The sequence below is a fragment of the Plecotus auritus genome, assembly GCF_963455305.1.
Source record: "Plecotus auritus genome assembly, chromosome: 2".
Taxonomy (NCBI): Eukaryota; Metazoa; Chordata; class Mammalia; order Chiroptera; family Vespertilionidae; genus Plecotus; species Plecotus auritus.
Window position 1 is genome coordinate 511034 of NC_137771.1, and position 65926 is coordinate 576959.

At 62.8% G+C, this 65926-nt stretch overlaps 6 protein-coding genes across 32 annotated transcripts in view; 2 read left to right on the top strand and 4 right to left on the bottom strand.

The window, feature by feature from the left end:
• The window catches only part of MIB2 (MIB E3 ubiquitin protein ligase 2), a 12607-nt gene extending 10847 nt beyond the window's left edge, over positions 1 to 1760 (top strand). For 4 of the 7 annotated variants that reach the window (XM_080657777.1, XM_080657774.1, XM_080657778.1 and 1 more), the window contains 6 exons: positions 1 to 60; positions 147 to 380; positions 725 to 903; positions 987 to 1168; positions 1261 to 1326; positions 1430 to 1759. The exon at positions 1 to 60 is cut by the window's left edge and continues 67 nt beyond it. In XM_080657777.1, coding sequence (XP_080513903.1) covers positions 1 to 60; positions 147 to 380; positions 725 to 903; positions 987 to 1168; positions 1261 to 1326; positions 1430 to 1668 — 960 coding nt within the window. In that variant the 3' untranslated portion in view covers positions 1669 to 1759. Of the gene's footprint in view, positions 61 to 146; positions 381 to 724; positions 904 to 986; positions 1169 to 1260; positions 1327 to 1429 lie in introns of all 7 variants that reach the window. The other 3 variants (XM_080657776.1, XM_080657779.1, XM_080657780.1) reach the window with 2 other exon arrangements.
• Positions 1761 to 3166: 1406 nt separating this feature from the next.
• Positions 3167 to 5497, top strand: MMP23B (matrix metallopeptidase 23B; the record flags this gene model as incomplete). The annotated part of the gene is made up of 8 exons (XM_080655138.1): positions 3167 to 3484; positions 3747 to 3883; positions 3963 to 4102; positions 4169 to 4336; positions 4655 to 4819; positions 4895 to 5005; positions 5094 to 5220; positions 5292 to 5497. 8 exons carry the CDS (start codon positions 3167 to 3169, stop codon positions 5464 to 5466), a joined length of 1341 nt encoding a protein of 446 aa, XP_080511264.1. The 3' UTR covers positions 5467 to 5497.
• A 606-nt stretch (positions 5498 to 6103) lies between these two features.
• LOC308240676 (cyclin-dependent kinase 11B) lies at positions 6104 to 20370 on the bottom strand. Of its 6 annotated transcripts, none has more exons than XM_080653992.1 (21): positions 19663 to 19751; positions 19149 to 19272; positions 19030 to 19076; positions 18247 to 18362; positions 17336 to 17433; positions 15719 to 15857; positions 12125 to 12261; positions 11579 to 11701; positions 11382 to 11477; positions 11139 to 11300; positions 10200 to 10265; positions 9451 to 9626; positions 8791 to 8881; positions 7970 to 8091; positions 7711 to 7816; positions 7414 to 7535; positions 7179 to 7286; positions 6986 to 7102; positions 6759 to 6907; positions 6484 to 6673; positions 6104 to 6392 (listed from the first exon to the last, which is right to left on the bottom strand). In XM_080653992.1, the coding sequence occupies exons 3-21, from the start codon at positions 19036 to 19038 to the stop codon at positions 6300 to 6302; spliced, it is 2220 nt and encodes a 739-aa protein (XP_080510118.1). In that variant the 5' UTR covers positions 19039 to 19076; positions 19149 to 19272; positions 19663 to 19751; the 3' UTR covers positions 6104 to 6299. The 6 variants fall into 6 exon arrangements, with proteins under 6 accessions (XP_080510118.1, XP_080510117.1, XP_080510116.1 ...); XM_080653991.1 differs by having other exon boundaries at positions 9451 to 9620; positions 17306 to 17433; positions 19663 to 19746; XM_080653990.1 differs by having other exon boundaries at positions 17306 to 17433; positions 19663 to 19746.
• A 775-nt stretch (positions 20371 to 21145) lies between these two features.
• On the bottom strand, positions 21146 to 41253 carry SLC35E2B (solute carrier family 35 member E2B). Of its 11 annotated transcripts, none has more exons than XM_080654908.1 (12): positions 40834 to 41253; positions 39638 to 39682; positions 37918 to 38029; positions 33748 to 33892; positions 32445 to 32915; positions 31733 to 31868; positions 30373 to 30500; positions 28948 to 29068; positions 27250 to 27303; positions 26902 to 26974; positions 25954 to 26099; positions 21146 to 24709 (listed from the first exon to the last, which is right to left on the bottom strand). In XM_080654908.1, exons 5-12 carry the CDS (start codon positions 32755 to 32757, stop codon positions 24475 to 24477), a joined length of 1206 nt encoding a protein of 401 aa, XP_080511034.1. In that variant the 5' UTR covers positions 32758 to 32915; positions 33748 to 33892; positions 37918 to 38029; positions 39638 to 39682; positions 40834 to 41253; the 3' UTR covers positions 21146 to 24474. The 11 variants fall into 11 exon arrangements, with proteins under 11 accessions (XP_080511034.1, XP_080511035.1, XP_080511033.1 ...); XM_080654909.1 differs by lacking the exon at positions 40834 to 41253 and adding an exon at positions 40629 to 40821; XM_080654907.1 differs by lacking the exon at positions 39638 to 39682.
• A 1411-nt stretch (positions 41254 to 42664) lies between these two features.
• Positions 42665 to 62153, bottom strand: NADK (NAD kinase). Of its 4 annotated transcripts, XR_013959836.1 has the most exons (13): positions 62025 to 62153; positions 50961 to 51176; positions 49308 to 49391; positions 47654 to 47783; positions 47319 to 47427; positions 47156 to 47241; positions 46605 to 46707; positions 45958 to 46112; positions 45655 to 45754; positions 45411 to 45568; positions 44757 to 44839; positions 43529 to 44312; positions 42665 to 43174 (listed from the first exon to the last, which is right to left on the bottom strand). XR_013959836.1 is itself a non-coding variant. In XM_080654210.1 (12 exons), the coding sequence occupies exons 1-12, from the start codon at positions 62105 to 62107 to the stop codon at positions 44159 to 44161; spliced, it is 1461 nt and encodes a 486-aa protein (XP_080510336.1). In that variant the 5' UTR covers positions 62108 to 62153; the 3' UTR covers positions 42665 to 44158. The 4 variants fall into 4 exon arrangements, 3 of the variants coding, with proteins under 3 accessions (XP_080510336.1, XP_080510337.1, XP_080510338.1); XM_080654210.1 differs by having other exon boundaries at positions 42665 to 44312; XM_080654211.1 differs by lacking the exon at positions 62025 to 62153 and adding an exon at positions 61136 to 61308 and having other exon boundaries at positions 42665 to 44312.
• A 3031-nt stretch (positions 62154 to 65184) lies between these two features.
• The window catches only part of GNB1 (G protein subunit beta 1), a 65494-nt gene continuing 64752 nt past the window's right edge, over positions 65185 to 65926 (bottom strand). For all 3 annotated transcript variants that reach the window (XM_080654203.1, XM_080654204.1, XM_080654205.1), the window contains exon 12: positions 65185 to 65926. This exon is cut by the window's right edge. The gene's annotated coding sequence lies outside the window, so the exon portion shown is untranslated.

Here is a 65926-nt window from a genome sequence, read left to right on the forward strand (position 1 = left end):
GCGGTGCACCTGGCCGCCCTCAACAACCACCGGGAGGTGGCCCAGATTCTCATCCAAGAGGTGAGGACAGAGCCCCCGCTGCTCCTGCCGGGGTGGGAGTCAGGGCCCACGGGCCCCAGGCTGAGCCTGTGCCCCCCCACCCCCAGGGCCGCTGTGATGTGAATGTTCGAAACCGTAAGCTCCAGTCCCCGCTGCACCTGGCCGTGCAGCAGGCCCACGTGGGGCTGGTGCCACTGCTGGTGGACGCTGGCTGCAGCGTCAACGCCGAGGACGAGGAGGGGGACACAGCTCTGCACGTGGCCCTGCGGCGGCACCAGCTGCAGCCCCTGGCGGCCGACGGGTCCCGGGGGGACCCGGGGACTCTGCAGCTGCTGTCCAGGGTGAGCAGGTGTGGGGCTGGGGCTAGAGGTGGGCCGTGCACCTGGCTGCAGGCCCCAGGCAGGACCTGAGTGCCCACTCCCTCAGAGGGTGCTTCCGGGGAGCCAGGCCCTTGGGGGGGGGTAGCCCCCAGGTCAGCCGTTTGCAGGAGGTGTCTTCTGTCCCTGTCACCTAGTGTGGCCAGCATCCCTGCGTTCTGTGCCCCTGAGCAGCCAGGGAAAGGGGGTGGGTGTCTCATCATTGACCCCTTCCCTCAGGGGCTTTTCCTGCCACTTCCCCTCTGCCCCGCATGGGGTAGCTGGTGCTCCCCTTGAGGCCTGCCAGCCTTTATGGCCTCTGCCCCCAGCTGCAGGCCTCGGGCCTCCCGGCCAGCGCAGAACTGACGGTGGGCGCCGCAGTCGCTTGCTTCCTGGCGCTGGAGGGCGCGGACGTGAGCTACGCCAACCACCGCGGCCGCTCCCCGCTGGACTTGGCTGTGGAGGGCCGAGTTCTCAAGGCCCTACAGGGCTGTGCCCAGCGCTTCCGGTGAGCCGGTGCGGGGCGTGGTGGGCGTGGTAGGGGCGGCACCCCAGCGGCCCTATCAAGCTCCCCCTCTCCTCCACCTGCAGGGAGCGGCAGGCGGGCGGGGGCGTGGCCCCAGACCCCAGGCTGGTGCTCAACACCCCCAGCACCACGTCCAACCTGCCCGTGGCCGTGCCTGCGGGGCCGGAGGCGGCCGAATGCCTGGTGTGCTCTGAGCTCGCGCTGCTGGTGCTGTTCTCGCCGTGCCAGCACCGCACGGTGTGCGAGGGTGAGTGCGGGGCGCGGGGGTGGGGTGGGGGCGAGGAGGAGGAGGAGGGGGGCGGCGCGGCCCCGCCCAACAGCGCCCCCGCCCCCTCGCAGAATGCGCGCGCAGGATGAAGAAGTGCATCAGGTGTCAGGTGCCCATCAGCAAGAAGCTGCGGCCAGGTGGGTCGGCTCGGCTCGGGCGGGAGGAGCTGGCTTGGGTTGCCCCCCCCCGCCCCGCCCATCCGGCTCTAACCCCCATGGCCCGCGCCTAATCCCGCCGCAGACGGCACGGAGGTGGCCAGCACGGCCCTCGCGCCCGGCCCGCCGCGACAGCTGGTGGAGGAGCTGCAGAGCCGTTACCGGCAGATGGAGGAACGCATCACCTGCCCCATCTGCATCGACAGCCACATCCGCCTCGTGTTCCAGTGCGGCCACGGCGCCTGCGCGCCCTGCGGCGCCGCCCTCAGCGCCTGCCCCATCTGCCGCCAGCCCATCCGCGACCGCATCCAGATCTTCGTATAGCCGCGCCCTCCCTCCCGCTCCGGGGCCACATCCACCATCGCCCTCGAGAGCCCCCCGCCCCCGTGTTTTATAAAAAGATTCACGAACTTTGCCGCCTGGTGCCTGTCTTTGCGGAGAGGGGCGCGGGCGGGTCTCGGTTCTTCCCGGACAGAAACAAGCGGTCCCGCCCCACGCCGCTTGGCCCTCCGCTCCGAGCCCAGCTGTGGCCGGCGCTTCTGCCAGACGTCCCGCCCCACGTGTCCGCCCGTCCCAGGGCTCCTGGGCCCAGAAGCCAGCCCCGAGCAGAGACATCTTCCGGGCCCAGGCCGCCTCCCGCGACCCCCGGCCCCTCCCTCCCTATCTCCTGGGCGGGTCCTGGAGACGGGCGTGGGCCTCAGCAGGACCCGCTTCTTGCTGAGTTCGGGCCCAGAATAAGCAGGGCGGGGGAGGGGCGCATGGTCTGTTTTGGGCCCGGGGCCCGCAGGGTCCAGGAAGAGCGGGCCGGGCGCAGGGCCGGAGGGCAGCTTGTCGGGCAAATATTTAGCCACGCAGAGGGGGCGCTGCTCCAGCTGGGCCCGGCGGCAGCGCTTTCCAAGAACCACCCGAGACGCTCCCCCGGAGCCTGGCGGCTGCTCGCCAGGCCCTTGGCGCTGACCCCGCTGGCCCGGCACACCGCTGTCACTCTGGGCTCCGGGCCTGGATGGAGAACGGGGAGGGCCCGGACCCTCGGCCTCGGCTGGCCCAATTCCCACCCTTCTGCCAGCCGACAGCCCCCTCCAACTCCCAGCCCTCTCCTCCCCTCAGTCTACGCGCCCCCGCCCCCCGGTTCCCCCAGCCCAGGGGCGCCCTCGCCAACACCCTGCCTGGCTGGCCTCACCCCGGCTCAGCCTGAAGGCCGCCCCGTCCAGTCTTCCAGTCTCAGGACAGTGTCTCCCACCTCCCACCCAGGACCACTCCGAACGGGCCCTGCGCCTGGCGCCGTTGGGAGAGAGCTCAATGGGGGATTCTTGGCTCCCCGCAGCCCCTGCCCCTGGGCGCCGCCCCCCGCGTCCCCCATGGGGTCCCTCCGCGGGCCTCTTCCAGCTCTCGGTGGGACCCCTGCACATCCCCCCACTCCTGGCGCCACAGCCGCTACCCCGCCTCTCTCCCCCCCGTCAGCCGCCCGGACTCACTTGCCACGTCCCTCCCGCCGTATCCCCGCCCCTCTCGCGGGGACCCTGCCCGGCCAGCGCCGGCGGACGTGTCCTGGGCTGGCCTGGTCGGAGGTTCCACTCCTGGGTCTCATTCGGTGTCCAGGGGGTTGGGGGATTCCACGGAGGAAAAAGCCTCCGGTCCCTCAGCCCCAGCCCGTTTGGGGCCCCAACTGACCATCCCTGCCTTATGCTGAGCCCCTGGCGTCTGTCCCTTCCTGACAGCCGGGTACCTTCTCGCGTCTCCCCCACCCACACCCCCCGCCCCAGCGTCCCCGCCCGACCCCGGCCACCGACCCGCAGGCCGGGGTCCCGGCGCCAACAGCGGGATGGCCAGCTGGTTTCCTTCAGGGGTGGCCGCCCCCGCCTCCCCACCCCCACCCCGGGGCTGTAATCCGAGCCGCCTCGGCGCCTCCCCCAGCTCGCGCGCCTGCGGGCCCCGCAGCCCACGCGCCCGGAGCCCCCACAGCAAGTCCGCAGGCGCCATGGCCCGCGGGGCCTGCGTGCCCTGGGCGTCGTCGGGGGCCCGCGCTCAGGCCGGCTGGTGGGGGGCCGTGCTGGGCGCCCTGTGCCTGCTGCCCGTCCTCCTGCTGCTGGTCCGGCTGGGGGCCCTGCCGGCTGCCTGGCCCGCCGCAAGCGCAGCGCAGGTGAGTCCCTCCCGGCGCCAGGGACAAGCGCAGGCGTCCGAGTGTCCGCGCGTCCACGGTGCCCAGTGGCTGGGGGTGGGGGACAGCATCCCTCCAGCTCCGCCCACTCTGACCCGGCTGGTCTCCATACCCTTTTCCTTTCGGGCTGTAACGGCGCTTGGGGTGGAGAACCGGGCAGCGCTCCCCCGCCTCCTTCGCGCCCAGTCTCTTCCTCGCGTTTTGGAATCGGGCTGCCCCCTCAGAGCACTTGCTTCCCTTGAAGGAAGACGCCGCGACCCACCCCGCCGGTGTCCTCAGCACCCCGGGGCCCGGTCCGCTGCCCCCCCAGGCGCCCCGCAGACGCCGCTACACGCTGACCCCCGCCAGGCTGCGCTGGGACCACTTCAACCTCACCTACAGGTGCCACCCTGGCCTGGGGGGGGGGCGGGGGCGCGGCAGCATCCTCGCCGCCACCCCTGACCTTGACCCCCACCCCCAGGATCCTCTCTTTCCCGCGGAATCTGCTGAGCCCCAGCGAGACTCGGCGGGGCCTGGCCGCCGCCTTCCGCATGTGGAGTGACGTGTCCCCCTTCAGCTTCCGCGAGGTGGCCCCCGAGCAGCCCAGCGACCTCCGGATAGGTGAGCGCCGCGCCCCCGCCCGCCGCCCGCCGCCCGCCCGCCCCGGCTCAGCCCTGTGCTCCGCAGGCTTCTACCCGGCCAACCACACGGACTGCCTGGTGTCCGCGCTGCACCACTGCTTCGACGGCCCCACGGGCGAGCTGGCCCACGCCTTCTTCCCCCCGCACGGCGGCATCCACTTCGACGACAGCGAGTACTGGGTCCTGGGCCCCACGCGCTACAGCTGGAAGAAAGGTGACGGCGGCCGGCCCCTGGGGGACCCTCCGCGCCCTGGGGTCCCGGTGGAGGGCTGGGGACAGGGCTGCGATTTGGGGTGAGGGAGGCAGGCAGGGGGGGGGGGGCGGCTGTGAGGCCACAGGCCCGAGTTCCAGGAGCTCTGAGCCCCTAATCCCCACGCCGGGCGGAGCTGCATTCCTGGGGTGAGCTCACCGCCGCGCCGGCTGGGAACCTTCTTATCTGCCCAAGGCTGCTGCCCTGCAGACGGGCGGCCGCACGGAGGGGGCCGGGGCGGCGGGCGGCCGGGCCCCAGGCGCTGACCGGCGGGACCTGCAGGCGTGTGGCTGACCGACCTGGTGCACGTGGCGGCCCACGAGATCGGCCACGCGCTGGGCCTGATGCACTCGCAGCACGGCCGTGCGCTCATGCACCTCAACGCCACGCTGCGCGGCTGGAAGGCGCTGTCGCAGGATGAGCTGTGGGGGCTGCACCGGCTCTACGGTGGGTGCCTGAGGCGGCGGTGGGGCGGGGGCGGGGGCGCGGGGCAGGCCCTGAGGCCAGGCCGCCCTCCTCTAGGCTGCCTGGACCGGCTGTTCGTGTGCGCGTCCTGGGCGCGGAGGGGTTTCTGCGACGCCCGCCGGAGGCTCATGAAGAGGCTGTGCCCCAGCAGCTGCGACTTCTGTTACGGTGAGGCCGGTCCCAGCCCAGGCGGAGCGGGAAGGGGCGGGGCGGGGCGGGGCGCTGACCGGCCCCTCCCTCCCTCCCTCCCGCACAGAGTTCCCCTTCCCCACGGTGGCCGCCACCTTGCCGCCCCCCAGGACCAAAACCCGGCTGGTGTCGGAGGGCAGGAACGTGACCTTCCGCTGCGGCCACAAGATCCTGCACAAGAAAGGCAAAGTGCAGTGAGTGACCCGCCCGGGGCGAGGGGGCGGCGGGCTGGGGTCTCCCCACTCAGCAGCCCCGCCCCCCGCAGCTGGTACAAGGACCAGGAGCCGCTGGAGTCCTCCTACCCCGGGTACCTGGCGCTGGGCGAGGCGCACCTGAGCATCATCGCCAACGCCATCAACGAGGGCACCTACACCTGCGTGGTGCGCCGGCGGCAGCGCGTGCTCAGCACCTACTCCTGGCGCGTGCGCGTGCGCCCCTGAGCGCCGGGCGCTGATAAAGGCTTTCTCTCTGACGTCTCCGCGCCCTTTCTTGGGGGGCGGGGCCGTCTCTAGACCGAGCCCCGCTGGATGTGGGGAGCCTGGGGCCAGGACACCCCGGCCCAGTCCAGTTAGAGCAGGAGCTGGAGGCAGGGAGAGGCCGGCCCACGTGGGGCCAGAGTTCAACTGTGGGGCGGGGCTCAGGGCCAGCGCAGGAAGGACAGACACCAGCGCTTCTCCCTTTCACCGCATCTTATAGGGTGTGACCGCCTACGAAATCCACGGGGCTGCGTGCCCCGCTGTGGGCGCTGCGCTGTGGGTGCCCTCCGAGGGCAGGAGGCGCCACGCAGGAGCCTCAAGATTCAAGACTGAAATCGCAGCCAGGATCTGACAGCACGTGTGCGCGCACCTGTGTGTGTGTGTGTGTGTGTGTGTGTGTGCGCGCGCACCTGTGTGTGATCTGACAGCGTGCGTGTGTGTGTGTGTGTGTGTGAGATCCGACAGTGTGTGTGTGCGCGCGCCTGTGTGTGATCTGACAGTGTGTGTGTGTGTGTGTGTGTGTGTGTGTGTACACGCGCGCGCGCCCCCTCTGCACTGGCCCCCCTCCTCATGTGGCAAGTGTGAGAAATCTGAAAAAAGAGCCTTTTCTTCCACAAGGAATAAGATTTAATTCTACAAATTTACAAGCCAAGACGAAATGTGGAGAACCAGGCCAGCAGTTCGACTTGAGGCCACTTCACCGCAGCCCGTCATCTGGGCAGGACCCGGGTCTGACCCACAGGCGGCCTCCGCTCCTGCCCCTGGTCCCGCTATTGGTCTGGGGTCCGCTCTGAACCTCAGAACTTGAGGCTGAAGCCAGGGCCTGCAGCCGAGGCCCCCTGGTTGGTGGTGGTGAGATGGAAGCCGGTCTCCTTCAGGTCGTCGTCACCCTAGGGAGCAAGTGGCACCGTGGGGCCCTGGCCAGGCCAGCTAACCTCAGGGACACCCCCGTACCGTCCCCCCTGCCTACACGCCCCTCACCAGCTGGCTGTAGCCGAGGCCTCCCTCGGGGGGTCTTGGGCTGGTGCCACGCTTCACCCTTTGCTGTTCGCTCTTGGCGGGCCACGTGGGGAACATCGAGGGGTCAATGGGGAGGGGGGTCTCCCGGAAGTACTCGTGCTTGAGGCCGTCCTCTGCGCTGACCCTCCGCCCAGGAAAGTAGGTCAGGAACCTGGGAGAAGAAGGCACGTGGAGCGGGGGGGGGGGCTGGGAAGGGACCCCCCACCACCCCCCGCCCCGCCCCCACAGCGGCTCACTTGTTCATGAGGTCGAAGCCCTGGTCGGAGAGCAGCGCCCCGAAGCGCTTGCGCAGGTTGTTGTAGGGGTACTCGGTGAAGGTCATCTTCTTCACGGCCGGCAGCTCGTTGTAGCCGGGCCAGATCTTCTCACTGGGTGTCCCCAGGTCCTGAGAGAGGGACAGCTCAGCATAGCCATGCCCGCAGCGCCCCCCGCCCCCCGCCCCCCGCACGGTGCCCTGACCCACCTTAAACACTTTGTTGATTTGATCGATCTCCGACTTCCCGGGGAACAGGGGCTTCTGCGTCAGCAGCTCCCCGAAGATGCAGCCCACGGACCACATGTCCACGGCCGTGGAGTACTCCTGGGGACAGGGACACGCTCAGGGGCCAGTGGGACCCAGCGCAGGGGGGGCAGGCCCCACCCAGCCCAGCACGTACCTTGGCCCCCAGCAGCAGCTCTGGGGCGCGGTACCACAAGGTGACGACGACAGGGGTGTAGGCCTTCAGAGGGGACCCGTACTCCCGCGCCAGCCCGAAGTCCCCCACCTGCAAGGACAGTGGGGCCGGGGGTTGCGCTCACCGGGGCTGTGGCTCACCGGGGCCTGAGCTCACCGGGGCTGTGCTCACCGGGGGCTGTGCTCATTGGGGCTGCGCTCACCGGGGCTGCGCTCACCTTGAGGATGCCGGCGTGGCTCAGCAGCAGGTTGGAGGTCTTGAGGTCACGGTGCAGGATCCAGTTGTCATGCAGGTGCTTCACTCCGCACAGCAGCTGGATCATCAGCGTCTTCACCTCCCCTGGGCGAGAGGCACGGTGCTCTCACCCGCAGACACCTCAGCCCAGTGTGGCTTCACATGCACTCACGTGTGCACTCACGCATGCACTCACGCGTGCACTCACACGCATGCAGGGGTCCCGGGGACAGCAGAGGCCACCTCTACGGCTGGCACAGCTGCAGCCCCGCCCGCTCACCTGGCAGGAACGGCTGCTTCATGGTCTCCATCAGGCTCTTGAGGTCGTGCTCCACGTAGTTCATCACAATGTAGATCTTGTCCATGTTGCTGCCCACGACGATCTCCTGGGAAACAAGACCAGGCCGGTGGCCCCGCACGTGACCTGACCGCCAGCTGCCCCGCCCTGAGGGGAGCTGAACCCCAGGGCAGGCACTAGGTGAGGGCTGGGGCCCACTGAGAGAGGACTGCAGCCGCGCAGGCACGGGCGGGCCGCCTACCCTGACGGTCACGATGTTGGGGTGCTGCGCCTTGAGAATGGTGTTGATCTCCCGCAGCGACGTGATGGGAAAGCCCTCCTTCTCCTTCTCCATTTTCAGCCGCTTCAGGGCCACAATCTCATCTGAAAACAGTGCAAAGACGGTGCTGACGCCTTCCCGCGGGCGCGGTCCACCAGGACTCGAGGTGATGCTTTAACGGGGAGCTCACACGTGTGGGCGCCAGGAAGCCCCAGCCATGCCCCCGTGGAACACGAGCACATTCCAGACCAGTCTCCTCGGCACCTGCGGTGACCCTGGCACAGAGCCGACCTCGACACCCCACCTCAAGCATTCACCAAGGACTCGGCTCAGTCACCACTCTGCCCTTCCGAGACCCGGCCAAGCCTGGGCACAGCGACGCCCACACCTGTTCAGGGCCGTCGCTCAAGGCTGGTGCACCCTCCCCTGTGGCGCCGTCACCTGCTGTCACAACCAAACAGGAGAGTGTCCCGGCCAGGCCGCCCTCGGCCTCTGGAGGCACCAAGGGTTCAGCTGCTCCGAGTGTCGCCTGTGAGTCATGCCCGGTGCAGGCCGGGCAAGGCAAGGCCACCGCCAACACCAGGGGGCACTCCCGGGATCGCAGGGCCTGTGTATCCATGACCTTGAAGCTGAAGGGCCAGGGGCCAGGGCTCACATCCCGGCTCCCTGCCCGTGGCCCCACCTCCCTCAGAGCAGCATGGAGGCCGCCCGGGCTGTGCAGGGCGCGCCCAAGGACACTCCTCAGGCAACCCCCTCCCTCCCCGCCTCCCCTTCCCCTTGGGGCCACGCAAGAGCCTCCCCACCTGTCTTCTTGTCCTTGGCTCTGTACACCACCCCGTAGGTGCCCTCCTCAATCCTGTTCAGGCACTGGAACTCCTCCACGCTGCGACAGCCCTGCAGGGGGCACTGGTGTGAGGGGCGGCCGTGCGCGGCCTGGTGGAGGGCAGGAGCTCCCTCCTTCCGTCTTCTTCAGGGAGCACAGCCCCCCGATCCCCGATACCACTCAGGCGGACAGAAGCCGTCCCAGGCCCTTCTTCCCAGCCAGGCCTGCCCTGTGCCCGAGGACAGGAGCGCCGGCACCCACCAGCCCCGCCTGCCTCCCTGCACGGCTCTGCTGGGTGCGAGAAGCCCCCCTTGGGCGCGGGGCTGGCGCCGTCCTGTCACATGTGGCCAGGCCCACGGCTCAGAGGCCCCTCAGCAGAGCCGCTAAGGAAGCTGGGCCGGCCGAGGGCCCGGAGGGAACCTGCCGCCCCCAGGCCCGAAGCGGGTGGAGGCCTGTGGTGTTGACACTGACCCCCCTGGGGACCCACTCCTCCACGAGCCCCCCGCGGTGCCCCGTTACTGATACTCCCCCAGCAGAAGTGCACGCCGCCTCCTGCCGTGGCCCTACCACCCCCGGCCCTGGTAGGGGTGACCATCGGGCCCCTCATAACCAGCGAAGGAGCCGGTGTGGGGCGCCTGACCTGCAGGGCGGGCAGGTACTTGGGCAGCTCCTGCTTGAGCTCGATGGGCGACAGGGCTGGGGAGTCAGGCACGAACTCGCCTTCGGTCAGGGCAGTGCTGTGGGGGGTGCCCTCGCCCACCTCTTCTTCCCCTTCTTCACTGTCCCCGGAATCTCGGTCAAATCGTGACTCTGGAACTTCCAAGTATAAACCGATCACTGAACCAGGAATGAGCCCCTGTCACAAGCCCCTTCCTGTTCGGGGAGGGCAGCGGCCCCGGGTACCTGCCACATGAGCTGCTTCCCTGGACTGAGGGCACCTGGGCCTTGGGGCCCGCCGGCCGGGCCACGGCCACATGAGCCACTGACTAGATGCTGAGCTCCGAGGAGGCACCCCTGGAACTCAGCAGGCCCAAGGGCTCAGCTCAGCTGCCTGCAGGCCTCGCCGTCCGACCTGAGCGGTTCCCCTTGCTCCCCGCGCTGAGGCCGGGCAGGGCTGGCAGTGCCCTGCCTCCTGCTGTCCAGCGCCAGCGGCACTCAGCCAGCACTGTCCCTACAGGCAGCGTGGGGCTGCATGTGGGCCCAGGGCTCCGCGGGCAGCCCAGCCCGGGACAAGGCCAGGACGGGAATGCCCTGTGGCTGCTGGGGCCCGGCATGCCTTGGAGAAGGGTTATTTGAATAGAGGGCCATACTCATGCTCACAACTCTGAGAAGTCCTCACCGCACTTAGGGACGGATAAGGAAGAGGAACGACGGCGGGAGGCCTCTTACCAACGAGGATGTGGTTCTCAGCCTCTCGCTCTTCGTCTTCACTCATTTCCTCCTCACTCACTTCCTCTGCAAGAGAGCAGTGTCCATCCGTGTCCCCCCGGCCTGGGAGTGCCCCCCAGCAGGCTCTGGGTCTGCTCCCTCCAGGGGGCCTCGTGTAAGTCCCAGACAACAAGATGTCTTCAATTTGGAAGTTTTAAAAAAAGTCAGACTTCGCCCTGGCCGGTGGATAGAGCGTCGGCCTGCGGACTAAAGAGTCCTGGGTTCGATTCCGGTCAAGGGCACTTAAGTTGGTTTCAGGCTGCTCCCTGGCCCAGGGCGGCATGCAGGAGGCAACCAATCGACGTGTTTCTCTCACATCAGTGTTTCTCTCTGTCTCTCCCTCTCTCTTCCACTCTCCCTAAAAATCAATGGAAAAATACCTTTGGGTAAGAATTCACAAAAAAATAAATGAAATGGAAGTTTAAAAAACAAATTAGGCTTCTAATTATTTTTCTTCATTCCCAGAACTCTATCCAAATACACGACTGTGTGCCCTGGCTGGTGGTCAGCGGTTAGAGCACTGTCTCCGTACACAAAGGTTGCAGGCTCGAACCCCAGTCATGGCACATACAAGAATAAGCATAAATAAGAGGAACAAGTTGATGTTTCTCTCTCTCAAATGAATAATAAGTAAATCCTATATAATAAAAGCCTAATATGCAAATTGACCGAACAGCGGAACAACTGGTGGAACAACAGGTCGCTATGACCCACACGAACCACCAGGGGGCAGACGCTCAACACAGGAGCTGCCCCCAGACCCCCCACCTCAATCGCCCCCCGTAGATCAGCCCTGATCGCCAGCCAGGCCTAGGGACCCCACCCGTGCATGAATTTTGTGCACCGGGCCTCCAGCAATGGGTTACAAAAACCACACACCTTCGTGCCCTGCGCTCTCACCTGCCGACTGTCCGGACACGTCCTCAGAGTTGCTCCCAGTCTCCTCTTCCTCCTCCTCCTCCTCTTCTTCTTCCTCCTCCTCCTCTGATTCTTCACTGCTGCTCCCCTCCTCCTCCTCCTCCTCTTCCTCCTCCTCCTCCTCCGAACCCGACCCTGATTCCGCTGCAGGCAGCACACAGCAGGGGTGAGCCTGTGGCCCTCCTGTGCAGCAGGGCATCTGGGCTCGGCCAGGAGCGCGGCTACCTGAGGAGGACTCGGCCGAGCTGGTCTTCCGCTCGTTGTCGCTGATGTCTTGTAGGTCAGACAGCAGGTCTCTCTCTTCCATCTTCTCTTCTTTCACTGACGAAGCAAACCACCCAAGGTGAGTTCAGGAAAATATCTTTTAAACCCCCCAGCAAAGACCTACACCAGAGGCACCAGCAGGCACTGCCCGGCCTCACCTGGCTTCCGGCCTTCTCCCAGCTCAAACCTCTCCCGCGGAGGCCGGGGCGGGCTGCGGCTCCAGTGGCTGGCCTTCACTTTATCGCCGTAGTCCTCTCGCATGGCTCGGTGATGCGCAGAAACTGGCACCCAGCACGGAACAGGAGACCGCGTTGGCAGCAGCTTCTTCCCACCAGGGCCCTCCTTGGCCACCCCTCCCCCATCACCCCGCACCCTTGCTGAGGGGACGGCCCATGTGTGCGCAGGGCAGACACCACCACGGCACACACACGTGCTAATGGCACCCGGGGCAGAGGCCAGGAAACCGAGGAAAGAAAGCTCCGACCTGAGGCCAGGAGCCGACCCCGAGGATCCAGGTGCCCCCCCAGACCCATCAGAAAGGGCCAGGAACCACCTCCGCAGGCCTGTGCTCCACCCCCTGTGGGCAGCAGGGGCCCAGGACACGGACACGCTGTCAAGCGCCAGGCGTGTGGCGGCCCCGGGTGCAGCTCCCCTCCGTGGGACACAGCCCGCCACCCGGCCTCTGGGCACCCCCGCAGGCGCACCTTCCCTCCGCGCCTCCCGCTCCTTGCGCCGCTCCTCTGCACGCCGCTCCCGCTCCTTCTGCTCCCGCTGCTCCTTCTGCTGTTCCCGCAGCTTGCGCTCCCGCTCCCGCTTCCTCTCCAGCTGCTCCAGGCGGTCCCTGCAACAAGCACATGCCAGCTCCTCCCCGGAAAGGTGGTTTTACCCCCACCCCGTGCTTCTGCTCGGGTTTGTGAGGTGCCTTTTTAAGCTGCTCAATCCACGGAGAGCGTCTTAAAAGCCGAACACATGAGCAAGGGCACCCTGAGGAGGCGCCCCTCCCGAGCACAGCCGAATGGAGAGCTGGGACGAGGAGGCAGGGCCGCTAGGAACAAACCCACTGGTTCTGGAATGTCCCACGTTCCCGGTCACCAGGTCTAAGATGCCCCAAGACTCCCCCAAGCATGTATCACAGCCCTGGCTACATCCACCTGCACACGAGGTGTGTCTCCAAGGCTACAGGGTGACGGTGGGAGCCGGGGGAAGCCGCTTCCAGGCGAGGTGCCACTTGAGTAAGGAAACTCTAGTGACCGAAACACGTGTGGGGCTGCACCCTAAGGCGGCCAAATAGTGCGCCACGATCACACGTGACTCCCACAGCTCTAGGCAGTCCAAGCACAGCTGCAAAGCTAACTCATCTTCATAAAAACGACCATCCGACGCCCACAAACACGAGCACAAGCAAAACATGGCGAGGACAGTCAGGCCCGTGGCCGTCAGCCCTGGACCATGCTGCCCAGCAGCTTCACCGCCTGACGGCTGGACCATGGTCCTGGCTCCAGGTGCCGCTCCCTCGCTGCCTGGGCCCAGCCCAGTTCAAGGTGAAGCTGAGGTAGGATTTACATGTAAAACTCAACCACTAACCCACTTTTTCATAAATGTATGAAATCGTGCAGCAATCACGTCCGTTCTAAAACCCCCGTCACCACCTGCCCAATGTCCGTGGCCAGGCCCCGCTGCACGGATCTGCTCGTCTGCTCAGACCTCCTGGGCCTTTCTCTGCTGCTGCTTTGGGCTGTTTGCTGTCTCTGTCCTCGCTTTTTTTTTTAAAAAAAAAAATATATTTTACTGATTTTTTACAGAGGAAGGGAGAGGGACAGAGAGCCAGAAACATCGATGAGAGAGAAACATCGATCAGCTGCCTCCTGCATACCCCACACCGGGGATGTGCCCGCAACCAAGGTACATGCCCTTGATCGGAACCGAACCCGGGACCCTTCAGTCCACAGGCCGATGCTCTATCCACTGAGCCAAACCGGTCAGGGCTCTGTCCTCGTTTTTTGAGGTGGACGCTTAGGTGACTGACTGGACACCTTCCTATTCTGACATCAGAGCTTAAAGCCAAAGCTTCCCCTCGAAGCAGCTCTAGCTGCGCCCTTGGTTCTGACAGGGTTTTGTTTTCGCTTAGAACAGTTTCTATTTTTGTTATAATTTCTTTGGGCCACAGGCTAATCAGAAATGGCTGTTGGATTTCCAAACATCTGGGGACTTGCCTTTGTTGCAGACTTCCACCTGAATTCCCGCGTGGTGAGAGGGCACATTTGTATAATTTCAATTCTCTTAAGCCCCAAGTTTGTTGTATGGCCTCGCATATAACCTTTAGAAAATGTCCCGTGAGCTCTTGGAGTGTCTCCTGCAGCTGTGGGTGTTAGATTGGGTTGGTTGGCAGTATTTTCCAAAATTTCTATGACCTTGATTTTCTCTCGTTGTCCTATGACGAGCAGAGACATTTCCGGCGGTGACCAGCTGTTCTCGGCTTTATGCATCTTGGGCTCTACAGGTGCGTGGCATTCACCGCTGTCCCACCTCTGCCCATAAGGCCGTGTGCAGCTGGCTGTTCCGAAGCCCTCTGGGCAGCACTGGCCTCGGCCTCTGCTGTCATTAGGAGCCACGCCAGCACTCTGTGGTGCCATCCGCACGGCGGGCCTTCCGCCAGCCTCTGACTCCCAGGAGTTCCTCTTACAGACAGCATGTAATCGGTCTTACTCTCTGACAACCTCGTGGTTGTCTGGGGTACAGAGACCATCTCCCCGTGACTACAACTATGGCTGGACTTGTTTTTCGCTCATTTCCTCTTCGTCTTCTTTTGGCTCCTCTGCTCCTCCGACTTGGACTTAAGGGCCTTCAGCACCGCCGTGAATCTGCTCTTACTCCTCGCGCCTAGGAGGGCTCTTGGGTGCATCTCACGAGATTAACACCAAGTCCATTCCCGGGAAACAGAGCGACGGTCCCAGGCCCCTTCCCTGCTCCTCTGGGCAGCCTATCGGTGTTGCATACCGCATGACAAGCGTCTGTGTAATTACTGTGTCCTACAATCCCGTGTCTTTCCAGGAGAGAGGCGAGAAGAAACATACTCACCGGTTCCTTTACGGTAACCCGCTTTCACCGTTCCCCGTGCCGTCTTTTCGTCCCATGGATTCGATGCCGAATGGCGTCATTTCCATTCGGCTGAAGGTCTTGGAGTATCTCTTGTACGGCAGCTCCTGCTCACAGTGGGGCCCACCGGTCCACGTGCACCTGCTGAAGAACCGTTCTGCGGGACACACAGTCCTTGCTGAGTTTCTCAGTGTGAGCACAGTCCGTGCCTCTGGCCTCCAGCCACCCGGGACCGCAGCTCTTCTGTGGAGACAGCGCCTCCTGCTGCCTCTCAACACCTCCCCACCGGCTCTCGCCAGATGGACTCCGTCTTTCTGCACTTGGGGGTTCATTGTCTTTGGAATCTAGATGACTCTCATCAAAGCGGGGCAGTTTTCAGCGGTCCTGTGTAAACCATCCTTGCCTTCCGTTCCCCCGGGCGGCCGTCACCGGGCACGTCCCGCGGTTTCTGAGGCTCTGCCCCTCGGAGACCTGTTCTGCCATTCCGCCTTCTCCGCTGCTTCCTCTTCTGAAGCCAAGACAGCTACACCGGGACAGCTTCCACCGCGCTTTTCTTCCTTAGCGGGAGCCGTGCTTCCTGACTTCCGTGTTCACCTCAAACCGTTCTGTTGAAAGTGGACATTTTAGACGACGTTGTAGCAACTCTGGATCCTAACTTGTCCTCTCAGTTGTCGCTGTTTGTTTAAATTTGGGAACTCGGTCTCCCTTGCAATGTAGCCGCTGCTGCTGTTTTCTATGTTCCTTTTATTTTCAAGCCTGGCTCCCGTGGGGTCTGCACAGCTGTGTGATCAGCCCACACTGGGCAGCACGAGTGTGGCAAACACGCATGTTCACATGCTACCCGCGCACCGACACGGTGAGGGCTGCGCCCGCCTCGCAGTGGTCTCACTTCACTCCTGGCCTCAGCTCCTCCCTCAGCCGAGGCTCTTCTCACACACCTTCCTCAGACGCTGCTCCGTTCACGGGGCTGCCGGGATGTGGGCCCATCCACCGGCTCCCTTTCCTCACAGCAGGCCACCTCCCAGGCGCTCTCTGGAAACGACCTCCACGTGAGTGGCCCTAGTCTAACCCGCATCTACTGGGCCGTGGCCATGTCACGCCCCACGTGGGCACAAGCCTGTTCCAGACGCTGTTTTCACTGCTTTGATGGGACGCTGACCATCACAAGCACCGAGAGCCCCTCACAAGCACAAGCCCATTACCTCTCCCTCCTGGAGTGCTCTCTCGCCATCTCTCGCCGCTTCTGCCTCTCCCACTCGCGGCGAGCTTTGTCCTGCTCCTCCCGGTGCCGCTTCCGGCGCTCGTGCTCTCTCTCCTTCTCCTTCACTCTGGCGTGCTTGCCTAACGAGGGGGGGGGAGAGGGAGGGAAAGGGAGAGGGAAGAGAGAGAGGGAGGGAGAGGGGAGGGAGGGAGAGGGAGAGAGAGAGGGGGGAGGGAGGGAAGGAGGGAGAGGGAAGAGAGAGAGGGAGGGAGAGGGGAGGGAGGGAGAGGGAGAGAGAGAGGGGGGAGGGAGGGAGGGAGGGAGAGGGAGAGGGAAGAGAGAGAGGGAGGGAGAGGGGAGGGAGGGAGAGGGAGAGAGAGAGGGGGGAGGGAGGGAAGGAGGGAGAGGGAGAGGGAAGAGAGGGAGGGAGAGGGAGAAAGAGGAGAGGGAGTGAGAGAGGGGGGATGTAGAGAGAGGGGGAGAGAGGGGGAGGAAGGGAGAGGGAGGGAGAGAGGGAGAGAGAGGGGGAGGGCGGGAAGGAGGGAGAGGGAGAAGGAAGAGAGAGAGGGAGATAGAGGGAGGGAGAGAGAGAGAGGGAGAGCGGTCACATGAAGAAACATAACTTGCTAACACTTATGTGGAAATATAAAGCAAAGAAAACATAACGACTGGGATTAATTAATACAGTGGAACCTGGTTTCTTGAACTTATTAATTTGTTCCAGACCCCCAAATGATTCCGTTTTAACCTTTCTTATATACAGTACATGTCTATTGTACTGTTTACTATTAAAAAAAACCCACTAAAAACAAGGATGTAAAATGTAAATGAAAATTTAACAAAAAGAAAAGGAAATGTACAGTAAAAAAATTTAACGATTAAAAGCAGCAACATAAGCAAAAAGCCACAAAAATGTTCACAATATCCTGAGATGGTAACAGTGGTAAACTGACCCATAGTCACAGATTCTCTCCTGTCACCTGAGAGATGCAGGAATGACCACACAGGTTCAGCATGAAAGGGCTGTCAGATGAGAGATGCTGGAGAAACGAGGTTCCACTGCATTCTTAGTTTTCTGGATTGAATAAACTATGCTTAGACTGGACATTATCTCCGTAATTTAAGAAGGCACCATTCATAAGGCCCAGAGGACAACGCTCCGCTCCGCTGAGTGAGTCTCTGCGAGTTACAAAACTATGCTCATTAACCGCACGTGAAACCGTGGGCCCTAAATCCCGCCCGGGCCGCTATGCCCCGTCCCTCGGCAGCTCTGGGTGTTGGTGTGATAGCAAAGCCACTGTCTGGGCTTTTCTAAGCACCCAGCTTTCAGCTACAGCAATTCAGCACTGAACAGTCTGTTCCCCTACACTTGTGAATTAAGACAATCTAATATGTAAACTACCACAAAACAACGTCACGTCAGGAAAAAGAACGGCCAAAGGAAAATGCAATAGCTATTCAGAACGATTTACAATGAACTTAGGATTTAGCTAAAATTTCACTTTCTCTTCTTCTGAAGGCGGGCGGCTATGAACTAGGAAACAGACCACACTTGAACATGACACAAAAGAAAACAAATGCTCTGTACCCCCTTCTGCCGAATGACTACGATGCCTACGTTTCTCTTTTCTCTTTTCATCTTTCCTGTGGTGAGCTTTTTCTTTCCGTGACATTTGCTGGGGTGGTTTGATAGCCAAAGAGTCATCTTCCTCTCCTCTGCAATGATACAAAACAGTGCCACATCACGCTCGGGAAAGTCACGGAGAGCCAGGGTGCGATGGAGTGTCTCCAACACAGAAGGCAGAACTCAGATGATCAATAAAGTGGAATCGGAACCATCATTTAAAAATTATGTGAACGATGACACTTAAGCCAAGACCTAAATTAAATGGACTCCTATGAGAAGTGTGAGAAATCACTGTGGCATACGGAACAAAAATGCCTGGGGAAACGCTAGGGGGTGATGGACAAGTTCCTTATCTTGACTGTGGAAACAAGTTTCCATGCGTGTAAAACGGCCACATTGCATGTTTTAAATATGTGCAGTTCATTTTGTCATTTATACAAAATGACAAAGCTGGTTTTTAAAAAGGCCCCAGTTTTAATCAAACCAAAAGTCACTGAACAGTATCTTCAACCGCCTACACGACCACCATCTTGGGAGAATTCACAGCCTTTGCCTTTCTACCTTCTTTTCTGGTCATGTTGCCTGTAATTACTAGAGGATCAGAGAAGGGAACAAGTGCGGGGAGTGGACAGGGAGCAGCGAGGACACACCGCCTCGGGGGACGTGCTGCTCCCGCCCCGGCCGCTGCTTCGCTGCCTGAGGTTAGCGACTCCCTGCCTGTGTGAACGCGGCCCGACTGAAGCCATCGCAGAGGAAACACTCAGGCTCCCACAAGGGGGTGCGGAAGCGGACACCACACCAGAGCCCGTTTCCATGAACTCAAGGTCCGGGCGGCAAGCTCCTCCCAAGGTCCCTGAGAAAGGCCCCCAGGACCGGCGGCTGTGCACCGCGCCTGCGCTCACCTGTCCTCCATGGAGTCCTCCCTCCTGTAGGGCGAATTCCTGATGGTGATCTCCATGCGGTGGTCCCTCAGCTCCCCCTCCTCAAGGGAATCCCGCTTGGAATCCCGGTCATCAGACTACGGAGCAAGGAGAGAGCCGTTTCCCTCACAGGCAAGTGCCGCCGGGTGCGTGACAGTCCACCTGCCGCCAGCCCAAACCCAGCTCCCACGTACACTCGGATCGGAACTTTACTGACAAATACCACCAAGAAGGTTTTATACTCAAAACACAAAAAGACTCCCATTCAAATCCCCGGACATGAACACCACGACTCTCTGGAACCCAGAGCCCGCGGAGAACGTTTACAACGGGCGCATGTGGCGGGGCATCCGCCTCTACGCCGAGGACTGGAGGGCTCAGGCGCCACTTGGGCCTCAAGGCGCAGGCAGCACGGGGTCCGCGCGGGGCCGAGACCCATCTCGTCAGCAGAGCCCCGATGCCCCGATGCCCCTTCCGCACCCCGGGGGTTGAGGATGTTACTATGCAAACCAGGGAAGCCGCCAAGCACGGGGAGCGAGGGCCAGGCACCCCCTGCGCTGATGCCCGGGTGGGGGGGTCAGAGGAGCTGATTAAGGAGGCGAGAAAAGCTAGTCCTGTCGCGCTAGTGGTTTGGGGGCGAACACTCTCTCCTCCTCCGCGTGGGTCCGCCCTCCACACACAGCTTTAGTAGGTTATCGCTCGGCCCTCCACCTACAGCCAGTGTCTGAGCGCTTTGTTAATTTTTAGGGTAGATGTTGGGCTCACCTGCGACATTTGGAAGTACAAAAGAACGTCACCGAAGTAGCGTTGTTCTAATGGAAAAACGAGGGCAAAGAAATTAAATCTCCTTTAAGAGAACCCTGGACTTAAAAAACATGGCTTACATTTTTTAAGCGCTTTATCTCTGCCTTCTCCTCCTGCTCCTTCCGTCGCTTCTTCTCCTGGAGAATCTCATCTAAGGTCTTCACTTTCCAAGAGTCCTTTTCATCACCCATTGGAGTGAAGCCACTGCCGGCAGAAGGGGCGGGAGCCCGTCAGGACCCGGGCGCCGGCGCGTCGCGCTCGGGGCCCGCGGATCCGCCCGTCGGGCTGCGCCCTTCCCGCCAACCCGGGTCGGGCCGCCGCTGCGCCCGATTCACGGGCCCGGGTTCCGCAGGAACGGCCCGCGGGCCTCGCGGTGCAGGACGCGGCTCTTGGCGAGCGCGGCTTCCGCCCCCGGACAGCGGCCTTCGGCTCCGCGGACCCGTCGCGTTCCCCGGGGGGAGGGTCCGGCGGGGTCGGATCCCGGAGCGTGATGCCCTCGCTGCCAAGATCGCAAGGCCCACGCGGGCGGACGGGACGAGGGAGCGGGAGCGTCGCCCGCCCGGCTCGAGAGCTCGGGGAGCGGCCGCTACTCACCCCTGCGCCGCCGCCGCTGCTGGTCCGGAGCCTGAGGAGAAACTGCGCCCGGCGCGCGCCCGGAGCGTCGTTACTTCCTGCGTCGGCGCGGAATGATGACGTCGGGGAGGGCTGAAGCAGCCGGTTCCGGCCGGAGAATAGGGCTCTTGTGCGTCACTTCCGGCTTCGGCGCGGTCTGATGACACGGGCTGTGGAGCTAGTCTGGGCGCCCCGCCCCGTCGTCCCTCGCGGCCGGTCGCCGTCTTGGCCGGGGCACTGGTCGCTGGCGCCCCCTGGCGGGCTCTTCCCCTGCGGCGCCGACCGGAGCCCGCTGCCCACGGCTGGGCTGGGCTGGGCGTGGACCCGGCGCTCGCTGGGTGGTCAGTGGTTAGAGCGAAGTGCTCTGCACGGGGTTGATGGGCAGGTGGCCGAGGGTTGGATTCCCGGTCAGGGCACCTGCCCCGGTTGGGGGTGCCGTTCACTCCCACATCACTGTTTCTCTCTCTTCAAAAATCAATTTTTAAAAAGGGGGGGCAGCCCTAGCCGGTTTGACTCAGTGGATGGAGCATCGGCATGTGGACCAAAGGGTCCCAGGTTCAATTTCGGTCAAGGGCACATATGGGGTTGCTGGCTCAATCTCCAGTGTGGGGTGTGCAGGGAAGCCCATCATTGATGTTTCTCTCCTTCTCCCTTCCTCTTTGAAATAAAAATAAAAATATATCTATATATATAAAAGCCTAAGCCACCATTAAGACCAGCGCTATGATGCACACTGACCACCAGGGAGCAGGCGCTCAACGCAGGAGTGCCCCCTGGTGGTCAGTGTGCTCCCACAGCCAACCTGACACTGCCAGCCAACCTCTTGTGGGTCCCCCCCACACCCCGCTGCCAGCCAGCACTTATCAGCCAGGATCGGTTCTGGGTAAGACTCCCTATGGGCCCCAATTGCTGACCAGGCCAAGGGTCCCCACTCGTGCACAGATTCGTGCACCGGGCCTCTAGTATGTATATATAAAGGGGGCAGGACAGCCTGTGTAGCTCAGTGGTTGAGCATCGAGCTATGAAGGAGGACACGGTTCCGCTCCCCATCAGGGGACGTAGGAGGCAGCTCATCATTGATGTTTCTCTCTCTCTCTCCTCCCTTCCTCTCTGAAAAGAAAAAAAATATTTTTAAGGGGGGGGGCAGGAAATGGGGGACATCTATAACACTCTCAACAATTAAAAAAGAAAGCAATGCCAGCAGAGCTGCTGTGCCCAGGCCATGGCCCCAAGCCCCACCGCTGCTTCAGAGTCGCCTGCGGGGGCTTTGAAAGTCCCGAATTGGGGTTATTTTCTCCCTCAGAGGGAAATGTTCACCTTCTGTACCTGGCAGTTATTTCGCTTCCTGAGTTCTTGGCGACAGGAAACCATTTTTTTCACTCTGCTCACATTGCAAACCGGCGCCTGCAGCAAGATGCCACCCTTGACCGTCGGTAGCCTAGACTCCCAGTAACCAACGCAGACGGCAAGCACGGAGCATTTATTTTACGATGCAGAACGACAGTCAGACTCTGGCTGCGGTGGCGGCTTCATGTAGACAAAGGGCAAGGGGCACCACAGGATGAACATGTTACCACAGGTGGGATGAACAGCGACTCGACTACAACCATTTCCTGTTTGGTCCCATAAATACTGAAACAGGCGAAATACAGAGCATTGGTGGGCATCCTGGACTTGGGCTTCACAGCTCCATTTGGCAGCAAACAGGTTACTTGGCTGTGATGTAGATGGTTATTTTAGTTAATGCTCGTTTGCCAGTAGGGGAAAACCCTGACCAGCCCCCCCCAGCGTGGAGCCCACCACACCCCGGGCAGGTTCAGATTCAACTCAGACAGCAGTGAACAGTCTCGAAACAGCAGAGCAGCGAATGGCAGCTTTCCTCCAATGGAAACGGTGGTGGGGGTGGGTGGGGGACGAAGCCCAGATAAACATAAGACGTTGCCAGTTAGAACAGTCTGTAACCCAATTTGGACATCTGGACCTGGGTCCTGTGACCGTCACTCAGAACCAGAGCCAGCCGGTTGAAGGTTTTATGTCCTGGCTGCCCGGGGAGCAGCTGACCCATCTGCTCTTGGCTCCTCAGCCAGAACAGAAAGAAACAGATGCCTCGGGACGCTGGGGCCTCTAAGAAAACGGAGGGGCCCCCACCAGGGCACGGACATATTTTGGGAAAGAATAAAGTCCTCAGTACGACGTCGGTCAAGGGCAAAAGCAGAGAAGAGGATTTCTATCTGTAGTGACATCCTTCATTTTCCCAGCCCAGGGAGACGGTGAGAATACTTTCAGGCCTGAGGAAGCACATCAGCGGGACAGACGTAAAAAGCCAGGCCGTGTGTCCAACCCCCCACTGGCCGGGCTGAGTGACCGTCCACAGGAGACTGTCAGCAGGAAGCAAAAAGCACTGGTTTTGGGAGAAGCGTTGCGTGCGCGGCCACAGCACAGCTCCGCGGGGGAGCGTTCTTTGAGCAGCACATTCTTTCCTGTTTCCTGTTCATCATGTTTATTTCTTCTCAAATTAAAGACACATTTTGGGTTGTGCAAGGATGTTCTCAGATTCCTAAGGCAGACGACTCTCACGCTGCTATGCAGAGATGATGACTATGGGACTTTACAAACAAGAGGCTTTCTATGCCATTCAGTGGTGGACGTTTTGAAAGCCGGAGGTCTGCACGCGTCTCGGCATTGCTGGGCGTGAGCCTCGGGCCTGGTTCCAGTGTTTGTTTACAAAGGCACAGACAACCAGACACAGGGGTGGCGGATGGATAACGACTCCCAGGTCATCGCTGGGGCACACACACCTGAGACCGTTCAGCGAGGAGGACACACGGTAAAAACCAGACCGAGTTCATTAAAAACGCATCACGTCTGCACGGTCATTCAACAGAAGGCCGAGCGAGGCTGTGGCTGTGGCTGTGGCTGCTGGCAGCGCCCGGGCACGGAGCCTCCGTGGTGGCGAGAGACTAATGGAAGGAATGTCAGCCCCGAGCAAGGCCACGCCAGCCACAGCCCGACCAGGAAAGTCTCCAAAGCAGCTTTGCAGGAAGTTGCCTCATTTACTAATAAGTTAAGAAAATCTTCGTTTTGTTTGTGGCCCAAAATCCAGAAAAATCAAAGCCGGCAGAAAGCCACTGGGGGGAGTGGAGGGTGGGGCATGTCAGTCCCCGACGATCCTCGGAGCCCGCGGCCACGTCTCCGACGACTGATGACAGAGTCTGCGTGAAGGCCAAGGGGACCGTCCTGCGGGGCGGCCCTTCTCTGTTCACGGCCCACGTGGGGCTGGGGCTCTCGAGGGCGGGGCAGGAGCCGGGGAAGCAGTGCTTTCAAGCTGGTCCCCACAGATCAACGCGACATCTCCTCCCCCGGCCGCCGGCAGGGCGTCTCCTTGGCTGGTGTTCGGGGAAGCAGAAAGGAGGAAAGGGGACGGAATCCTGGGGAGGTCGCAGAAGCGTCCAGTGAGGGAGAGCTTGCCCAGCAGGCGACCACCCCGCCGTCCTGCGGACGCGGGTCAGCTCCGCAGAAGGCTGAGTGTGGTTTAAAGGCCTCGCTGACTTCACCACATGGCAAGCGTTTTCAAGTCGGCAGGACTTCACGCGACGTGATTATTGCTCTTTGTTTCCAAGAGGCCTGGCCTCCGGGAGGCTGTTCCTGTTTTCCGATTAGAGACCCGCGGGAACCGGGGGGCCGGCCGTGGGAGCCACGGGCCTGAACAGCAGGAGGGAGACGGGACGGGGAGCGAGGGCCTTCCGTTCCTTTTCCAGGGAACTCAGTCCCTGCAGGCAGGCTCCCGGCGGGCCAGACCTGCTCACCCAGGAGGGCTGCCTCTGACACGCCCCGGGCTCAGCAACGCTGGTCACAGGCGGGAGGGAGGAGCCTCGAAGGCCGGCTGGCGGTGCAGCGTCCCCATCAGAAACCCGCCGGGTTGGGAGTCGCAGCCTGACGCGGACACAAGCACGCGTGGCCCCCGGCCGGCTCTGGGCGCACAGCCACGCCGAGTCCGGGGACCCGACACGCGGTGCGTTCCCAGGGCGTCGGTGCCTGTGTTTCCTTTTCCCGAAACGACCGTCTTCTCAGCAGAGCGGACAAGCGCTGCGAACACCCACAACCCTCCCCGCCTCCGGCTGCCCACCCCCCGGAGGGACGCACCCGCAGGCCCAGCTCCCGGCCCTCGGCAGCGGGGACCCCCTTTCTGTGCCTGTCCCCACCCCACTCTCTGCCAGGCCCCAGGGCACGGACTTCCCTGGCTTCGGTGCCCAGGCCCCGGGCATGGTGGCCTCTGCCTAGCACAGGGTCTCCCCAGACGATGGAGGCGCAACACCCGCCCTCGGTGGCCTCTGCTGGCGGGCGTGGGGCGTGGGCTGTGCGATCTCGCCATCAGCACCAAGGCGGGGGCGCTCACGGTGGCACTGGACCCAGCTCTGGCTTCACAGTCGTCCCCCCTGCGGGGGTGTCGCCCACAGAGGAGTCCGGGCCGGGCCCGCCTGCAGGGAGACCTGCGTGCCCTGAGAGGGCCGTGCAGAGGTCGGCGGGTCCCAGCCTCCGCGTCTGGCCCGGGGGCCGCGCGAGGCCGTCTTCACATTCCAGGGCGATGGCTCAGCGGCAGCTGGCTCTGCTCAGCCCCCAGGGAGCCGACGTCGGGGGTCCCCAAATCCCCGCTGGTTTGGACTGCAACCCCCAAAGGGGCAGGAATGGCCGCACATGCACTTCCCTACCCAGCTGACCGGGGGGTCAGGCGGCAGAGGGCGGGGGGCCGCATCCGGAAGGAGGACAGCAGCGTGCACCCCGAGGCCCTGGCGCTCAGTGGTGCGGCCTGGGATCCTTGGGGGCCAGCGGCTCCGTGCCGTCCTCCGGCGTCCAGCTGGCTGAGGCCAGGCTCTGCATGGCCTCCCGCTGGTGCTGCCTGGCCTTGTTGTAGAGCAGGACACCCGCCATCACCAGGACGGTGCCCACGGCCGACAGGCTGGTGATTTTGTTGCCGAAAACGATAATGCTGAGCCAGACGGACAGGGCGTGTTTCACGGTGCTGGCGACACTGCAAGACAGAGCGGGGTGTGCACGTGGCTGCCAGCCCAGGTCACTGCTGAGCGCCGACTGTCCTCGCTTGAGCCAGATTACAACAAGCAGAGAGGACAGCTGCCCCGAGCGGCACGGCGTGTTCGCCCGGGGCCTGAGGCTGCGGCAGGGGCAGCGCCACCGCGCCCGCTGTTGTCTTCGCACTGGGACAGTCCCCGCGGTGACAGCTCAGCTGCCACAGGAGAGAGGCTGACACGCACACGTGACGTGGCCACGCTGCCGACCACTGCTGGCGTGTCCGGCTCGTTCTTTCCTATTTGTTACTGAGATTGTGCTGTCATGAAATCCATCCTATGTAAGAAAAGGCTAATATGCAAATTACATCCTTGGGAGTTCGACCCGGAGACCAGGAGTCCAATCACTCGCTATGATGGGCGCTGACCACCAGGGGGCGGGATGAGACATGGCAGGGGACCAGCATGGAACAGAAGGCCCTGCTCCCAGCGGTGGGGCGGGGAACCTGATCCGCCCTGACTGCGGGCCAGGCCTAGGGACCTTACCCGTGCACGAATTCTGTGCACCAGGCCTCTAGTCCCGTTATAAAAGTGAGAACCAGCTAACCAGGCCTTTACCCCTCCCGGTTCCCAGAGCCCAGGGTCACGTGTGTGTTCACATGTAAGTGGGTGGCAGTTAGGCGAGAGCACGAATTCAGGTTTTCATTGAGCTCATTCCTTTCAGGTGCTCGCAGCCACCAGGGCCCCCGGCACCCGACCTGGGACAGGGTCCTGCGCGGCAGGTGCGCCCGCTGACCGTGCTGCTCCAGGCACAACAGGCTCACCCAGGGCAACCCCCCTGAAAAGCTCTCAGCCTGGCTGGGCGTGGCCTAGTGGTCGAGCATTGACCCAGGAACCAAGAGGTCAGGGTTCGATTCCCGGTCAGGGCACATGCCCAGGTTGCAGGCTTGATCCCCAAAAGGGGGCGTGCAGGAGGCAGACGATCCATGATTCTCTCTCATCATTGATGTTTCTCTCTCTCTCCCTCTCCCTTTATCTCTGAGATCAATAAAAACTTTTTTTTTTTTTTTTTTTTTTTTAAAAAAAAAGCTCTTTCACACACTTCATGTGTGTGTTTCAAATGGCACCCAAGGCAGCGGCCACTGTGCCCGGGACCTCGGCCGGCACGGCAGCACTTGGCACTCACGGACCTTCTATGAAAAGGCAGCCCTCGAGGCTTCTGCACAGACCGCGCCGACACCGGTCCTACCTGAAGGTCACGGGGGAGATCCTGCCCATGAGGGCGTAGGCCGTGACGCTCTGCAGGTGGAACAGGACGCCGTCCATCAGCAGCAGCAGCACCACGTCCTGCGTGTAGCTGAAGCTCCTCCCGCTCCTCCCGAGCACCGGCAGGTCCTGCGGCGGAGCAGAGCGGCGCCGCACGCCCGTCGGCCCGGGGCACCGGAAGGACCTCGTCCCACGTGCCCAGCCGCCGGGGCGGGCGAGCTGAGGCTGAGGGCGGTGCGACACCTGCCTTCTGGGTGGCGACCGGACAGCATCAACCAGGCGCGTGCCCGGTGCCCTCGGTCACCAGGGAATCGCAGCCCCAGCCACAGGGAGGGCCCCCCCCCCGCCGCCCCCGCCAGGATGCCGACTATAGAAACAGCAGGAACCAGAGAACGGGGGGCCCTTGGGCACTGCTGGTGGGAACGTAAGCCAAAGGGTGCAGCTGCTGAGTCTCGTTGCTCCTCAAACATGTAAACGCAGAGCACCCTGGCCGGGGAGGCTCGGCTGCTGGGGCACCGCTCTGAGGGGTCGCCGGTTCAGTTCCCCATCAGGGCACACGCCCAGGTTTCGGGCCCCACACCCCAGTGTGGAGCGGGCAGGAGCCGCCGATCCATGTTCCTTTCACATCACTGCCTCTCTCTCTCCCTCTCCCTTCCTCTCTCTCTAAAACCAATTTTAAAAATATTAAAAAAAAAAAAAGAAATGAAACTAAATCAGCCTAAAAACCGTCCCAGGAGAACCTCGGGAAACTCCCACAGCCGCGCTGGGCCTCGGAGGCCCGCACCAGGCCTGGCCTCCACCTTCTGTCTGTCCTCCTCGGGCACGCAGTGGGCACCGCCATTCAGCAAAGCGGGACACCCGCCACCCACTCTGCCCCCAACGCGCTGAAGACAGGCCGCCGGGGCCAGTGCCCAGGGCTGCCCATACTCACCATGAAGAAGACCCAGGCGGGAACCAGCATGGCCACGGCGGCGGCGCTGGTGTAGAACTGCAGCTCGGCCGCCCTGCGGGCACAGCACGCCTGAGCCCGCCCGGACCCACGCGAGAGCCGCGGGAGCGCCGGGCAGAGCAGGCAGCAGGCTCCCGGGCGACCAGGAGGGCTGTGCCTGCTGAGCCCACCCACACGGCCATGGAGGACAGGCGGCCCGTACGGAGCCTCCACGGGGCAACGGGGCTTTTCTCCCGAGTCCCCACGGGTCCCTTTACCGCCCACCTGCGCCACAGGGAGAGCGAGGTCCCGGGCATTCAGGGCCCCGGCCCAGGGCGCTGTGATACTTACGAGAACCTGTACTTGTCCCCGCTGAGGAGCTTTTTTGAAAAAACGTTTTGCAAACTGGAATAAAGGAGAGAAGAGGTTACGTCGACGCAGGAAGTCAGTGGGAACCTGAAACGGACGAGGCGCCTGCAGCCTTCCTCAGGGCGAGGTGGAGCAATGGGCCTGCGGCCACCCAGCTCCGAGGTGTCGGAGGACCCCACAGCCCCCCCCCTGAACCAAGAGCCCCTCTAAATCAGCACCTGCCGTGGGCCGGCACCCAGGAAACGGAACAGGAGCTCAGGCTCATGAACTCCGGAAGGGGACAGACACATGGGAACCCACCCCCCGACACACACACACACACATATGCGTGCATGCACACACACACACACACACGCGTGCGTGCGCACACACGTGTGCGTACACACGCACATACACACGCGCGCACACAGACACACACATGCACGCACACACACGGCCAGAGAAAGCCAGGCAGTGTCCGTCCGGGCAGCAAGGGGCTGGCCCTGGCGAGGGGCGCTGCCGCGGGACCCCAGGAGCAGGGCGCGTTTTGTTTCAGGCAAAAACCTGGCGAGGACATGCGGGCAGGAACTCTCCTGGTCGGGCCGGGACCCAGAACAATGGCTCTGGAACGGCTCTGGGGACACCGACAACCCAGACCGGAGCCGGGCACAGCTGGGGGCTCCGCTCCCTTCAGGAACCGCCGCTGCAGGACCGTTGGACACGGGGAGGCGGCCGGCGGGGCTCAGGGGCTGAGCATCGACCTAGGACCCAGGAGGTCAGGGTTCCATTCCCGGTCAGGGCACAGGCCCGGGTTGTGGGCTCCATCCCCAGTGTGGGGCATGCAGGAGGCAGCCGATCCCTGATTCTCTCTCATCATGGATGTTTCTCTCTCCCTCTCCCTTCCTCTCTGACATCAATAAAAACATGTTATTAAAGAAAAAAAAAACGAAACTGGAGGGAGGTTCATGGAGAAAGACACCTCCTGTGACTTAAACAGAAGGCTGGGGGGGCGGGGGGAGGGCGTGGAGGCCGCAGAACTGAGGCTGCGGGGCGCGCGGTGCAGGAGGCTGTGTCGGTCGGTCGGTCGGTGGGTCGGTCGGTCAGTCAGTCCTGCTTCTAGGAGCCACAGAGGCAGGGCCACGCCCCCGAGAGGTGGAGGTGGAATTAAAGTTGTTTACTTTCTCTTAGCAGGTTATTCAAAACCTCAAGCTGCGCTTCGGGGGTGACAGCGACCCCGACCCCCGACCCCCGACCCCCGTGGCGGTGTTTCCTCCTCTCAGCAAAAGGACACAACTGGACGAGATTGCTGGGGCTGAAGTGCTGGGCTGCCTGCGCAGGGCGGGCCTCACCAACGCCCGACGCAGCGGCGCCCAGATGCGTCCACAGCAGCCGGACGCGCTCGGGCCCTCCTGCCTAGCGCCCCGCTCCCCGCCCCCAGCACGGCCCTGTGAGCTGCTTACGCATCAGGCCGCGAGCCACCACGTCCCAGCTTGTTCCTGGAGGAAAAGCGGCCTCACCGAGGAACCCCCAGGTTTGCTCTTGAGGAAAAGGCAGCAGCAGACACTGGCCAAGCTTTAGGTTGTGGGAGGGAACTGAGCTGCTCTGGACTGAGGCCCCCGTCACCCAGCTGAGGCCGGTGAGCGGCGCCCCCAGGCACACGGGTGTCCCCGCGCTCCCCGTCCCCACAATCCCCGGACTCACCAGTCCATGATGTTGGTGGACAGCGCGGCCGAGAAGCCCAGGATGTTGAAGCTCATCTCGGTGGCTGTGCACAGGGCCAGGCCTCCCATGACAGGGACGAGGGAGAGGTTGACCAGCAGCCCTGCAAGGAGGAAGGGGGCCCGGCTGTGACCCCGGCTGTGACCCTGGAGCCCGGCTGTGACCCCGGCTGTGACCTGGGAGCCCAGCTGTGACCCCGGCTGTGACCCAGGAGCCCAGCTGTGACCCCGGCTGTGACCCTGGCTGTGACCTGGGAGCCCGGCTGTGACCCTGGCTGTGACCTGGGGGCCCTGCTATGACCCTGGCTGTGACCTGGGGGCCCGGCTGTGACCCTGGCAGTGACCTGGGAGCCTGGCTGTAACCCTGGCAGTGACCCGGAGGCCCAGCTATGACCCTGGCTGTGACCCTGGCTGTGACCTGAGGGCCCGGCTGTGACCCCGGCTGTGACCCTGGCTGTGACCTGGGGGCCCGGCTGTGACCCCGGCTGTGACCCTGGCTGTGACCTGGGGGCCTGGCTGTGTGACCTGGGGGCCCTGCTGTGACCCTGGCTGTGACCTGGGGACCCGGCTGTGACCCCAGCTGTGACCCCGGCTGTGACCTGGGGGCCCGGCTGTGACCATGTGTGGCCCCAACGCTCCTCTGGGAGCCATGCTGCTTCCTGCCTCCCCAGGAGAGCCGGGCCCCCCCTTCATCCAGAGCCAGCGCCCTGGTCTCTGTGCTGGAGGGAGGCAGAGGCACAAGAACCCGCCCCCTCAATGCCAGGCCCCCCGACGGCCTCTGCCGGGCCTGGGTGACCCCCAGGCTCCACAATTCTCACCGGCAAACGGGAGAGGAAGGCAGACGGGCTCCAGGGATTCTACTAAAAGGAGAAACTGGGGGTGGGAGGACTCAGTGCCTGACACCCACGAGGTTTATTCCCTTTTCATTCTGCGCCTAAACCCCGGGACGTGAGCGGGAGACAGTCCTCTTGTACAGGGAGGACCACGCCCACGAGCAGGGACCCCACGGCACCGCCGCTGACCTCAGGGCAGCGTGGACGAGGGCGCGAGCCCTCCCTGTTCGGCCAGGAGGAGGAGGAAGCGCAGCCTCAGACCATGGCCACGTCCGCGTCCCAGGCCCTGCTGCCCGGAGCGCAGCTCAGGTTCCTCAGGCGGCGCCGGCCGGCAAACCCTCGGCCCGCGTGGTGGCCCTGCCCCGCGCCTGGTGCCCGCACTCGCCCGGGGCTCTCTGCCCGGGGGTTCTGCTGAGGACAGTGCGTGTGAAACCCGAGGGCCGGGACCCTGTGCGCCGGCCCTCCTTCAGGAAGGACCTGTCCCGGGTGCTTTTTGCTAAATTCCACCAGGACTTTCTCACTGTTCTCGGGAGCCAGTGGCCGGCGGGGGGCGGGGGGCGGGGCGGGGCGCTCACCCGTGTACTCGCCCAGGATCATCCGGGACAGAATCACAGTGAAAACGGGGGCGGAGCTCTTCACCGTCTCAGCGAACGAAACGGCCACGTTCTTCAGGCTGACCAGACCCAGCACCACCGTGGCGAACCTGCAGAGAAGCCGGAGGGGTGGTCGGGATGGGCGAGTCCGCTGGTGGCTCTCAGCTGCTCTGCCAGGCGTCAGCCGGGGCCACACCTGACCCCCCGCACGCGCTCTGCTGGATCCGGCCCTCGGGAAACGCCACACACCTGCAAGGGCCCCTGTGGCCGAGCGTGGGCCCCGCAGGAGACACGTCACCCCGACCCCATGACCCCGGACCCCATGACTAAATCAGTGCCGGGCCGCTCCAGAAAGGACCCATCCGGCACCGAGGCCCACAAAGCCAGGGGCGGTGCTGCCTGGAAACGCAGACTTTGGAGTCTGCACTGAACTCACAGCCGAGCACCAACAGTGACGTCACTTGGCCGGCCGCTCACTCTTGGTGACGGGAAAGGCATTTTAGTTTATTTTGTTTATTTTGTTAAATCTGCCGTTATTGATTTTTTTGAGACAGAGAGGAAGGGAGAGGGATAGGAAGACAGAAACATCGATGAGAGAGTAACATCATTGATGAGCTGCCTCCTGCACACTCCCCACAGGGGATGGAGCCCGCAACCCGGGCATGTGCCCTGACCGGGAATCGGATAGGAGGCCTCCTGGCTCCTGGGTTGATCTCAACCGCGGAGCTACACCGGCCAGATGGTAAAGGCATTTTATTTTATTTTAATTACTTTTTAATTTTTTTAAAAAATATATTTTATTGATTTTTTACAGAGAGGAAGGAAGAGTGATAGATAGTCAGAAACATCGATGGGAGAGAAACATCGATCAGCTGCCTCCTGCACACCTCCCACTGGGGATGTGACCGCAACCAAGTTACATGCCCTTGACCGGAATCGAACCTGGGACCTTTCAGTCCGCAGGCCGACGCTCTATACACTGAGCCAAACCGGTTTTGGCTATTTTAATTACTTTTTAAAAATATCTTTATTTATTTATTTTTAATCCTCACCTGAGGATATTCTCCCATTGACTTTTAGAAAGACTGGAAGAGAGAGGGAAAAAGCGAGAAACACTGATGTGTGAGAAACCCATCCATTTGTTGCCTCCTGCACGCGCCCTGACCAGGGCCTGGGCCGGACAGGAGCCTGCAACAGAGGTACGTGCCTTTGACGGGAATCCAACCCGGACCCTTTGGTCCGCAGGCCGCAGCGCTACCCACTGAGCGAAACGGGCGGGGGAGGGAAAGGCATTTCAAATACCGTGCGAAGAGCCCAGCCCGCCCCCAAGCCAGGCCCGCACCTCATGAGGCCCACGAAGAGCATGGTCATGATGAAGTTGGGCGGGTAGGCGAGCCGGACTTTGTGCTGGTGCAGGCAGCAGGGGACGAAGATCTTCAGGCAGCCGATGCACGTGGTGGACAGCATCTGCACGGCGCCTGGGGGAGGGCAGGGGAAGGGGGGGTGGTGTTTGAGCTGCAGCCGTGGCCCCGCCCACCTGTGTCCTCACCCAGCTCTGTGCCCGCCCACCTGCCCATAACCCCGCCCTCCCCCAGCCCTGTGCCCCGCCCACCTGCCCGTAACCCCGCCCTCACCCAGCTCTGTGCCCCGCCCACCTGCCCATAACCCTGCCCTCACCCAGCCCACCTTGTGGCCCCGCCCTCCCTGTGGCCCCGCCCTCACCCAGCTCTGTGCCCCGCCCACCCTGTGGCCCTGCCCTCACCCAGCTCTGTGCCCACCCTGTGGCCCTGCCCACCCTGTGGCCCGCCCTCCCCGCCCTGTGCCCCGCCCACCTTGTGGCCACGCCCTCACCCAGCTCTGTGCCCCGCCCACCGTGTGGCCCTGCCCTCCCCCAGCTCTGTGCCCCGCCCTCCCCCAGCCCTGTGCCCACCCCGTGGCCCGCCCTCACCCAGCTCTGTGCCCGCCCACCCTGTGGCCCGCCCTCACCCAGCCCTGTGCCCACCCTGTGGCCCGCCCTCACCCAGCCCTGTGCCCACCCTGTGGCCCGCCCTCACCCAGCATGCTGGGCTCGCCCTCCAGCAGCGAGAGGATGTACTTGTTGAGGAAGAGGGTGCAGAAGCTGAGGAAGAACCAGAGCGTGAGGTAGAGCAGCGCCCGCGAGCTCCACACGCCCAGGTCCGCCTCGATGACCGTGGTCTCGGTGATGGTGACGGTGAGCACGCTCTCCTCGGCGGCGCCGTCGCTCTTGGCGAAGACGATCTTCTCACTTCGGGGGCCCAACAGGGAGCCCCAGCCGAGGGGCGGCTTCCCCCGGGGCGTCTCCTCGGGGCCCGGGGCCAGCTCCGCGGGTTTTGCCGGCGCCGACATGGTGTCCCCGCGGGCGCGCCCTCAGGTGGAAGGACCGACGCGGCGCCCTGGGGTCCGCGGCCGCCGGCAGGGAGCGGGGCGCAGCCGCCACGTCAGGACGGCGGACACGGGACTCGGGCGGCGGTTTACGTCCCCAAAAGCTTTCATCGCAGTCAAACCTGCAAGCAGGGGTCCGCCTCGTTTCCAGATCCACGTGTCCCCCAAACCCAAACCTCCAACGGCCGGCCCCCCCCCACCTCAAGGCCCAGGCCCGGCCCGGCTCCCAGGCCCCGCTGCTCCGGCAGGATCCGGAGTCTCCCTGCCTGTGGCTCCCGCTGCGGCTCTGCAGCTGCCCTGCCCGGCCCAGGCCTGGCTGGCAAGTCCTGACTTGGAGGCCGGGACAGCACAGGGGCGGGCGAGAGGGGGTGCACAGGGGCGGGCGAGAGGGGGTGCACAGGGATGGGCGAGAGGGGGTGCACAGGGGCGGGCTAGAGGGGGTGCACAGGCCCTTCCTCCCCTCACAGAACAAGCTGCAGTCACCCTCGGCATCCGGAACCCGGCGTCCGGAACCCGGGGTCAGAAACGGCCTCCGGGACCTGGGCCAGGCGTTCCGGCGTCCACGCTGCGTGTTTAAGCCGAGCTGCTGGTGGGGGCCCACCTCCCTCATTGCAGTGCGGGGCGAGGCGGGCAGAGGGCGGGTGGCCGCACTTCTCGGTAGATCTGAACAGCCCGGGCCCCCCTCCCTGCGCCCGCCCCACTCCCCAAAGCTGTGGGCGCCTCCCCCCAACCCGGCGGCCTCCCTGACCAGGGCCCACAGCCATGGGCTGCATGTCCCTCCTCCACGTCCGGCAGCCATCAGTTCCCGGCGGGCCCACGAGGTGCTAGGGACGCCGGGCCCACCCAGTCACACCGGACGACATTCCCATCCCCCCGCGACCAGAGCAGGGCCCAGGACGGCCCTCACCCCGTCCCACTCTTCCCGTGACACTGGAAGCCCCACAAACAGCCCACCTGCGGGACGAGTGGCTGGGACGGAGCAGGGACGGCAGACCCCACCTGCTCTTCCCGGGCAGCCGAGGGGACGGGCACCCCAAGTCCGCACGGTTCCCGTTTTTCGTCCAAGTGCCTGGGGAGGCACAGCGAGGGCTCAGAACACCTTAAAAATGGAAGTGGACGCTGGTCCTCACTCCCTCCGGACGAGACACTAACCCAGAGACCGCCTCCCGCTGCCGTTGTTTTCTCTTCAGAATAAACGGCCAGGCTGGGGCCGAGGCGAGGAGAGGCCTGCGGAGCGGGGGGCCCTCAGGGGCCCAAACCAGGAGGAAACACAGCGCAGAGCCCGCCCGGCTGAGACTAGAGAGGTGGCCCCGCCGTGACCTGCCCCCCCCCCCCCCCGCAAGAGACCCGGAGAACCTTGTGTGGGTGATTAAACAGCCTCGGGGCTCCTGGCCAACCTCCAGCCCCACGCAGAGGAGAGGAGTGAAGGAACCAGACAAGGAAGGGGGAGGGGGGAGGCGTCTGCAGGTGCAGCCCCTGGGAGACACCAGAGTGAAAACAGCCAGAAAGGCCCCTGGCAATCACCCACAGGCAGCACAGACCTGGCTCCCCGGGGGCCCTGGAGCGGGGGGGAGGGGGGGGGGCGCACGGCGGCTTCGGGCCACACCCCACAGAGGCTGCCAAGCCCCAGCAGAGGCCCCACCAGCCACCCACCCACCACCCCACCTGCCAAGGACTGGCACAGGTCAGGCCTGAGGGCCTTTGCAGATGAAGATCAGAGAACCCAGATCACCCCACTGAGGGCCCAGCGGGGAGCAGCCACCAGGAGCTCCAGGGAGGGACAGAGCCAAGGACGCAGGCCCCTCCGCTCTGAGGGGGACAGGACAGGCCACGGGGGTGGGGGTGGGGGGGGGCAGAGGCCACAGAAATGCCCGGGACGGAGGCAGGACGTCTGGAGGTGAAACAGCCCCTGAAACAAACCTGGGTGCTCTGGGCAGACCGTCTCCCACAGGACGGTCCTAAGTTACAGCGGGGCACGCTCTGCCCTCAGAAAGGGGCCAACAGTCACCAGCGATCACAGCGGAGATCACCAGCAGGAGACAGGCCTCGCGCTGCCCTGATCGGACGCTGTCGCCAGAAAACGCCAGACAAACCTGCATCTGCTGTGGCCCGAGCTCAGAGCTGGAGGAGACCAGGGGACACGGCCTCTCAGCCCCTGTGGGGTCCCCGGCAGGGCCAGTGGCCGGAAAGGGACTTGAGTGGGGCGCCACAGCAACACTGCGAGCACAGCGGCGGGGTGGCGGGGGGGGGGGGGGGGGGAGGAGCTTGGGAATCAATCACTCGCCCTGAGTGAATAAATGACAGAAACCCCCGCGGAGACGCCGCGAGGAAATCGCGGGACATCAGAGGGGAGGTCCCGATGCCCCGTGAGAACCCCCAGGTCTGCAGCATCAGGGTCCTGGGTTCGATTCCGGTCAAGGGCACACACCTCAGCTGCAGGCTCCTCCCCGGCCCGGGGCCCTGGTCGGGGCACGTGCAGGAGGCAACCAACCGATGTGTCTCTCTCACATCGATGTTTCTGTCTGTCTGTCCCTCTCTCTTCCACTCTCCCTAAAAAGCCATGGGAAAATATCCTCGGGTGAGGATTAAAAAAAGAATCACCACAGATGCTGAAACTACCAGATAGAAATCCTATATAATCAAAGGTGAATATGCACACTGTCTCAACAAACTCCTGAGTTCGACTGGGCGTTCAACCAGGGGGCGGGGCTGGCCAGCCAACTGCCCTCGACCCTCCCCCCACCAGGCCCACACCCGATCAGCCCCCCACCCTGATCGGGCCGGCCGGACCACTACCCGTGCATGAATTCGTGCACCGGGCCTCTAGTTGAGAAATAACAGGATGTTTAGGCTCAAAGTACACCCCTACCAGGTGGACACAGAGTACAAAGGGAAGAGAGATAAGGGACACTTCCCTCCAGGGGGGAAGGTAGAAGGGGGGGCTGCCCGTGGAGAACTGGGACTGGGACTTCCCGGTCCTGGGACATACGGGTGCAGAGACGGACGGAAAAGCACAGGGGCCCTGGCCGGGTGGCTCAAGCGGTTAAGAGTTCGTCCTGTACCCCCAAAGGTGGCCGGTTCCTTCTCAGTCAGGGCACATCCCCAGCCTGCAGGTTCCACAATCTCTGATGCTCGGAGAGTTGTCACCCAGCCCAGAAAAAAAAAAATTGGATCCTTACACCCACGGGAGACACAGGAGGTGGGGGAACTGCCTCACGGCCGTGCTCCTGTGTGAAACGCCCACGAGTGAAACCAGGACCAGGGAGAATGCGCGAGAACGCCTTTCCGGTCCCAGGGGCAGGCAGGGACCCCGCAGTGCAAACCCCAGAGGCATCGCCCAGGCATGCAGGGAAGCATGAAGGAACGGCCACCGGCTACAGTAAGACCTCTGTTTCCCAGAATACAGCACAGTCACGGCGTGTCAGGGTCCACACACAGAGCGCAGAAACAATTCCGACAACTCCACAGGAAATACGGCAAAAACGGGTGTCACAGAAGAGGGTTTCTACGTGGCCAATAAGCACAAGAAAGGGTGTGTAGCTGGGCCGGGTGGCTCAGTGGTTGAGCATCAACCCAGGAACCAAGAGGTCAGGGTTCGATTCCCGGTCAGGGCACATGCCCGGGGTTGCAGGCTTGATCCCCAGGGGGGGGCGTGCAGGAGGCAGCCAATAGATGATTCTCTCTCATCACTGATGTTTCTCTCTCTCTCTCTCTCTCCCTTCCTCTCTGAAATCAATAAAAATATATTTATTTTATTTTTTAAATATATTTTATTGATTTTTTACAGAGAGGAAGGGAGAGGGATAGAGAGTTAGAAACATCGATGAGAGAGAAACATCCATCAGCTGCCTCCTGCACACCTCCCACTGGGGATGTGCCCGCAACCAAGGTACATGCCCTTGACTGGAATCGAACCTGGGACCTTTCAGTCCGCAGGCCGACGCTCTATCCACTGAGCCAAAACGGTCAGGGAAATAAAAATATATTTTAAAAAAAAAAAAAAAAGAAAGAAAGAGAGAAAGGGTGTGTAGCCCTGGCCAGGTGGCTCAGTTGGTTAGAGCATCGAACCTTTAAGCCAGGGGTCCTCAGACTTTTTAAACAGGGGGCCAGTTCACTGTCCCTCAGACCATTGGAGGGCCGGACATTAGTTTAAAAAAAAACTATGAACAAATTCCTATGCGCACTGCGGGCCCGGGACGTGTCGGCTGCTAAGCAGGACAGGCAGCGGCACCCGGCGGGCCGGATCCATGTCCTCGGCGGGCCGCATGTGGCCCGCGGGCCGTAGTTTGAGGACGCCTGCTTTAAGCCACGGTTGCAGGTTCCATCCCTGGTCAGGGCACATACAAGAAGCAACCAAGGACGGTATAAATAAATGGAACAACAAATCAATGCTTCTCTCTCTCCACCCCCCACTTCTCTAACCAATAATTTTTTTAAAAAATATATTTTATTGATTTTTTTACAGAGAGGAAGGGAGAGGGATAGAGAGCTAGAAACATCGATGAGAGAGAAACATCCATCAGCTGCCTCCTGCACACCACTCACTGGGGATGTGCCCGCAACCAAGGTACATGCCCCTGACCGGAATCGAACCCGGGACCCTTCCGTCCGCAGGCCGACGCTCTATCCACTGAGCCAAACCGGTTTTGGCTAACCCATAATTTTTTTAAAATCGTACATTCGAGGTTGACATGAGGGAAATGTTTGCAGACCCTTACAAACCAGCAGTTCCAGCGAGAGACACAGGCTCCCCCCCCCCGCCCCCCCCCCCCCCGCCCCCGGAACCCAGCTGTCTGCCGGGGGAGAGCGAGCGTGTACACGGTGGGGGCTTTCACGCAACGCAACACGGGACGTCAGAAGGAGTAACTAAGTAACACATAGGAACGTACACACACACACACACACACGCATACACACGGAGCTGAGTGACACACAGGCTCTCTCCACATGGACGATGGGTGATGGAGCGACATCAGTGGTTATCATCGGTAATGAGCCTGGAGTTTTTAAACCTTGAACAGAACGAAACGGGGCCCTCTGGGATGCAGCGAAGGCCCTCCGATGCTGTGCTGGGTATCACACGGGAAAGACGTAGGAGCGGGCGGGGTCAGGGGCCCGACTCACCCAGGCGCTGTCCGTCGTCACAGCTGCCTCCGGCTCCCGCTCCCGCTCCCACCGCCAGTTCCTTCTCAGCCCACGTGACTCGCGTTCCTTTCAGGGAGAAACGGTTCCAGCCCTGCAAGACGGAAGCAACCTGATCTGACAAGGAAAAGGGACTCAGTGGACAGAGCGGCAGCCGGCGGACGGAAGGGTCCCGGGTTCGATTCCCGGTCAAAGGGCACTTGCTGGGGTTGCGGGCTCCATCCCCGGTAGGGGGTGTGCAGGAGGCAGCCGATCCATGATTCCCTCTCATCGTTGATGTTCTCTCTCTCTCTCCCTCTCTGAAATCAATAAAAATATATTTAAAAAAAAAACAAACAGCCAGACTCACCCGGAGCACCGGCCACCCCATCCAGGTCCCAGGTGACAAAGGTCAGAGTTCCCTCCCTCTCGGATGACGGCACAAATAACAAGGACTGAACGTAGCCGGGCAAGGAGCCGGTGGCTGAGGAGAGGCCGTGGCGAGGCCAGGGCGGGCTCTTCACCTTCTCCTCCTGGACCCAACCTCAGAGGTGCCCACGTAGGACGGGGCGGAAACAGGGCCCCGGGGACGGGACGTTGCAGGAAACCCATCTGTGACGTCTTCACGACCTTTAGGTGCCGCTCCGAATGAGATGGCCTCGGGGGCCCAGCCTCCACTGAGCCTGCCTGCCTGCAGGGAGGGGCTCGCGACCCACTGCATGGTGCCTGGGCCCGAACCCGGAGACAACGCCTCGTGCTGTGGTCCCGTCCCGCCACGCGCACTGCCCAAGGGAAGTTCAGCTGGAGCCGGCCAGTTTTCCCCAGCGAATTCTCGCAAACCCCTCCGGGCCAGGGCCAGTGGCCCGAGCAAAGGATCCCTGTCCTAGAACAAATGACTCAAGTCCTCAACACAGATGTTACAGAACTGTACCCCTGAGACCTAATACCTTTCTTCACCAATGTCACCCAATAAACCCAATGACAAAAAGAACCCACAAGCCGAAACCGGTTTGGCTCAGTGGATAGAGCGTCGGCCTGCGGACTGAAGGGTCCCGGGTTTGATTCCGGTCAAGGGCATGTACCTTGGTTGCGGGCACATCCCCAGTGGGGGGTGTGCAGGAGGCAGCTGATCGATGTTTCTCTCTCATCGATGTTTCTAACTCTCTATCCCTCTCCCTTCCTCTCTGTAAAAAAATCAATAAAATATATTTAAAAAAAAAAAAAAAAAAAAAGAACCCACAAGATGTCCCCAATCGCCAGGGGGAGGGCCCCAGACCGGTTCCAACTGTCACAGGGCATTTTAAAGTGCGCCGACCGTCCGCGGACGTCGCCCAGCGCCGTGCAGGAAGTCCACCTCTGGGGGCTCACCCTAAACAGCCCAACACAGGCCCGTGCCTGCCCATCTAACCGCCTTCAAACAGCTTTGCTCTCAAGGCCGGAACCCTGGACCCGACCCAAGTGGCCAGGAAGGCACTCCCAACGAACCCTGGCAGGCGCTGGCACAGGGCCGCCCAGGCTTCTGACCGAGGACACTGGCCACAGGTGAGCGCAGAGCCAGCCGCTCCGATTTAAAAGGTACAGCCGGTTCCCAACAGACACACGTCACCACCACCTAACTCTGTGCGGCCCAGGAGGTGGGATGGAAACCTGTGGATTTTTTTTTTTCACTTCCCTCCCTTTTCCAAGGTCTAGATTGAAAATGGGTTTCTTTAAAGTTAAAAACCTTTCCATTCCCGCCGAACCGTCTCGTCCTGCTCTCCGCCGTTCCCTGCAGGTTTAAATATTTTCAGTCAAGTAACATGCATCCATTTAAAAAAAAAAAAAACCCGCAAACGTTAGCAAACCCGCAGAACAGAGACTCCGCCCCTAAATAGAAGGGGTTTTATTTCCTAGCGCAGCGGCGAGCGGTGTCCAGAGCCTCCAGGCGCCAGCGGAGGACGTGGGGGGCGGGCGGGGGTCACCTGTGAACCCCCAAAGCCCGATCCCAGTGGAAGTCACTGACGGGGGCCAGCCCGGCAGGTACCCGACCCGACCCGACTTACAAAACCGCGGTCGCTGGAACCAGCACCCGGCAGGATGTCAACCATTATTTTTCATTTTCTAAAATCCTGGGCAAAAAAAATCCCCGAACGCCATGGATCCGTGGGCGATCGTGCCCTTCGGGGCCCCGGAGCGGAGGCGGCGGCTGCCCCTGCCCCAGGGCCATGCCCACCTCGGAGAGCCTCGGTGCCCGGGTTTAAAACGCAATCACCCCCGAGACTGTGACCGCCGCCCCTCGGCGCCGCGCCCCCGTCCGGCCCCACCTGTGTCCGCCGCCGGCCTCGGCAGCGGGACCGGAGGCTGGCCCCACCCGACCCCGCGGGGCGCCCTCCGCATCTGGAGCCGGGGCCTCGCATCCACGGAGCCGGGCCGTGGGCTCGGGGGTGGGGGGGGCCGGTGAGGCGGGGGCCAAAGGTGGGCCGGCTCCTCCGCGAGGTGAAGGTACGGGAAACAGGGCGGAGCGGGGCGTGATGGAGAAGCAGGGCGGGCCCTGGCCGGCCGCAGGGTCAGGCCTCCGGGAGGGGGTCAGCCCCGGGCGAGAGGGGGAAGGACGGGGTCCCTGGGGGAGGCCGGCTGGGGCGCGGGGGAAGGCTGGGGTCCCGAGGGCGGCGGGCGCACCGGAGGCCGCCGTGGCCGTTTGTGTTATTCGGCGTTTCCGCGTCCATCACACCCACCCTGAGACACGCCCCGCGCAGGACGCGGTTCGGGACCTGCTCCCAACGCGGGCCGGGAGCTCCTAGGCCGGGGCGCCGTCCAGGGCCCGGGCGGCGCCATCACCCGGAAAGCACGCCCGAGGCCCGCCCTCAGCGGGAAGGCAGCCCCGCCCCCGGCGCGGGAGGAGGAGGCTCCGCTGCGGGATCCTGGGGCCCCGCCACCCACCGGCTGGAGGGGCGCGATGACAGCAGGCGCGGGGCCTCCGTGCGCACCGGAGCGCGGGGCCTCGGCCCGCGGGGGTCGCTGTCGCGCACAGGGAGCCCGCCCGGGCCCGCGGACCCTCGCACCCCGCAGCGGGGCCGGGAGGCGGGTCGCCGGGCTCCGGGGGGGCGTGGCCCGCGAGGAATGCGTCACGCGGCTGCGCGGAGCCTCCCCGTCGGGGCTCGCCCGGGGCCTTAGGGGCGCGCGGCATGTAAGGTGCGGACGCCCGGACGGGGGGCGAGCGGATGGGAGCGCCTCTCGCGGGCGCCGAGAAGGACCGGAGCCGACCCGGCCCGAGCGGGCCCTGGGCGGCAGCTCCCTCGGGAAGGAAGGCGGCGGGGCGGGCGCACAGCGCACCGCCCCCTGCCCGGGCCTGGTGGGCGGGTCCGCTGCCGCCGGAGTGCTCTTCGGAGCCGGAAGTGACGCACCGGAAGCTGACGGCAGGGGAGGGGCACTGCCCGGACGGGTCCGTACCACCGGCCCAGGGGAGGGTCCGCCCCTGAGCCGCCCGATGGCACAGCCCGGGCCGCACCCCCGGCCCAGGCGGGGTCCGCCCAGGAGACCGAGGCGCCTGCCGCCCAGCCCGCGGGGCTGCTGTTGAGTCTCGGCTTCAGCGGCAGCAAGTCCAGCGCAGTGAGGCGGCGGCTGTCCCCCTTGCCCGGGGTTTCTCTCCCCGCAGTTTGTTGCCCCAGGTCACCCACGGCCCGGACAGCCTAGAACGGAAGATGGCAGGAATAAAGAACGTGTTTTCAACGGCAGGGTGTGCCGATGGTGGGTCGTCGGCTGCAGACCGGCTGCCCAGCATCGCGGCCATTGTGTTCACCCTCATTTCACGTAAAAACGGCCCCGAAGTGCGAGGAGCGATGCTGGCGATTGGGACACGCCAGGGAGAAGCCCGGTGGACAGGCGGGTGCGCACAGGGTGTCCGAGGGCCTGAGCCCGAACAGGAACGTGCCTCCGCAGGAGGGGTGCTGTCCTAGCGGGAGCCCCTGTGGCCCCACCCCCTTGGTGGGCTCCCCAGGCCTGGAAGGTCCCCAGGCCCTTTGCGGAGAAGAGGGACCCTGTGGGGAAGGCTCATGCCCCGTGAGGCAGCCCCTCGCTGGAGACGGCAGCGGGGTGTGGGTGCGCCTCTGGGTCCCCAGAGCTTGGATGCCGGCCAGCAGGCCGCAGGTGGCGCTTGTGCAAACTGACCAGATCACCTGCCGCCCACACACGGGCTGGGCCAAGCAGGCCGCCAGGGGGGGCAGCAGACACCTCCCAGCTGCACAGTGGGTGACCCGTCCCCCAACCTGCCTGGATGTACAAGGGTCTCCCACCGAAGTGCAAACTCGCTTGTGATTTAACAGGCAGAGCGGTGGACACTGGGCTGGGAGGCGGACACTGGAGGGACATGTGGTTGATTCTGGCTCCCGCCCAGTGCTCTGTCCCATGTCTGTAGCGCCCACTTTGATCCTGGCAAAGCCTTGCCACACACCCACCAAGGGCTCAGGGGAAGGAGCAGGGGGGCGAGGCAGGTGCTCCAAGTTCCAGCCACGCCCCAACCCCACAGGCCAGATGGAGCTGGTGAGGATCCAGGCTCAGAGCAGGTCCTATTTGTAGGCTCTGCACCCCTACTGCTCCTCCCTGTGAGACAGGCAGCCACACCCACAGCCCCTGCCCTGGGGACACCTGCCCAGCCCCAGGGGCCAGGCTGACAGAGCACTTGGGAGTTTTCAGCGCCTCTCCCATCTCTCATGGAGGACCCAGCCCACCTCCCTCAGTGTCTTAGAACCAAATAAAGTTGTCACTCAACCCAACTCTTTAAAGAAGTCTGTTTATTGAAAGGATCTGAAAATAGAAATAAGGCTTTCAACAACACTTAGTAAATTTTCAGGATATTAACAATATGAAACTTTAAGGATTTACTTCGAAAACCCATAGCTTTCTAGACTTCCCAACATCATGCTGCTTCAGGGCGGGGAGCGCTGGCGTTCTGTCTACACAAGTGACCCGGGGTTTGGGTTCGGCTCCCGCTCAGCCCACAGACCAGCCCCAGGTGGGTGGGCAGGTGGCAGTGAGAGCCCACCTCTGTGTCCAACACCAGGCCGAGTGCCAAGCACCACTGAGGTCCAGATGCTGAGGAGCCTCAGCAGGGACAGGAGTGGGCACAGCACCCCATCCACACACGTCCACACAGGCACGGAGGGCAGAGACGGTGCCAGGCTGCAGACCAGCCATAGAGAGACCCGCTGAGGTGGCCATGCGTGTGGCTCTGGACACCCCGTTAGCACAAGATCCGGGCGTGCGTCCCTGCAGTGGGAAGACACTGCCCACCATCGCCCCGACGTGAGGCCCAGGGCGGTGTTGAGCCCTTCCCTCCTCCCGAGTGGAGCCGGTGGAAACCCACTCAGAGAGAAGCCCATTACAACAGGCTCCCCTGAGGGTGTCTGCTGGGCGAGGGGCCAAGGCCACATGCAAACTGAGCCTCGGCTCCAACCATGGGCCACACACAGGCTCTGGGTCGCGCATGGCAAACGTGCACATGCTTGCACACGCCCAGCCAGCGGGCCGAGGGAGGGCAATGCTGGAATGATGGGGTGTCCTTGTACCCCAGGACCTGCACGAAGCATCAGCACTCCGCTCCACTCACACGCTTGTCCCAATCTTCTAAACGAGTCACCTGCATGGCGGCCATGGCAGAGGTCCCACATACATCAGAGAACACGGGACAAGGCTCCACGTTGGGGCAGGGCGAGCCCTCCCTCCGGGTCCTCCTCTCGCACCAGCATCAGAGTCTGAGACTGCCCGCGGGGCGGGGCCACCTCACTCGTGAGGAATGTGTGGGTCGACCTCCCCTGGCCGCCACCAGGCTCCCGGGTGACGCTCACTGTGGCCGTGACCCCAAAGCCGGGGAGGAGGCGGGACCCACCTGCCCCCCAGCCTGTGACCACCTCCCAAGTGCTCTTCACACGGGTCCCTGGGAGGTGGGGGGAGGCGCAGGGTTAGGGGAGCGTGTGCCGAAGGAAGACTGGCTGGGACGTTTACTTCGACGCCGAAGGGCAGGTCCCTGCGTTCTGACCCCCCACTGGACAGGCCGACCCTGAAGTCCCTGACAACACTAGAGCCGTGCAGCGCGCGGACGCTTTCTGGCTTCCATAGAAATGCAAAAAGGTCAGACTTGCAACGTGAGAAACGGCTGATGTGGCTGGAAAGGCAGATTCTGGGGCTCCTTCTCTGGCTACAGACAGAACGACGTGGCACCTGAGGCCTGCAGGGACCACCGTGGGGACCACACGCGCAGCGGGCCAGGCTAGCCCTCCTCCTCCCCCTCCTCGTCCGTGAAGTGGGCCTGCCGCTTGCGCACGTTCCAGTGCAGACACTGGGCCAGGCTCTCGAACCAGTCGCTCACAGGGTCCCGCACGCAGATGGAGGGGAGCGGGTAGCACGAGGTAGTGATGCTGATGCTGGGGATACAAGGCTGCGCGTGAGCCCAGGTGTCAGCAGCACCTGCCGCCCCGCCCCGCAGGACCCCCTCAGGCGGGGCCCATCCTCATCAGCGAGGAGCCACTTCAGACCTGGCTCTCCAGCCTGGCCAGGGGTCCCCGGGTACTGTTGTAGGTCCTGGGACAGAGCCACGGACCCACTCAGCCCACCCCAGTCCCTGGAGGGGACCCCAAGGGGGGCAGGATGAAGAGACAGAGCTGACAGGTGCAGCCACAAGCAGCTCGATCTCTGCCCACCAGGGTCAGCAGAACACAGGGCCACACAGCAACCTGCGTGTGACAGGCTGCCGACAGGCATGGGTCCCCATGTGACAACGTGAGGCCAGGACCCCCAGGGGCCCACGCACGTCATCCTGGCAGGAGGAGGAGGGCAGCAGGCGGGCACGCCCCTCACTCCTCACCCACCTGTCCCCATGGCGGATCTCCTGCCTCTTCCGTCCGTCGAAGGACACCCACACGGTGTTCCTTGCTTCCGGTGACAACATGATCTGCAGGGGTCAAGCAGACAGGTGTGCGCTTGTGTGCGCCCAGCTGACACCTCAGACCCCTGCCTTGGAGGGCGGCACTGACCGGGGGCGGGGGGGCCCACAGCACCCGTTAGAGGCCACTGTGATAGGCTGAAGAAGAAGGTGCTGTCTCGCTGACATCAGCCCTGGGACAGGACAGACGTCCATCTAGGCCCAGGTCACCGTCCTCCACCCTCGGCTGGAACCCAGGGCCAGGCCCCTGCTCCAGCTCACTGACCCCACACAGAGCAGCCCCCCGCCGGTCGCCCTCACCTGGGCCACTCACCCTGTTCCCACCCAAGGTGGACAGGCCCCACTCCATGGGGTCAGAGCACCTCTCAGCGCAGCCCTGGCCCCGTCCGCCATCCACACCCGCCCCCCGCCGGCAGTGTGAGCCCAATGGGCAGAATGAGGACTGGAGGAGGCCTTTCCACACAGAATAAGGGGGGCCCCTGCGGGGGAACCGGGTCGCAGCTGGGGTGCCGGGGCACGAGGCCGCTGGCAGAAGCCCCGGGCGACCTCTCGGCGTGGAAAGGGTGGCGAGGGCTCTAACCTTGAGCTCGACTCCCGCAGGGACCACGATGGGCCGGAATGACAGTGAGTGGGGACAGATGGGCGTGATCATGATGGCCGGCACATTGGGGTGGATCATGGAGGCCCCGGCCGCCACTGCGTACGCCGTGCTGCCCGTCGGGGTGGAGACGATCACGCCTGAGGAACAGCCGCAGGGTCACGCTCCATGCGCCCACCACCCGCGTGGAACCCCAGGGTCCCACGACAGACCGATGCCCACGTACCATCACCCTGCACTGTAGTGATGAGGTGCCCGTCCAGGTAGACGTCCACGTTGGACAGGTAGGAGGAGGGGCCTCTGTCAATCACCACTTCGTTTAAGACCTGGGGGCGCGAGGCCACCGCACACTGAGGGGCGGAGCAGCACCTCGGGGGGGTCTGTCCCGCAGGCACCTGTGCTGCTTGCTCCTGGGCTGTCTGGAAGGCCCTGAGGGGTGACTCCCCTTGGGGTCCAACCAAAGTCCCCCCCCACCCCTCCCCGAGGCCAGAAGACAGCTGAGGACCAGCTGAGGGACGTGTCCACAGACCTGGTACTGCATGACCTGCTTCCCGGCCTCCGTGTCCCAGTCCGAGGCCAGCACCCCATTCTCACTGACCCCGTTAGGGAGGGCCATCTTCTTCCCTCTGAGCTCCTTCACGACCTTGACCTTCAGCCGGCTCCGGAGAATAATAGCTGCGTTCCCTAGGGACCCGGGCGGGTCACACCCATAGGAAGCAGAGACTCCCCTCGACCAGGGACCCCCCCTTTCTCCCCCCAAAGCGAGAGGAACACGTCTGTCTTCTGTGAAAATCCACCCACTGCCACTGGGCACGCCGTGTCCTCGACCTGCTCCCATTTTTCGATGTTAGGAGAAACGTCTGAGCCAATCAAATGTAGAAATCGCTGAACCTTGGAGGGGGGGGGCGGGGGAGGGGGAAGGGGAGGAAGGTGTGGGGATACCTGGTGATGGGAGGAGACTTGAGTGGGTGGTGAGCACCCAGCACAGTGCACCGGTGAGGCTGAGGAACTGTGCACCGAAGCCTGTCTAGTTCTGTGGACAGTATCACCCCATAAACTCCGTAAGGGGGGAGGGGGCTCTCTAAACTTGAAATACATCTTTAAAAATCCCAAAACCAAGGGAGAAGGTGAGGCCGGGCTCAGACTGCTTGTGGGTTCTGGAACATTCCGACTCACCCTGTATCACCTGAGTCACTTGGGTCTGAAAGTTCTCGAAGTTGAAGGGGGTCAGGAAGCCCAGCGAGCCCAGGTGGAACGCCATGACGGGGGGCACGCTGCCCTGAAGGCGATGAAGTGGTCAGCCAGCTGACCAGTCCACCCACGTCCCCCATGTCAGCTGACCACACGCACCCCAGGGCCAGTGCCTGCAGGGGGTGGGCCGGCCTGTGTGAAGTGACCACTGAGGTCAGCAGGCCAGGAGGAGGGCTCTCTCCACGGCTCCAGGCCTGACCTTCTGACCCCTGGCTGGGCCATGCAGGAGTGAGGTGGGCTCAGGGCTCGGGACAGCCCACTGGGCTCCTGTGCAGACCCTTCCCTCTGGGGCCACCCAGGGATCCGAACCCCAGGCCCTGGAGGTCACCCCACCACGGGCCCTCCCCCAGTTCAAGGCACCACAGAGCACGCGCTGGCCTGTCTGCACCCGCGTCCGTCAGACCGAGAACCTGCACACCCCCTGGCGGCCCTGCAGTGGGAGGGCGGGAGCTGCGCGAGCGGCCGCGTGGACTCACCTGGAAGAGCGAGGAGGCGTAGAGCAGGGTCCCGTCCCCGCCCAGGCAGATGATGAAGTCGATCTGGTTGGAAATGTCGTCGTAGTCTAGAAGGCGGGCGAGAGGCGCCGTCAGCCGCGAGGGTGGGAGTGCCGGGGCTCCCGCGGGCACCGCAGGCGCTCACCTTCTCGGAAGGTGCAGAACTTCTTCTTCACGGGCCCGAAGCTGTCATCACCCACGATGGCAGGGTCTTCTAGAACCTTCTTCTCCACGTACACGATCATGTTGTTCTCCTGGGGGCACAGGGTGCGTCAGCCCGAGGCCCAGCCGGCCATCTGCAGCGCTTGACCGTCAGGGAGACCAATTCCCGCGCTGCGGCTGCGAATCGCCCTCACTGGCCAACGGCGGCCGCTGTGAACGAGCCTCCTGCCTTCCCCGCCCCGCACTCAGCCCCGGGGCTGTGCCCCCGACACCCTGGGGGGACCTGCTGGCGGCGAGGGCTGAGGGCTGCCCGCTCACCTCCATCAGGTACGCACAGAGCTCCTTGAAGGGCTGCAGCAGGCTGGCGTCCCGGACCTTCTTGATGACGAGGACGCTCTTTGGGGACTTGTTCCACGTCAACCGCTGCCGGGCCGGGTCCTGGATGTGCCTGCGGGGAGGAGCTCTCCTGGGCCGCGCACCACAGGCGTCCGCAGCCCCGCGGGCAGCCGTGCCAGCCAAGTCCAGAGGGGCCGGCCTCCCTCGTCCCGCCCGGAAGGCAGGCGCCGGCTGGGAAGCTCGTCTCCCAGGCACTTCCTGCCCGAAGCGCCCACTGTGCACCTTGCTGGTCCTGACCTCCCCGCGCGGATCTGATCTTTCAGCCCCGCCGGCACCTGACAGCTCCTGGAGCCACAGCCCTGGCAGACCTGCTCCGGACAGACCAGCAGTGCCCTCTGTGGGGTGCCCTCACCCTCACCCTCACCCTCCTCCATGGGAGGCAGGACGCCAGGCCTCCCACAGACACCCAACCCACCCGCTGTGGCCTCTGCCCAGAGGCCATGCAGAGCCGCAGGACCCAGGCTTCCTGCCGACTCGTTCACGGGGTGCAGCCCACGGCACACCTCTGCGTGAGCAACTCAGATGACCCTCAACTTTTCCGGCTAAAAAGCTCCGTTTAAAAGTCAGTCGCAGGATCTGGGGTCAGTGACACTCCTGTGATAATCGCGGGGCACACATCACTACACGCCTGTGTGACAGGACGCACAGCACCCAGTAACCCCGCCGTCCCGGGACCGGGTGGTGATGAGTGCCAGTGCCGGCTCTCCGTTGACCCCTGCACCCCTGCGGGGGGTCGGTGGTGAGGAGGATGTGCATGGGGGGGGGGCAGGTGGGAAATCTATGTACCTCTCCCTCCATTTTGCTGTGAACCTAAAGCTGCTCTAATAATTTTTAAAACGTTTTTATTGATTTTTGAGAAACGGCTGGCTGCCTCCCGCACGCCCTGCGGGGGCTGAGCCTGGACCCCGCACGTGCCCTGACGGAATCCACAGGCTGCCGCTCCGCTGGCCCTCTCCCAGCTCTTTTTTTTTTTTTTTTTTTTTTTTTAAATATATTTTATTGATATTTTACAGAGAGGAAGGAAGAGGGATAGAGAGCTAGAAACATCGATGAGAGAGAAACATCGATCAGCTGCCTCCTGCACACCTCCCACTGGGGATGTGCCCGCAACTAATGTACATGCCCTTGACCGGAATCGAACCCGGGACCCCTCAGTCCGCAGGCCGACGCTCTATCCACTGAGCCAAACCGGTTTTGGCCTCTCCCAGCTCTTAATGTCTCCGCGGCCACGCGGCCACGGCAGGAGCCAGGGCCCTCAGGCCGCTCCGAAGCAGATGGCGAGGAACAGCGCCTGCGAGGCGTGATCTCCTCAAACGAGTCAACTCAGGTTTTCCAAAGAGCCGAGTCTTGCATTTTAGAAACAAGTGAAGGAGAAACATGTTTGCCCCACCAAACGTGTGAGTGTGAAACGTGGCCTTTTCTCCTAGACTTCTTACCGAACGATAAGATCAAACAAAAGAAACACTGGGCACGCGTGCCCACTCCCCCACGTTCTCAAAGGCACTGGAGACACACCCTTGAGCCTCCACACACAGCAGCCCCACTGGACGCCCCGGGCAGGGAGCCCCACACTCACATGATGGTCTGGGGGTTCTGCAGCACACAGGCCTTTGGTCCAAAAGTGGTCACTGGGCACGGCCCGTGCAGAGAGCGGGTCCTCCTGTGGAGAGAGCAGAGCGGCTGACAGGGCGTGTGGCTCCGTGCGGCCTGTACCAGCTTCTCGGGAACGCTTTCGCCCAAATGACGGCACTTGTCCCGTGTGGCCCCGGAGGCCGCCGCCCTGGGCTGCAGGGCTCACTGGGGAGGCACACGCTGTCCAGGTGACACAGCCTCAGAACAAGGACACACCCCAGAGCAGGGCCTGACCTGGGGGCCGGCCTGGAACCTGAGCCTGTGCAGGGTGCCTGTGGGACCAGTTCTCTCTACGCCTGGGCCTGAGGCTGCAGGAAACCATCCCAGGGAACCGAGAGCCAAGCGCTAACAGGGACCCCCCTCCAGCCGTCCTGTCAACAAGGACGACACTCCGGAGCGCCCCACTTCCCAGGAACTGAGAGGTGACTGAATCACAAGCCCCGGGCAAGCACGGTGGCCAGCACGTCCTGGGGTGCCCCGGTGCCCTCTCTTCTCCCGGCCTTAGGGGGCCAGTGCCCGCCCCACCAGGAGGACGCCTCGCGTGGCAGGGCAGGGGCATGCGTCCCCCCACCAGCCTCCAAGGACCTCGCGGGCCCTTCCACAGGAAGCCAAGGGAGCTGGCGACGTGCTTTCGTCGCCGACTGCCGAGCTCGGGGCTCCACGACCTCCGCCCAGCACACAGAACAGGCTCCCTCCCGTGCGGCCGCCGCCAGCGGGGCCGGGTCTGGCGCAGGGCTGGAGCTCACGGTCCTCGAGGGCGAGCGCGGAGCCACACCAGGGCCTCGGGGACAAAGAGCTTGGAACTGGGTCTGCAGTGGATTTGCTGAGTCAGTGTTCAGCTGGGACGGGCGTTCTCCCCTCCCTGCTGATACCCACAGGCCGACGCGCCCCGGCCGCTGCCAGGCTCCCGGTCCTCTGCACAGAAAGGGTGCCTGACGCACACCCAGAGCCAGGCCCGGAGCCTGCTGCGGGGGCCACGCCGCACCTCGGGCCTGGGTGGGGGGTCAACAAACCCAGGAGGAAGACACTGGGAGAGGCTGCCTGGACCAGAGGCTCCAGCTGTCCTCCCCCAACGCGGGCGAGAACTTTCTACCCAGAAAACCCTGCCAGCACCTGTCGCCGCGCCGCAGCCAGTGAAGGCGCTGCGGGCTCCTCCACCTCACCTGGCACCGCCATGTGCTACTCCCAGGATGCCCCTGGCCTGCCAGACGCCCCCGGCTCCAGAGGCAAAGTCACTCTGGCAGCTCCCCCGGAGCCCTGGGTGTTTACTGTCCCAGGAACCAGAGCTTGTCCACAGGTGTCGTCACCTCGCCCTGCCCACAGGTCGCACGCCCGCTCTGCACGCTGTTACTCAAGGTCTTGTGCAAGAGCCGCGCCGCCGGCCTGGGGGGGGGGGGGTGGGGACACTTGTCCAACTGCCCTGTGGCTGCTGTGGCCCCGCCAGCCCAACCGGGAGCGGGGCCTGGGCCACACACCTCCATGGCACAGGCGTGGGCACCACAGGCGTGGGCACCACCGAGGACAGAGCTGGGCAGCGCCAAGCGCGGTGTGCACGTGCAGCTGGGAAGATGTGCTGGGCCGGGGAGGGCCGTCGTACCTGAACTCCTTGGTGCTCGCCAGGGCGGGCGCGGCAGACAGGCTGCGGGACTTGGCGCGACCCCGGATGGGGTGGCCCAGCGCGGCATCCTCATCCCCGTGGCAGGCGGCACAGCGGTAGGAGGATGTGTCTGCGCTCAGCCCCCTCCGCACGCTGACTTTCTCCGGCTCCATCTCCATCATCGATGAACGAGGGCTTCGGTCAGAACGCTGATCCCTTAATGGAATAAAACAGAGCAAGTCAGCGACTACACAGAGCCACGTCCGCCGCACGGCGCACCGCTCCACCGGAAGTGCTGACGGCTCCGGCAAAGGCCCGCCCCGTCCCAGGCGCCTAAGAGCCCAAGAGCGCCCGGGGTTCAGTGAACCCAGAGGGTTCAGCAGGCAGGAGGAAAGCCCTCTCCGAACCCCGCGGGCACAGCGGTGGAGGGAGAAGCCGCGCGTGTTAAAGGCCTCTCCGTCCAGAGAAGCTGAACAAACGTAACTCAGAGCGGCAGCGGGCACGCTGGACTCTTCCGTCCGAGCAACGGCCCCCAAATGGACCGTGTCCCCGCAGAGAGAGCTTCACCTCCCCAAACCACGGCAGGCGGCGAGCCTGGGCTCCCAGCGCGAGGCCAGGAAACGCGGGCGGAGCCGCGGCCAAAGCTCTGCGCCCGGGACACGGCTCTTCCAACCCACCGGGCGCCCAGCTCAGCGTGGACACGGTGCCCTTCCGAGAAGAAAGGCTCCGTGTCAACAGGAAACCGCAGCCTGTGCCGCCGCCGCCGGGATTCCTGAGAGCGAGCGGGAGGCGTGAGCTCACCCTCTCCCCAGGGCCAGGAGTCAGGGAGGCCTAATAAGGCAGGAGAGGTGATGACTGGATCATAAAGTGCTTTTCTAAGAAAACTCCCGACTGATGAGAGAGAGGGGGCGGGGGGGGACAAACACTGACCTCCCCCATGCTGTGCCGGGGCCAGGGCGGTGACCCCGAAGGTGTCCTTCCCAGGAAGCCAGCGGGGAGCAGAGGACAGGCCCCGGCTGAGGACGACCCCAGGCCCGGGTGGACCAGCCTCCACAGGAACAGGCGGCCAGGCCAGGACACACAACGCTCCTCCCCCAGGGTCACAGCCTCCTCCTCCTCCTCCTCCAGGAGGCAGGGCTGGCACAGGGGGGGGGGGGGGGGCGGGGGCGGAGGGAAGTGGAGGGTTCCGGGCAAGCCTGGGCCTCCAGGGGAGGTCAAAGGTGACGGGGTCCCTGAAGGCACCCCACCCCTGGCACTTCAGGCGCCTGTGACTCGCGGCGACAGGTGGCGAGGGGACCTGTGGTGATGTCCTGCGGCATGGACAAGCTGTCCGAGGTGTGGCGGCTCTGGTCACTCACACCCACAGAAAGGCTGCAGTCTACGCCGAGAAGACAGAGGGCTGCCGACGGGTCAGAGGAAACAAGTGAGGGAAGGACGGCCGCGCTCAGGACTGGAGGGGACACTTACCTCCGTCCCCCCCCACTCACAGGCCCCCCAAATCCACAGCAAACCAGCCCGCTTTCTGAGGGGAAGGACGCGCTGAGCCCGAGGGAGAACAGCCTGGGGCTGGCACGCCTGAGCCGTCGCTGCGGCAACGCTGCCGGGAGCCGCGTGGTGCCGACACAAGACGGACAGACAGGCCAGGGACAGGAGGACGCCTCCCCGAGGCAGCGGTGGATTCAGCAGAGGCGCGGGCGACCACCGGGAGGGAGGGACCGTCCTCTCTGCACGGCCGGCAGCCCCCCCGCAGGCGAACGTGAGCTCACCCCGCACTCGCCCCGCGCTGGAGGAAGGCCGAGGAAGTCTCAGCGGCCGTGGCCTTGGCAAAGGTTTTTACACAGAACACACAAAGCACCGGCTCTAAAGAAACCGAACCTCAGCACAATGGAAGCCTTCTGCCTTCACCAGACCCTGTTAATAAAGCGGACATACATGCGGCGATGACAGAAGACATCTCAAACACACATGTCACCAAGGCTGTACCCAGAGTGTGTACAGAGTTCCAAACTCCGTAAACAAGCCCATCGGAAAGCTGGCCAAGGCTCCTGGAGGCAGAGCCGCACAGACGCCGACACGCAGCCACAGGGAAACACAACCCAAACCAGCCAGACACCACCGGACGGGTGGGTGGACGGACGCCGGGCAGAAAGGCGGGTCTGAGCGCTGACCGCAGCCAGGCAGGCGAGGTCTCGGGCCGGGGACCCGCAGGCACGGCCTGGCTGCAAGTTTCTTGAAACGTCACACACACCTGCCAGGGTCCGCCACCCACCCAGTGTGCCCCCGAGCAACACAGGCGCCCACACACACCCGTACGCCAACCCTGGGCACCCCCCACCCAACAGCCCGCTCAGGTCTCCGCTCCAGCGGCACCTCCACAAGGGAGGGCCTGCGCCTCCCCACGGTGCCTGCTCTTCACAGCAGTCGGGGGGCCTGGCCCGAGGCTGCCCTTCCACGGGGTCTGCCTCCCTCCCCGACCTACCACTGAAGCTACTGACATGGTCTGTTCAGGCTCTCGGGGCCTAAAAGGTCCCCCTGAGCCCCAAGTGCTGCTGCCACAGGGGACGGCGCTCAGGGGACAGCGGGCTCAGCATGTGGTGAGCACTCACGGAGCGGGGTGCCGCCCCAGGGTGCGGTCGGGGACACAGGACTGAGCCCGGGCAGCCCCCCTGAGGAGCCAAAGGAAGGGGGTCTGGACAGCTGCCTGGAGGAAGCTGGAATGTGAGGTGGAAGCACAGGACTGGCAGGGGGACCACAGCCAGGGACAGGGCTTGACGGTGAAAACCCAGGCGGCTCCCTTACTTCCTTATTCAAAACTATTCAAAACAGCCACCTCGCTGAGCACCGGCCGGCCCTGCCCTGGGGTAACCTAGCCAGCCCTCCCACGAGCCCGGCACCACAGATGAGGGGAGGGACCCCACGTGGGCCCACACCTGAAAGATCTGAGTCACGGCTGGCACCCGGGGCCTGGAGGCCGCCCCCGAGGAACGCAGAGGCACCAGTCTCCTCTGACCCGCTCAGGGAGGCCAGGCGACAGCACGCAGGCACAGAGAGGCCCCGTCGGCCACACTCCAACAGGGAAATGACCAGAACCTGGGACCAGTGATGTCTGAGCCCACAGGGACGGAAAAGCACCTGGGGCAGAAACGGGGGACATGACAGGCGTGCAAACGCCACGGCAAACCACTCACCCTGCTGCCCTCCCCCCCGCACCCCCCCGCGAAGCCAGAACCAGGAGCAGGGACGGGAACCAGGCAACTACGCCCGGGCCAGGTCCACAGCTGGCATCTGGGCCAACGCTCCCAGGCCCCTGCTCAACCACAGCAGTCACAGCAGGGAGGCCCAACAGAGGCCCAAGGCCTGAGCTGGCCAAGGGCCCCGGGAGGCGAGGACCCGCAGACTCAGCTCCACGGCCCCTGGAAACAGTGCCTGCCTATCCCCTCCCCAAACTCTGGCCGCCAGACCCTGAGGGGCACAGGCAGGGCCCCAGGCTGCAAGGAGCTGAAACGGCAGCCGCCTCCAAAGCCCAGAGGTGAGAGGAGCTGATAAATGACAATGGGAATGGCTGGGCCAGGGCACCCGTGGTCACTGAGCTGGTCACTGAGCCGCTGGCGGGGAGGCTGAAACCCTAGAGCATGGGGAAGGCTCATGCCAAGAAGGCACAGAAACAAGTACCTGGTGAGGGAGGAGACCTTGAGAAGCAAAGGCCAATGAACGAACCCATGAGGCTGAGACGTCACAATGATGGTAACAACCTATGACCACTTGGTTTCTGTGCATTTGGTTTGATGTTATGGGAAACATAGTCACAAGAAGAACTCATTCGATGTAATTAGATGAGGGGAGTTCCAGTCTGTAACCGGTGCTCACAGTTTAATTTCTAAATTTGTTTATTAGTTAAGAAGTCACGCACACTTAGCATTGTACAGAGTGCTGAGGGCGGGCTCCCCTGCAGGCAAAGGACCACTACCCACCACCGCCTGTGCCCAACATGCAATGCAGGGGCCTCCCAGCTGCACACTTTCCCAGCCCCAACCCTAACCCACAGCTGTGGCCCTGGTCCTGGCAGAGCCTGGACACAGCCCTAGAGCTACAGCCCTCGCACCAGCCCTCAGGGTCCTGTTTTATGCCGCCCAGAGCAGCCTTACTTTACACACAATTATGTTTAAAAAGAATAACGCAATCGCCAACAGGTTTGTTCTGGGAATGCAAGGTTGGCTCAATCCACGGAATGCAGCACATCAGCAAGGCAAGAAGGAAAAATCGTGTGAAGACATCAATTGATGCACAAAACTCAGTACCCACTTATGACAAAAATTGTTACTAGGAATGGGGAGGAGTGTCCTGAGCTTGATAAACAACATCTACAGGAACCGACAGCGGACATCTAACTTAGTGCGGAATAAGGGAATGTCCTCCCCATAGTGCGGGCAAGGCTGGGTCTGCTCGCACCACTCTGCCCGACAGAGAGCAATGCGGAAGTCCTGGCCGGCACAACAGGTAAAACAGATGGAGGCTGAAGTAAAGGAGTCACTGACCATCCTTTATAAATAATGAGACGAGCCCGGCCGGTGGGGCTCAGGGGTTGAGCATCGACCTATGAACCAGGAGGTCATGGTTCAACTCCCAGTCAGGGCACATGCCTGGGTTTCAGACGCAAGCGCCAGTGTGGGCGTCCAGGAGGCAGCCGATCAATGTTTCTCTCTCATCACTGGTGTTTCTCTTTCTCTCTGAAATCAATAATAAAAATACGTTTAAAAAATAACGAGATGTAAACATAACAAACCATGTGGGCAGGCCTGGCCGGGTGGCTCAATGGGTGGGTTAGTGTCAACCCAATACACCAAGGTTGCGGGTTCAATCTCTGGTCAGGGCACATACAAGAAGTAACAAACGATGCATAAATAAGTGGAACAACAAATCTCTCTCTCTTTCTCTCTCTCTCCCCTCCTTCCTTCCTCTCTCTAAAATAAATAATTAAAAAATTAAATTTAAAAACACCACGTGGAGGGCTTGTATGCTGAGAATAATGAAACACGAATGAGAGAAATCAAAGAAGATGTGAATCAGGAGAGACACACCTGCTCCTGGGCTGGAGAGTAAGGCATCACTTCCCCCAAAGTGATCTAATCCCTTTCTATAAAATCCAGACGGGACTGTTTTGTGGAGACAGACAGCTTCTTCTAAAAGTGCAGGGAGTGAGGGCACCAGAACCGCGAGCACCACCATAAACAGAACAAGGAGAGGATCGCTCCCCGGTTAGGGACTCTTTCCAGCCCTGGCCACCGTGGCGCACTGTCGTCCGCACACGCAGAGGTTGCTGGTTTGAGTCCCAGTCAGGGCACGTGCTGGGTTACGTGCTGGGTCCCTGGCTCGATCCCCAGCTCCGGGTGTCTAGGAGGCAGCTGACAGACGTTTCGCTCTCACATAGATGTTTCTCTCTCTCTCTCTCCCCCACTTCTCCCTCCCTCCTTCTCTCTCTAAAAATCCATTTTAAAAAAACACACAAAAGACTTACTCTCTAACTGGAACAGTCAAGGCCAAGGCGTTTGGGGGAGGCAGACCAGGTCCGTGGAGAGAGCAGAGCCTAGACAGGCCCACGCGACGTGCTCTGACTTCCGCCAAAGGCCCCAGGACCGCAGGGAGGAGCATCTTCCCACAAATGGTCCTGGGGGTGAGAGCGCCCCCACCCACACCTCACAGGAACCACCACCAGCTCCGAGTGGGTCAGGTCAACCCCACTGAGCGCCGGCGTCAGCTAGGAAACTTGTAAGAAAACGGGAGGGACGTTGCTGGGACTCAGGGCGAGAGAGAACTGTTTATGCGTGATATAAAAAGCACAGCCCATAAAAGGCAAAAAAGTAGATAAACTGGATTTCACTCACCAGAAACGCGCTCTGTGCAAGACCCGTTCAAGGACTAAAACAAGCTCCAGGCTGGGAGAAAACAGCCAACCAGCCAGCCACCGAGGCCTGGCCTCCAGGACATAAATAACTCGCAAAACACAACAGTGAACGCCACACGAATTAGGAGGCGGGCAGAGGAGGTGAGTGAGCCCGCCAAAGGCCTCGCTGGCCAGGAGGAGTCAAGACCACCGCAGGAGGTGTGGCCACGCACCCACCAGAACCGCCAAAGTAGGGAAAAGCCAGAGAGGGCGCGAGCCGTCCTGCGCAGGGGAGGGGCCGGCGGGGCAGGAGCGAGCAGGCCTCTGGAAAACGGTCTGGCCGTTTCTCATAAAAACTAACGGACAGCCAAAACCGGTTTGGCTCAGTGGATAGAGCGTCGGCCTGCGGACTGAAAGGTCCCAGGTTCGATTCCGGTCAAGGGCACGTAACTTGGTTGCGGGCACATCCCCAGTAGGAGGTGTGCAGGAGGCAGCTGATCGATGTTTCTCTCTCATCGATGTTTCTAACTCTCTATCCCTCTTCCTTCCTCTCTGTAAAAAAGCAATAAAATATATTAAAAAAACAAAAAAAACAACTAACGGACAGCCCAGCACGGCAGCCCCTGGGCATCCATCGCAGAGGAAACCGTCCACATACAAGCCCCCACGGCACGGCACGGGAGGGCCCGGGGACTGGTGGGTGGAGCGTCGTCCGTCCACAGAAGGTTTGGGTTGGACTCCCAGCAGGGCGGGCACACACCGAGGTCTGCTGAGATGGACCTAAGAGGGAGGCGGCACGCCGAGGGCCAAAGCCGGTCTCAAAGGGCCACCCTCTGAAGGACCCACTGCCCCGCCATCTCCGAGGGGCCGATGAGCCAGGGCGGGGCCGGGTGGGCTGGGAAGGGCGGACAGGGTGCGGTGAGCAGTCACACCCATGTACATACAGCCAACACGCAGTCACACAAGGTAAAACTGGAGGCCACTGCCAGGGTGGGGTCGTGCAGGCAGCTTTCCCATGTCCACTTCCTGGTGCTCACAGGACTGTGCCGGCCGTGTGGGAGGCGACCCTGGGCGCGGGCGAGGAACACTTCCTTCTGTGTGTCATCTCCACGGCTTCCAGGGAGCTTTAAGTATTTCGAAACAGCTGATAAAAATGGTAAGCCAATCGCCACAACATGCACACGCACTCACAAACTGTCCATTTTATCACACACTAGAGGCCGATGGGAGAAATCCGTGCAAGGCTAGGCCCTCGCAGCCCGGCTTTGTCCGGAAGGTCGTCCGGATGGTCGTTCCGCTGTTCAGCGTTCAGTCTATTTGCATATTACACTTTCATCGTTATAGAAGATCATCTAGAAGCTGTTAACAGTTCCTTGCAAAGACTAATTTGATGACCAGGCAGTAAAGTATTTTATAAAATGATCATACTGAATCTTTTAAAATTTAAGGCATCTCAGGATGCACATTGAACTCAAGTCTGTTTGGTGTGTTAACTGTTCTGAAAAGATGAAATTCTAACTCTATCCAAGTTCATTCAAGCTCCTGACAGCAGGAACCTAATTTTAACAAACAACTCCTGTGTGTGTGGGGGGGAGTTTAATTAGAATGCTGTGCTGGAGCACAGTAACAAGAGGATTCAGAGGGAAAGTGGTGAGGAGACACACTGAGGTGCCAGTGAGTAAACGTGTAAAAAATTCAACACACACACACGAACCTCAATCATGATTCCAGTGTGAGTTTCCCATATGTATTTGTTGCCTGGCTCAGTGGTTAAGCTTCGACCTATGAACCAGGAGGTCACAGTTCGATTCCTAGTCAGGGCACATGCCCAGGTTGCGGGCTCGATCCCCAGTGTGGGACGTGATGATTTTCTCTCATCACTGATGTTTCTCTCTCTCTCTCTCCCTTCCTCTCCGAAATCAATTAAAACAACAAAAAACGTATTTGTTGAAACTGAATAAAAAAGGAAACTTTATCAGGTCACAGAAATGGGAAACTGTTCAATCTCACCAGTTAGTATTGAGTTGGGGGGTCCCTATTACCTCGTCTTTCTCCCTCCCCTCCCCCCGGCCAATAAATAACAATAAGTAATTCCCAATGCCAGCAAGGATGTGGTGAGACTGCACTCACAAAGACCTTTTAGAAAGTTCTACGTGATGCAAGAGCCCGACCCTTCACCCACACCTTCCAGCATCAGGGACCTGAAGGGGGCTCTGTGGGAGGCGGCAGCACCCCTCCAGGGCAGGTGAGGACACCCGGGCCTGCCCAGCCAGCCCCCGCCCACCTGGTCCCTCTGCAGGGAGCGGGCATCCCCGGCAACCTTCCCCCGTTGTCTCCGATACTGCCATCACCTGCCCTGATGCATGGAACCCCGAGAATGGCAAGGAGGGGAGTCGGTGCCAATGGGGGGCCACCACCAGCAGGTGCCAGCTGCCTGCACTGGTCCAGCACCCAGGACCGAGGCCCTCAGGGCGCCAGCCGGGCAGGTGGCCGGCCTCCAGGTCCCTCTGGCTGCTGTAACAGTCAGGCCTGCAGAGAAGCGGTGATTTCAGGCAATAAAGACACAGGCCGCCCGGGGGTGTGGCTCGACCTATGAACCGGAAGGTCAGGCCCAGGCTGGATCCCTATGTCTCTCTCCTTCCCCCCTCCTCTCTGAAATCAATAAAAATATGTTTAAGAAACCAACATAGGACATCAACTCCCATCCACAACGGCCTGCCTCTGCACTCTGCAGGGCACACCTCCTGATCCCAGACGCTGAGCTCCACAGAGCCGCCTCTTTCCTCGCTTATCGCGGGCACCGTCCCCCCCCCCCCCCCGCTACGCGTCCACCACCCAGGCCCCCCAAGAATGCTGCGTGGCCGGCTGGGGGACCCCTGTGCCCGTCGCCTGTGAATTGCACGCGGCTTCGTGCTGGTAACATAAACCCACGAGAAGTTCCAAGAAGAAAAGCCAGAGCCACCGCGAGGGCCCGCCTCCCAGCGCAACCACTGCGAGCGCCGGCTCCGTCCCTCGCGGCGGGGGCAAAGGTGACAGCGAGGAAAGAGTGGGGGGTGGGGGTGCGGGGACAGAGGTCAGCAAGGCCCGGCGGGAGCGGGATCCCGGGGAAGGGGCCTGAAGGGCGCCGTCCGGCGAAACCGGAGAGCGGCGCGCTCCCCCCACCACCACCCCCACCCCCGAGGGAGCGGCGAGAAGGCGCGGCCGGCCCAGCGACGGGAACCGGTTATTCCGGAGCGAGGTCGGCGGCAGGGCCTGGGGCGGCGCCCGAGGCAAACGCCTCGGAGACTGACCGCTGCCCGGGGCCGGTCCCTCAGCGGCCCGCCCAGCAGTGTCCGTGGACCGAGGTCCGGGCTGGGTGGGGGTCGCCGCCGCGGGCCCGGCCCAGGTCCGGGAGACACCGCGTTCCCGGGCCCGGCAGCGGCCGGCGCCTCCCGGCGTCCACACCCCCTGACCCTGCGACCCCAGGCGGCGCGGGCTGGGCCGAGAGGCGGCGCGCACTCACCGTTCGCTGCCGCGGGCGCCTGCGGGGCCGTCCCCTCGCCCGGCTCCGTCCGCGGACTCCGCCACCCCGCAGCCGCTCGTCGTTGCTAGCCGGCCCCCGGCGCCGCGGCCGCATCCCGCCCCATGGCTACCGGGACCGCGGCGCCGGCCCACCGAGCAGCAATGCCGCCTCGCAGCCAGTGCGCACGCGTGCCCGGCCCCGCGCATGCGCCCCGCCTTACCCAGCGCGCCCGGCCGCGCCCACACGCGCACACTAGCCCCGCCCCCGCCCGCGCGCCCCGCCCCCGCCCCCGCCCGCGCGCCCCGGGGGGGCCCCCCTTGCAGGTGGGGCGCTGTCCTTGGACACCAGCCCCGCAGGTGGCCGGACGCTGACCCTCCGCAGAGTGACATTGGAGAGTAAAAAGCCAGGACAATTCCTTGGCCAGTAGAATGGGGAAACGGAGGCAGAGAGCTGGACAAACTGTGCAACTTACGGGCAGGTGCGGGTCACCTCTCGGGAGATAACATCTAGGTCTCGGTTGTATTTCAGCTCTAGGCCCAGAAAAGCAGCAAAACCAGGTGGGCAAAGGACCCGCTGCCATGACTGATGGCCCTGACCTGCCCTGGCACCAACCAGTCAGCAAAGACGTGACCCTGAAAGGTGCACCTGGAAACATGAATATCCTGCTGAGCCCCTCCCCTGAGACCTCCCCAAGACTCCCACCTGCAAGAGAAATAAAAACCCCCAGGCACGCACCCTGCCTCTGAGGAGCACACCCACGCCTTCCCCTCTGCTTCCCCTGCAGGCACGCACCTTCTAAACTCTAAGGGTCCCCAGGAAACATGCACCCCGGGGACCAAGGGGCAGTGGCAGCTCTTCCTGGACTAACCCCCCTGAACTGTCCCCGGGGCCCTCTGTTCTCTGACTGACTTCCCAGTGAGCTGAGGCAGCCCAGCCTACGCCTCCTGTTGCTTCTTCTAAGTCCTTCCTTGTTTCACTGTCCCCACCTTTAATAAACACACTCGTGTTGTGAAATCTTTCCCGCACGAAGTCAAGAACCCACACACTGCCAGCCAGCTCTAGGCAGACCCGCTCAGAGCCAGGTCCCCTGTCTGGTAACAGGAGGATGATCCCCGGTCCCCACTCACACTTAGGGGTGCCCGCCCACCCCTTGCCCCCTGCTCCTGACTCCCATCCCACCTCACTTCCCTCCACCGAAACCCAGGCAGGCTGACTACAGGCCCCCATGTGTGGTGTCACTACCGACAAGGATTCCATGGTGACCAGGTGTGACTATAATTGGAAAGAACATGTTTTGGGAACCAAAGCTCAGTGTAAGGACCTGTGACAGAACTGCGTCCTGCGGCTGCCAGCACAGGAGAGGGGACCAGGCCACCGTGCCCATCTCGTGACCTCTGGTGGAGCCGCTGCCCCCCGGCTCTCCCATGGCTGCCTGGATTGGAAGTTAACACCCAGTGCATTCAGGAATCCCGTCCCAACAGTGTGCCAGGACACGGCAGGAACACGCCGCTGCAGGGTCCCTGCAGGAGGCGAACGGGCAATGTGTGCGGGGTACTTTGTGACCTGCCTGGCTCCCCAGGTGCCAACCATCATTCCTCCTCTACACGGAGGACTCCCCAACAGGGAGCACCCTGACCCCCCGCAGCCACCTGGACCCAGGTTTCCCCAGCCCCCCCCCTACCAGCTGCTGTCCGTCTTCTCTGGCTGGGACTCCTGGCCCTGTGTCCGTCGACCTGGAACGCCGCTGGTCACAGAGAAGGACATGTTTCACGGCTGTCCTGGGGCCACTGGGCAGTGGGGTCACCAGGGTGAGTGGAAAGGGGGACCAGAATGGGGAAAATGTGAGGGTATTTCTCAAGTTGTGTAACTTCCCCATCAGGTTGTTTTGAGAAACAACCACTTGGCTTCCCCGAAGTCACCACCGACCACACCCACAGGAGATCCCCTTGGTGTTGCATTTTGGGATATACACTCATGAACAGAGCAAGACCAATGCTTGACCTAGCGCTGGCTCTGCCAGGCTCTGGGCCTGGCCTCCCAAGAACCTTCTAGAGCAGGACAGTCTGCAGAGAAGGCACCACAGCAGGAGTCCAGGCGGTGTCACTCTCCAAGGTGACAAGGCAGGCACCCTTCCTGTGTCCCCTTCTCTAATAGGAACTTGTGCAGGTGCATGTCTGTAACCACGGCAACCCCCCCCCCACCCCCCAGGAACAGAAATGCTTCCTCATTTCAGAGATGAGAAAACAGCTGCATCTCCCTCGGGTGCCTGACTGGCAATCATGCAATCACAGGGCCACGCAGGGAGGGGTGCCTCGGGGCATCCGGAAGGGTCTTAGAGGGCATGTCCCTGGGGCTGAATCCAGAGGCTGTCAGGCTGTGGTGGGAGGGAAGGGCCAGCAGCAGCACACAGGTGGGGGTGGGGTGGCGATGGAGCCCAGTTTGGCTGAGCGTTGGATGCGGGGTCTGCCTCTGAGGGGCTCAGGGGTCCAGAAAAGCAGTGTCTTTCTCCTTTCCCTGCTGCCAGAGCTGTAGACGACCTTAACAAAGGTCGGTATTTGTTTCTTGGTATTCTTTTTCTTAAACATGGCTCCATACTGTTTAAGCTTCACACCCCCAAAACCTGGACCCACACTTCTTATAAAAATATATTTTTATTGATTTCAAGAGAGGGAGAGAGAGAGAGCAACATCAATGATGAGAATCACTGATCGGCTGCCTCCTGCACGCCCCCTACTGGGGGTCGAGCCCGCAACCCGGGCATGTGTCCTGCCCAGGAATGGAACCGTGGCCTCCTGGTTCGTAGGTCGAGGCTCAACCACCGAGCCACGCTGGCGGGCCTGGACCCACACTTTTGAGTGTTGAATGACAAGGGACAGCAGGGGAGGTGTGGGGGGGAGGCAGGAGCGAGCTGCTGCCCAAAGCTGGACTCAGTGAGGGGGCACCCTGGATTTTGGGTGCCGTCAGGGGAACTCCCTGGCTCTAGAGGGCAGGAAGAGGGTGCACCAGGCTCACAGATACAGGGAGTGGAAGGGGTGCTCCTCTTTGGGGTCCTGCTCCCAGCTCTGGGACGTTGGCCTCGGCTGTACCTGGCTGGGGTGAATGCCAGGGTGAGCAGAGGCTGCCCGGCACCCAAAGGGGAAGTGGCAGGAGCCTGGGAGGCGGGGAGGGTGGGGGGCTCCCTGTGGAGGGGGGATCCCTGGCTCCTGGGAGGTCCTCATTGATCCCTCGGGACTGCAGCCAGCAGACCTAGGACAGGTCCGGCCCTCCTGCCTGGCCGCGCCTCCCCTCCCAGAGGCCTGTCTAAGGTGGTCCACTAGGCTCCTGTGAGGGCTGGTTCCCGGGCGGGGGTGAGAGGGCAGCACCATTCAGGCAGGAACTAGATTTCCCCTAGGCAGCCGCCTCCCCGGGTGCTGGGGGAGGGGTGCCCCTGCCCGGAGTGAGGAAGAGCAGCACGGGCGGAGAGCACAGCAGGCACGGCACCCCTTTGCCCCCCAACTCCGGGTGGCAGCCTGCGGTGGGAGTGGGAGCGCCGAAGGCCAAGCGCCTGGCCCGCCTGCTCTAACTCCTTGCCCCCGGGACTCTGAACTCTCACAAGGCCTCTAGGAAGCAGGTGCTTTTGTCACCGGCCGTTTCCCGGGGAATCCGAGAGGGCGCGTTCCCTGCCCGGCGTCACACAGTGAGGACCTGAAGGGGCAGGGTTGGGCCTGGGCTCTGGGAAGGACTGAGCAGGACACAGGGAGCGGGAGGGGTGATGGTCAGTGGGACTGGAGACTTTAAGGTGGGGAGCTGAGCAGGGGGCGGGGCTTGGAGGAGGAGGAGCTGTCTGTCCCCAGAGCACACGCTGGTGGGCCACCTGGGCTGGTGGAGGGCCGTGGAGTGGGCCCGGGAGGGGCAGCGCCGACGAGGAGGAGGAAGGGGAGGGGGAGGGGGAGGGGGAGGGGAGGGGAAGGGGGAGGGGGAGGAGGAGGAGGGGAGAAGGAGGAGGAGGAGGAGGGGGAGGGAGGAGGGGGGGGAGGAGGAGGAGGAGGAGGAGGAGGAGGAGGAGGAGGAGGAGCGGGTCCAGGAAGCTCGGGGACATGGACACGACGCCACTGGCTCCGTGGTGAGCGCCAGGCCCTGCTCGGCGCTGGGGATGAAGGAAAACCCGTGCCCGGTGGAGTGAACGCCACAAGCAGACAGGCGCTGCCGCGGGGCAGGGTGGCGTAGATGCGGACCCAGCACCAATGCGTGGTTACTGCGGTGGCTGGGTTCCCTCCGGCCCGTGGTCAGGGAGCGCCTGGCGCAGCTGAAGGCGGTGCGGGTGTTAACACTGCACAGAACGGACCGGACCCGCTCTGGGAGCGGCTGGGAGTGCGCACGGCGGGCAGAGGAGTGCGCGCACGGTGCCACCCGCACCCCAGGCAAGCCCAGGGCCTCCTGATGGTGCCTCCTCAGACGGGCAGTCTCCACTCAGGAGAAAGTGCCGCCCTCTGAGCTTGAGAATGGCCCGTGACCTCTGACCTCACGTGGTCGGCCCGTCCCTGCGCCCGGGCAGGAGGAGGTGGGCCCGCACCGACCCACAGGCTCTGGGCGGCTTTCCGGTATTTGGGGTCTCCATCCAGAGGCGGCGGCCCTGGAGCAGGTCCCGAGCGCTTTAGTTGGAAAACGCACCGCCCAGCTGCAGCGCAGGGAGCCGCCTCAGATGGACGTCTGGGTGGGACAGGCGGCCGGGGCTGCGGGCACGTGGGGTCGGAGGGCCCACGTGGGGACCCACCACCGCTTTCCTGGATTCCCTGCGATGGGGGAAGCACGGGCAGAGGACAGCAGACCCACCGCAGGGAGAAGCAGCAGCCACACCGAGGTCCCTCACGTCAAACTGCTTTATTACAGCTTAAATAACAGTACAGTGGAATACAGGGCCTACCTCGCGTCCAGCTTCCTTGCAGTACACGGACTGAAAATTAAATACAAAAGGGAGGGCAGGTGCAGGCGGTATACAGAGGTGTCGCTAGGAGGCTCCGCTCCCCGCTCACCCCCCAGACCCAGGCCCATGTGTCCACGTCACCATCTGTGCAGGAGCCGCAGACAACCAGCCGCAGAGGCTTTCTGCTGCCCCTGGCAGTGCCCGGGCAGGGCCCAGCACACAGCCCCCCAGCACACCTGTCGGCGCTGCTGCTGCTGCTGCTGCTGGCACTCGGGCTCGGGGACACCTGCCGGGGACCGGCTGGGGGACACCAGGAAGTCTGTGTGTTAGAAAACGACCTGCCTCAGGTGCAGAGGCTGGTTCCGTGGGAAACGGGCCATGAGGAGTTTACAGAGACGGCCAGGATCTCCGTTCCCTGCCCCCACCCCACCCCCCAAATCCAACAGCAATCATTTGGAACAGGACTTGGTGGTTTTTTAAAGAAATAAAGAAAATAGTGCCTTATCCTGCTACTCAAGCGTGTCGAGCTGCTTACTGTACTGCTTCCGGTGCGTGCAGAGTAGCAACGATAGTGGCGAGAGCCGTCCATGGTTACAACTTGAAAGAGGTTATTTCGTAAAGAAAGAGGACACCTACGGACTGAGCGGAACGCACACTCGAGCATTCCTACAGCATGCGCG

Coding starts and splice junctions, on each gene's coding strand:
- LOC308240676 (XM_080653987.1), bottom strand. CDS start 19,259: ATGGGTGATGAAAAGGACTCTTGGAAAGTGAAGACCTTAGATGAGATT. Junction 7,287..7,413: donor GCCACGCCGGCATCCTCAAG/GTGAGCGCAGCC, acceptor CTGTCCTTGCAG/GTGGGGGACTTCGGGCTGGC. Junction 7,103..7,178: donor AGCTGCTGCTGGGGGCCAAG/GTACGTGCTGGG, acceptor CCCTGTCCCCAG/GAGTACTCCACGGCCGTGGA.
- SLC35E2B (XM_080654913.1), bottom strand. CDS start 32,757: ATGTCGGCGCCGGCAAAACCCGCGGAGCTGGCCCCGGGCCCCGAGGAG. Junction 31,869..32,444: donor GGGCGAGCCCAGCATGCTGG/GTGAGGGCGGGC, acceptor GCCCTCCCCCAG/GCGCCGTGCAGATGCTGTCC. Junction 26,100..26,901: donor CCGCCTGGGTCTTCTTCATG/GTGAGTATGGGC, acceptor GCTCCGCCGCAG/GACCTGCCGGTGCTCGGGAG.
- NADK (XM_080654210.1), bottom strand. CDS start 62,107: ATGTCCTTCTCTGTGACCAGCGGCGTTCCAGGTCGACGGACACAGGGC. Junction 47,242..47,318: donor GTTCTGCACCTTCCGAGAAG/GTGAGCGCCTGC, acceptor CCCGCCTTCTAG/ACTACGACGACATTTCCAAC. Junction 44,840..45,410: donor CTGCGGGAGTCGAGCTCAAG/GTTAGAGCCCTC, acceptor TGACCCCTGCAG/ATCATGTTGTCACCGGAAGC.